At 37.7% G+C, this 72089-nt stretch overlaps 1 protein-coding gene and 1 pseudogene across 1 annotated transcript; both read right to left on the reverse strand.

Annotated features, from left to right (window-relative positions):
- Positions 1-21131: 21131 nt before the first annotated feature.
- On the reverse strand, positions 21132-21653 carry LOC116458393 (small ribosomal subunit protein mS33-like; annotated as a pseudogene).
- LOC116458832 (uncharacterized) lies at positions 21619-37516 on the reverse strand. Its single transcript, XM_058431157.1, is given in 6 exon segments — positions 21619-22153; positions 22156-22444; positions 24644-24797; positions 25586-25756; positions 29779-29908; positions 37360-37516. Coding segments are annotated over 6 exon segments (1356 nt in total). The 3' UTR covers positions 21619-21698.
- Positions 37517-72089: the final 34573 nt, after the last annotated feature.

A 72089-nucleotide genomic window follows, 5' to 3' on the forward strand; every position in this document is an offset into this window, starting at 1 on the left:
GTTCTTCAACTGAGTTGTTTGATGATTCTTCCTAATTTTTAGAACCCTGATATGGTGCAGTGGGCCTGTGTTTTTTGTTCTAATCTCCAGAGGAGACTACTTGATTAATTTGTCAGTATGGTTTTCCCAAAAGGAAAAATGGCTATGCAATATAAGATGTCACTAAGTTAAACAGAAGTATGTCTATGTATACATTCTAGTGAGGTTGTATCTTTCTACAACATCTTTGCCATGGAAACAGCCCCATATCCTTTATTGCATTTGGCATTACGGGTAAGGTCTGCAAAGCACTCTTTGTGGGGCTAGTTTACTTTCTGCATTCTTGTTGCTATGTGATTTCTCCACTACAGTAATATTCTTTCAAGTACCCTATTTTTCCCTCTAGGCCAAAACACTCCAGAAATTAAGAAGATGGCATCTTATACAATAAGGGGCTGAGAAATGCTCCATCAAAATAAGGTGATTTCAATTTTGCAATATTAAGTAAAACAATAAAATGCATAGCATGAAAGACTGTGAAAACATGAACTGGTCGTTGCTTGGGCAAGTGTCAGAGAAGTTTCAGAGATTCAACTTTTCCATCTCTTTCTAGGCTATTCCTTTAGAATGCTATCAGTCTAAGCAAGTATGGCCAAGTTCTGATTATCCATAGTAATCAGGTCACGGATAATTAACACTTGTAGATTATAGAGAAATCGAAAGTTAGGGCTAGAAGGAAACTCAGAGAGCACACATTCCAGTTCGCTTGTTTTACAGGTGAGACAACCAAGAGCAGAGAGGGTGTCCTGTACAAATTTACACATCTCATTAGGGGCAGACCCTAGAATAGAACTGAGTTTCTGACTCACAGTACTCTCTTTCTACTCTCTCCCATGGATTATTTTTAGAGGCTATTTTTTTTTTATTTATTTATACATACGGCCTTGACCTCTTCCTTAAAAACAAATGTTTTTAGGGGCATAGTTGCTGAGTAATCTCTAACTTACTTTATTAAGTCTGATTTATTTTACTTTGCTGCAGTCCACCCTTAGCTTGAAGCCTCATATAAGTGATGAAATGGCCAGTAGACACAGGTAAGATAAAGAAAGCCTAGGGTGATAGTGACTTGCAAATCGAATATTTGAATAATTGAATGATTGAATTGAATAACTGATTACATTTCAGCTCTTTTAAAATTATTGTTATTTAAATTTGTTTAGATTTAGGGGGTACAAATGCAGTTTTGTTACAACGATATGCTGCATAGTGGTGAAGTCTGGGCTTTTAGTGTACCCATCACCTGAAGAGTGTATATTGTACCCAAAAGGTAATTTTTCATCCCTCCCTACCCTCCCTCCCTCCTGCCTTTTGGAGTCTTCGGTGTCTATTTTTCCACTCTCTAGGTCCATGTGTACCTACTGTTTAGCTCCCAGAGGTAGCCCAACACCCCAAGTGTGGCCACCTGTAGGTTATGGGCAGCACTGGTGGTGACCGGAAGCTGGCAGACCAGGAAAAGAAAGGAAAAGAGCTAAAATGGAAATTATGGAGGCTCCAGTCCCTTTAGTACTAAGCACTGTACAATCAAGTCCAAGGCTCTGTGACTAGGATGGAATTGCTCATCCCTGCCTTCATCCCTTTATTTGGGTGAAAATTTCATCAGTGGAAGGGAAGCATGCAGTAACTAGAGAGGGAAAAACGGGATTGCGACTACACTGCTAGTGGTATATCACATAAGATCATTCAGCAGAGAAGAGGTCTGGAAATTGGGAGATACTGTTCACAACTCTGTCAAGAGCTGCGTGGCCTGCAGAGAATTAATAAATACTCCTAGGCCTCCGCTTTTCATGAAATAAAGAGATTGAACAATTAGCTCCCCTAAGCATATTCGAAACAATATGAGTTCTGTAAAGATGTTACTATTTAATTGTATATGTGCACACAAACACATGATCGAGTAACTTTGAGAATCTCTGCGTTATAAAATGTCAAACTGGTTTTGACACTAGGAAAATCTCAGGGCCTTCAATATGCTAATACATGAGAGATATCAGCATACACCTCTCCAAAGTGAAGAGTGTAGCATGCAGCAATTCCTCACAAATTCTTATATATAGACCACCTATGGGTCTAGTGCTCCACAGAGCACACGTTCAGAAACAAAGGCTTAGAAGATGTCTAAAACTCCTTCGAGCTTTTAAGTTCTTGAATAGAATTCCATGGAATATAGGTTGAAAGATCTAAATTTCACTTCAAAAAAATTCCTCATATCACATACAACATTGCTGTTTTTATAGCAGGCACTCAAATACTATAATAAACCTACAATGATAGATACTTTATAGCCAGTAAGCCTAAAATATGCAGTTCTCACCCTAAAAACTTGTTCAAGCAGAGTATATCATCCTGTAATGCCCACTTGCTATAAGAAACTGGGATGGTTTTGTATCTATTTTTCAGAAATTCGTAGTGCTGGCCTAAGAATAAAGAGAGAAAAATGTGGGCTTTATTGTCTTCCTTAGATTATTTCTTAAAATTTATTCATGTTCTTGACATCATACAAATCCCCTGAAAAGATTATAATCTCTTGAGAAAACATAGTTATAAGTATCTAACCCTGATTCTAAAAATATATGTAGCATGTAATAAACTTAAAAAGTCCTGTGTTTTGCTGCAAATTGTCCCTAAACTCATCAGCTGGCCTAGTCCTGAGCATGTAAAATACGTACAATGAAAAGCCCAGATATCTTTAATTTTCAATGAAAAAAAAAAGTGTTTTTCTAACATTCTGCAATCTAATTTGTTATATATCACCAAAGATCTCTTTATCCTGGAAATTTTTTGCATCTTTGCTTATTATAAAATCCCCAGGAATATAGAGAAATCATTTCTCACTAAAAAGTCTACTTTTCAGACAACATATATAAAAGTGGCATAAGAACCCATGCATAGGGAGGGGAGAATACTAAGAGTCAAGTGCATCAGTTCAAATGTAAACAAAAATAACAGCTTTGTCATAATCAAGTTAGTGTCATAACTGGGCTCTTCATCTCTGGATTTTTTTCGTCTCTGACTGACCCTCCACACAGAATCATCTTCTAGCTCTGATTATTCAAATCCATTATTTCAAAACTTTTGAAAGCTCCCTGTATCTACAAAGCTAAATACAAATTCCTTTACCTGCCATTCATCCCTTGATCATCACTATAAGCTTTCTAGACTAATCTCTGTAATTTCCATTTACATGCCGTACAGAAAAACTGGTTTATTTGGTACTGACTGAACACACTCCATGATTTCTCCCTTGGTACCTTTGCACAACCCAGCCCTCCAGTTGGATTGTTCACTCTGTTCTTTCTTCATGACCTGCTCCCATATCTTGCTGGTCAAAATCTTATTCATCAACCAAGACATTTTCCAATTTTAACTCTTTCGTGGACCTTTCTGAATCCTTCAGGTAGAAGTGACCACTAACTAACTGAACCAAGACCCTCTTCTCATGCTGAACACATTTTTGAAACATTTGTGAACTGCCATATTTGTATATAATTCATAAGATAAGACCCTGACATACAAGAAAAACACCAGGTCTGTTTCTCAGGCATTGGATAAATAATATTTTCAGAAATAAATTAATTTTCAGTCTTTTATATTAAGCACATAGACAAACACTTTAAATTATAAATAAAATAAATGGCTAAAAAATTGAACAAAACTGTAAATAAAAAGAAATAAATGGCAGAAAAAAAACCATTAAATATTTCAAAGAAATTTGAATGTATGAAAAGATCAACTTAGGTGAGAAGACAGCAAGTTACATTCATAAGGATTTCAAATGGCATACTTTTAAGGAGTATCTCTAGTATATTCAAAAACAGACATGTCTTTTGAAAATATTATTAAGTAACACCTTTCTCAAAAGGTAGTCAAAGAAAGACATAAAAGAAACATAAAAATATGCCCACACATAGGAGCTAAATGAAAATTTCTGTCCTTGCCTTGAATATAGTAAGTTTTGTTTATCTGCCTCTGACATCCCTGTCACCACTATTTACACTTATACATAGAACCAACCTTCTCACCAAGAAGAAACACTGATGTGAGAGAGCAACCCCATCCTCTGATCTAAAGTCAAGACATGCATACCTGCATATGCACACTAGAGCCGAGGGCCGGCTGCTCTTCCTTTCTTCTTCTGACCAGTTGGATCCTCTACCACGTCTTCTTACTTGAACCTAGTACATCTATTCAATCCTACCTGCGATAATTATCTATGGTGCCTTATCTCTCATCTCCTAGATCTCCATCTTCTGCCCTTGTCTCCCGTCTAAATTCAGAGTAACCCTCCTTCCCAGGACCTTTGCTGAGAAGGGGCTCAACTAACAAATATTTTGATGGGAATGTGCTACCAGGGGGAAAAAAGTTTTCAAACTTTTCCAGAAATACAGAAACATAATCCATTTTCTTTTTCTTGCTTTTTTTTTTTTTTTTTTTTTTTGAGATGGAGTCTCACCCTGTCGCCCAGGCTGGAGTACAGTGGTGCGATCTTGGCTCACTGCAACCTCCGCCTCCTGGGTTCAAGCAATTCTCCTGCCTCAGACACCTGAGTAGCTGGGATTACAGGCGCACGCCACCACGCCTAGCTAATTTTTGTATTTTTTTTAGTAGAGATGGGGTTTCACCCTGTTGGTCAGGCTGGTCTCGACCTCCTGACCTCATGATCTGCCCGCTTCACCCTCCCAAAGTGCTAAGATTACAGACGTGAGCCACCATGCCCAGCCTACATAATCCATTTTCAATGCATTGATCTGTATTTCATTTAAATTAGAATCTACTTCTCTTAAAAGTATTATGTAGGACTTCTAGAAAGATGGTGAAAACTAGGGTGGTCTTTAAGAGACAATGTATCAACATAGATGAGAGAAAGAGAAAGAAAGGAAATCCCACAGACAACATATACAACAAAAGTAGGTGACAGCATATCCCCATGAATCCCCAACTACATGCAGGTGAGGACAAGCCATCAAGAGCGAAAAACTGGAAAGGTATTAGTGTTTGTATGGGACATGGCAGTGCAAAAAAAAATGGGGACATTTGAAACTCATAAAAGAGTAGTTTCAAAAATACCCAACAGGTGTTTACTGGAAAACACGGGAGGTCAATTTTAGAACAGAAGCTGATACTGAAAATGTTTAGCCAATCCAATAATAGTGAATACAACGAGATCCTGGTAAGGTATGAAGTGGATGGTGCAGGATGGCACCTGTGATATTCAAAACTAAACAGCCAGGCCTCCCGTCTAGGTCAGGAATCCACCTTGAAAACAAACTACTAGGAGTGGAATCAAAATTTAACAGAAAAAGGAAAACAAAGGTGAAGTAAAGAGAAGGTCCAGAAAAAAATAGGGGAGGGGAATAGAGTCAGGAAGTTTCAGAAATCAAGCTTCTAAGAACAAATAACAGAATATAGAGCTCTGTGAACTTGAAAAACTATGCTAATGCAAGAATCCTTCCGAAAGTTCAGGGAAATTAGCCAGGCATGGTGGCCCATCCTCTAAAGTCAAGGCATATACACCCTGTAGTCCCAGCTATTCTGGAGGCTGAGGCAGGAGAATTGCTTGAGCCCGGAAGTTCCAGGCTGCAATGAGCCATGATCATGCCACTGTACTCTAGCCTGGGTGACAGAGCAAGACTGACTCTCAAAAACAAAAACGAAAACAGTTTGGGTAAACAAATTTCACAAACAAATGAGTAACATAAAAATAATACAGTCAACTCCCAAGCAAAGTTACTGAAAACCAAAAAGAACAAGCAGCTGATATTCCTACAGACAAAAAAGTCTGGAGGACATATCCACAGAACAGTTTGAAACTGTAACAATCGACATAAAAACAGGCTAAACAATATTAAGAAAAAGGAAACAATACATAAAGGATATTAATTCTGAATTAGAAAAATTCAGAAATGAAGTGACTGCACTTAGAAAAAAATTAATTAGAAGAATAGTTATTTCAGAAATAAAACTAATTTAAAAGGAACATGCCTTCATAAATAGAAAGTGAAAAGGAGGAAACTTAAAAAAAATGAAAAAGGGCCGGGCGCAGTGGCTCAGACCTGTAATCCTTGCACCTTGGGAGGCCGAGGTGGGCGGATCATGAGGTCAGGAGATCGAGACCATCCTGGGTAACACAGTGAACCCCCATGTCTACTAAAAATACAAAAAATTAGCCAGGCGTGTTGGCGGGCGCCTGTAGTGGGAGGCTGAGGCAGGAGAATGGCATGAACCCAGGAGGCAGAGCTTGCAGTGAGCTGAGATTGCACCACTGCACTCCAGCCTGGGCAACAGAGCGAGACTCCATCTCAAGAAAAAAAAAAGAAAAAAAGAAAGAAAAGGAAGAAAGAAAATTGATTCAAGAGAAAGGGACAAATACTGAAGACAGGTGAAAAAAATTTCAACATACAGATTTAGTCCCTGAAGAAAACAAATACAAAGAAACAGAAAAAAACACTATATTTGTAAAAATTTCTGAAATAAAAAAAGAAGTTGCGTATTAAATGTAATACCTCATATCTGAGAATATGAACCTCCAGAGCAACCAAAATCAAAGCATAGCCTAGTAAAATTACTGGACGTTAAAATGTACATATATATATATATTCCATTTGCAGCAAAGCAAAAATAGCCAGTGACTTACTCGGGAAAGAAAATGAGATTCTAATCAGATTTTTCAGGAGCAACACCCCAGGCAAAAATAGAGTAACATATTTAAATACTCAAAGACAGATAATGTAAACCAAAGCTTTTACATCCAGCAAAGTTGATCTCCAAATATAAAGGGCACCAAAAACAAACAAATAACAACAATTTAAAAAAAAAAAAAACCTGCTGTCAACCTGCAAAAAACTCATGGAATGGACTTCTTCTAGAGAGGATGAAATAAACAGATTAATCCTCCCACCATAAATGACAAAACTGAATCAAATATATAAGGCAACTATCTTCAGACATTAATCAACAGACAGCACAAAACTATAATCTTTAGGGGAGGGAAACTCACAAAGTGAGCCCCAGAATTGACCTGGATCTTTGTTTAAGGACATTTCTCAATTCTCTATTGGAGTTCAGTGAGCTGGAGTCCCAGCTAAGCGCCATGGTCCTGATGAGATTACAATGCATGAATCAGAATTCAAAGTAGGTGAATTGGATGGAATCTTTAGAGTAGGACACCAGAGAGTAGAGACAGGCACAAAGAAGGTGCCCAGAATTCTAACCAGTGAAATAGGGAAAGACACAGAAATAAAAGGCTTATAGATAGAAAATGAAGTTGTTAGCATGTCATGGTTTGCAGATAACACTCAAGGATCTTCCAAAGCAATTAGATTCAGTAAGTTAATTTAGCAAAGTTGTATAATACAAGGCCAATATATGCAAATCAATTACATGTTTCTAGACAAGCAACAATATTTGGAAAATGCAATTTAAAACAATATCACTTACAATAGCTTTGAAATAAATTTAACAAGAGTTCTCAGTTCTGTATACTGAATACTACAAAACAATGCAAATAGAAATTAAAGATCTATACTTTTAAAAAGATATATCATGTCCATGAATTAGAAGACCCCAAATTGTTAAAATTTCCTTTTTATAAATGAATAAACTGATTATAAACCTTATACAGAAATGCAAAGAAACTAGTCAAAATAGCCTTGAAAAAGGAAGAACAAAGTTGGATAAGTTAAACTACCTATTTTCAATACTTATTACAAAGTTGTATTAATCAAGTCAATATAGTATTAGAATAATGATAAACATATAGATAAATATAACAAAATAAATTCCAAAAATTACCCATAATTTATTTTTTACAAAGGCTAATGTAATTCAATGGGAGACTGGGTCATCTTTTCAATAAATGTTTCTGTAAAAACTGCCTATCAATCTGGAGAAAAATAAACCTTGATCTCTAATTTACATTGTATACAAAAATTAATTCAAAATGGATCACTAACTTAAACCTAAAAGCTAAAACTATAAAACTTTTGGAAAAAGCATAGGGAAAAATCCTCACCATTTTGGGAGAATGCAAAGATTTCTCAGTATACACACTCAAAAAAAACAATAACCATAAAAGAGAAAAAAAGTGAACAACTATGTTTGACAAAGAATTTTTATCTGGAACATGTAAAGAATCTTTACAACCTAGGAGTGGGAAGATAAGAATTAAATGTAAAAATTCTGTAAAAGTCCCACAAAAAGGAGCTGTATGAACTACAAATACTCTACAAAGATGCTCAACATTATTAATCAGGAAAATGCCAACTAAAACCATAATGAGAGACATGCATTAGATTGATGAAAATTGGAAAGACAGACCATATGAAGTATTAACAAGGATGCGGAGCAGCCAGACTTTTATACAATTCTGGTTGGAGATAAAGTAGTGTAATGACTTTGAAGAATACACTGGAAGTTTCTTATAAAATTAAATATACAGTTACCATATGACCCAGAAATTCTAGTCCTAGGTATTTACCAAAGCAAAATGAAAATTTTTGACAGCCAGAATGTTGTACATTGAAGTTAATAGCAGTGTTACTGCTAAAATCTCAGAAATAGCCAAAATCCAGAAACACAAATGTCTATCAAAAGATGAATGGATCAACAAATTGTAATATATGCCTACAATAGAATGCTACACAGCAATATTTATACATACAACATTCAAAAATGTTATCCTACACCAAAGAAGCCAGAACCAAATGAGTACATACCACATGATTCCATGTATATGAAACTCTGGAAGAGATTAATCTAGTGATGTTGGCTTGCAATGGGGATCAACGTTGGCTTGGAATGGGGATGGGTAACTGACTAGAAAGGTGGACAAGGGACTATATTTTGATGATGGAACTGCCATGTATCTTGACAGTATATCTGACACAAAGATGAATACATTTAACAAATCTCATCCAAAAGCATACTTAAAATGGATGCCTTTTATGATATATACATTATACCTCAAACAAAGTTGATTTAAAAGCATACTAAGAGAAGATGACAAAAAAAGGAGTACATACCATATTATTTATATGAGTTCTAGAGCTGGTAAAACTAATCTATAGTGGCAGAAATCTTATCAATGGTTATTTGGGGAAGAGGAAATGAGGAATTAACTTGAAGGGGCACTTGAGAAGTTTCTAGGGTGACATAAAAGTTTTACTCATGATTTGGATGGTGCTGATACAATATATACATTTGTCAAAACCTACAAAAGTGAATTCTTAATGTCTGTATTTTAAATAAAGTATACTTCAGAAAAAGATGATTTTTAAAAAGCATTAGGACCTATTGCTCCCATGAGTCCATTCTGAAGAATGTGATAGAGAACATGCTTCACATAACCAAAACATCTGAAGTGCACTATCCAATACGGCAGGAATCTCCACCACCCCCATCCCCCACTCTGGCCACAGACTGGTACCAAGAGCCACATGGGCCAGTGGCTACTATATTGAACAGCACAGTTACAGAACGTTTCCATTGCTGCAGAAAGTTCCATTAGACAATGTTGGTCTAAAGAAATGTTGAAATAAAAATTGCTGGTAAGAATTAAATATATATTTATTATATTATTATTATATTTTAAGTTTTAGGGTACATGTGCACAATGTGCAGGTTTGTTACATATGTATCCATGTGCCATGTTGGTGTGCTGCACCCATTAACTCATCATTTAGCATTAGGTATCTCTCCCTAATGCTGTCCCTCCCCCCTCCCCCCACCCCACAACAGTCCCCGGAGTGTGATGTTCCCCTTCCTGTGTCCATGTGTTCTCATTGTTCAATTCCCACCTATGAGTGAGAACATGCAGTGTTTGGTTTTTTGTCCTTGCGATAGTTTACGGAGAATGATGGTTTCCAGTTTCATCCATGTCCCTACAAAGGACATGAACTCATCATTTTTTATGGCTGCATAGTATAGAACTAAGAATGAGATAAAGAAGGGAATATGGTAATTACTATATATTTAGTCATTGTCATTATAGTTCACTGAATATGCACATTATATATGCAACATTTTTAACAATTCTACATGATTTAAAAAAATGCTGAGTAAAATATGCTGACCAAAAAAGTAGTACATGCCATATTACTTACATGATGCTGTTATATGGGAGTGGTAGTACTAGTATTGTTACTAAGACTGTTGTTGTATAATAAAGGATAAGAAAGAATGTAATTGACTGACTGTGGAAAGTCTGATGCGATTATCCCCTATGCTCCTGACAACCAGAAAGGAAGGAAAGAGTTACAATACAGACAAGACCAAATAAAAAGGTCCATAGTCCTGAATAAGAATCAAAAATAACAAAATGAACTCATATTCCCCATTCAGGAGGCTTAGAAACAATGACCAACCAAGTAGCAGTAGGCATTGCTGACTCTCAGATTTGGATCTTCAAATACCATTTCCCAATAAAAGAAACCAGGGCTTCTTAAATGTCTGATTCCAGGACTGGGGCAAGAATTATGCAAGATGAGACTGAAATATGTTGTTAGACCAGCACTAAGAAACTTATCAGGGAAGGGCCGCCATAGTGGCTCACACCTTCCCAGCACTTTGGGAGGCCGAGGCGGGTGGATCACCTGAGGTAAGGGGTTTGAGACCAGCCTGGCCAACATGGCAAAACTCCACCTCTACTAAAAATACAAAAAATTAGCCAGGCCTGGTGGCATGTGCCTGTAATCCCAGCTGCTTGGGAAGCTAAGGCAGGAGAATGGCTTGAACCTGGAAGGGGGAGGTTGCAGTAAGCCAAGATGTGCCACTGCACTCAGGCCTGGGTGGCAGAGCAAGACTCCGTCTCAAAAAAAAAAAAAAAAAAAATTACCAGGGATTACTAAGAGAGTGTCAATTGATGAGTCGCTCCCTGGCCAATCTGAACTTTCAACACTGTGATAATTAAAATGGATTGAAAACCATCTAAATATATTTAAATCCATTAGTTTAAATCTCTGCATGTAGGTACTTGTGTGTGATCTATTGGCTGTGAGCCCTTTCTGATGCAGTGTTTTCATCAGAACATGTGTGTAAGATGATGACTTCCCCTGGGCATCTTGTTAAAAGATAGATTATGATTCAGAAAGTCTCAGGTGGAGTCTGAGAATCTGCATTTGCAACTAGCTCCCAGGTGTCTCTCTAAGCTGCATCCATGAACTATCCTTTTAGCATCAAAGGTCTACCTCTGAACCCGTGACCTACATAGAAGGACAGGAAGGAGAAAGGCAGGTAAAAGATAGGACTGAACGTTCTAATTCTAGTCTTTATATTTTTGAGAGGGAACTCTGATTATGTTTAGATTTAGGTGGCATTTGGCTGAACCTGATGAAATGAGGCAGAGTCATCTTTAAGAAAATCAGAAGGCCGGGTGCAGTGGCTTACACTTGTAATCCCGGTACTTTGGGAGGCTGAGGCAGGCAGATCATGAGGTCAGGAGATTGAGACCATCCTGGCTAACACAGTGAAACCCTGTCTCTACTAAAAATACAAAAAAAATTAGCTGGGCATGGTGGCATGCACCTGTAGTCCCAGCTACTCGGGAGGCTGAGGCAGGAGAATCGCTTGAACCCAGGAGGTGGAGGTTGCAATTAGAAAGTATTTAGAAGACAAAACCACTGATTATGCTTAGATTTAGGTGGCATTTGGCTGAACCTGATGAAATGAGGCAGAGTCATCTTTAAGAAATCAGAGGGCCAGGCGCAGTGGCTCACAGATGCCATAAACAAAATGTCCTGTACGCAGAATGGATGACAGATCTAAAATGCATGGTGTGTAATCAGGGCATAGAGATAGAGGCAGATAAAGCCGACTAGTTTTAGGCTGTCGCTGACCAGCCACAGAAGAGCCACAGAAAGGTTTCTTCTCCCTGGGTCTTAGTCTCTTCATCTGTAAAATGGAGATAAATTTTTTAAAGGGTTTGAAAGAACACATTAAAATTGTACATCATGGTGAGTGGCATTTAACAGGCAACAGTAATGGTAGCTCTCACTCATAGGTTTTCTAACCTCCAGTTTCTAGCCTCTGAAATGTACTCCGGGTACATTACCTAACCAAAACTGCTCTCTCATTAGTGTCCTAGTGTCTGACTAAATGAAATGATGCATCAACTCCCAAACCTAGAATTCCACCTGGGAGCCTCTTACTTTCCAACTACCAGGCTTGACTTACAATGACGTGCCTCTTTTCCTCTCCTCTTAGAGATGCTCCATTGCACAATGACCTTCCCATATTTCTCTCACTAGTGAGCACCGTCCTCATCCAGCCCCACTTCCCCTCTCTAAAGCTTGGTTCAAACACCAGCTTTCCAAGAAGCTTTATGTGATCTCTTCCTCAGTGGAAAGTGATTTCCAAAGCTCAAATACCATGCTCTTTGCAAATACTTTGAAACCCTTCCCAGGGATGGCTAAAAACTTTAGGAGAGCCTGTTTCTTGGTTCCTAAAGAATTTTACCAGATTTTTATAGTTACATTTGTTAGTACGTAACTCTAAGTAATAATATTTATATTTTTCTTAATAACCTCTCAGCCTACTGATATGAGGAATAGAAGCTTAGGAAAATGAGGGTGGTCCTAATATAAATTTCATAAACCTAAAAGAATAGTTGAAATGAATTAATTTTGAGGACAATTTCCAATGCGGCCTTATGCCATCTGAATTTGAACACTCCTTGTTAACTTTCAACTACAGAGTAGGGGGAATACACAGCATATATTATATCCTGAACTGTCTGCATTTAAAAAACTTAAATTAGGTATCTGCTAGTCAACCAGCCAAAGAGCTAACTGAATGAGATAATGAAAGATAAAGAAAATACAGGGTTAATAATTCAAAGAAAAATTTCTGATTTTTAAATCTGTTCCTTTGAAAAATACTGCAGATTTTTTTTCTTTACTATCTTTCTTCTAAACAGTATTTCTTCTATTGCTTCCCTGGCATTTGCAAAAAAAAAAAAAAAATCCATTACAGGAACTTATTTTCTGCACTTGTCAGCTGCTACCTATGCAGTTCCACCATGAATGGCCATTAACTGCCAATCTCAGCATTATTACCATGAGGCCTCCATAAACCCCATCCCATTGGTCAGTCTTACAAAATGGCACAGCTGCAAAACAAAGTCAGTTACGATTCAGCCCCAATTTTCCCTGTCAACAGCCTTGTTCAGCTTCCCAGATATTCCTACTTGTTGCCAAGTCCATTTTGTAAATGAAATCTGCCTTTTGAAAATCACCATATGAATATGTCAACAGGTCATGAAATATTTTCATTACAAATCTTAAAGAAAAACTTAGCTTTAAAGAAATAGTTTGAAAAATGTCTATTTCATTAAGTGCAAGTGTGAAATCTTGATGGAAAACATTTATTTTGGCAACTTTCTATTATGTTGGTGGCCCCAAAGTATCCTGACTAGACTATCTTTGTGGGAGGTGAAACTGGGGGATTCTGGAGCAAATGAAAAATTCTCTACTAGGAGCTTTTGGACCACAAGTATTGGGGAAAGACTGGGAAAATCCGAAGTGCAAATGTCAGGCACAAGAGCTTATTCCTGTATCATTGGAGCCATTTCTCAATTATCCACATCAAGAAAAAAAGAAATAGTGGTATGGACCAAAGACAGAAGATAATACCCAAAATAATTCACGTTTGACTTTGGAACAAATACACGTATGTGTGTACACACATTTCTCTAATTCAACTACATTGCTGAAGTCATTTTCTCTGCCTGATACTTCCTACTCATCCTTTATGACCCAATAAAAATGTCACTTCCTTTGCGAAGCCTTCCTCGCCTTCCCAGAGAGATAATCTGTCTCTCTCCTGTGCTCTCACAGCCTTGGGTACCTTATAGCTTTTGTCATGTTGAGCTACAATTGTCTTTTTATATGTCTGTCTTCCCCAACTGTCTTGAGAGATCTGTGATCTGAAGTCAATGTCTTATTTATTTCATTTTCCCCAGAGCCAAGCCCCAAGTATAGACGATGCCAAGCAAACATTTTTTGAATGATTATTTTTTCAGGTAATTCCAAGCTGCTTGGGGATGTAGCATCCCAGATGTATCTATAGATGAACGAAAATATCAGAAGAAATATCAAATTACATTAGAAACTGACACAGATCATTCCCAAAGAATGTAATCAAGAGAGAAGTTCATGAGATTTCTTAAAATTAAAAGCTTGTCTTGGACCTTTGTGATTTCCTTGCAGCCTCTCTAGCATTCACTGATCACAGCAGTCACTCACTCACTCACAATAACCGTGCTGCTCTGTTTTCTTATTCATCATTTTAGGCACAAGGACTCTCTTGCTACTAGACGGACGGGACCATGCTTTAATAATTATAATGCTCCTTTACTTTTTAATAGCACACTGTGTTCACCAATTACTCATAGCCACATTGTTCTGTGGCTATGAGTTCACTGTGATGGCTATCCTCATTTTCATGTGAGAAAACTAAGAATCTAAAAAAATTAAGTGACATGGACAAGGATACACAGCTAAATGTAAAAACTGGTATCAGGACCCAAATGTCACTGACTCTAATATCTTAGTGTCCTAGACACTGTATGATGATGTTAACAGCTTATTCTCCATAGTACAAGGAAGGTCCTGATTTACAGAGAGAAAACCCCAAGATGAGGGAAATTAAATGCACATTCAGAGATCTCAGAAGGGCACAGCTAGAGGCCAGGGTGAGATTCAAGATTCTATATAGGTTTATTAATTCAAAGACTTGCCTCCTTGATGTTCCTTTTTTATAAAATATGAATGATAATTTGTTATCATGACACTTCAGCAAGACCCTTTCCAAAAAATAACACTAACAAATAAGAGACACCATATATATATATAAGATATAATAAAAAATAAGACACCATATAAACTTTATGTAAGCAACTTTGCTTAAAGTGAAAAATTGTGTCAGTGATACCAAGAACAAAAAACAAACAAAAAACAGTACCATGGGGCTAATGATTGACAACCAATTTATATCCAGTAATTGGCTGATTTGATGTTAGGTACACACACACACACACACTACTTATTTAACTAAAGATTCTTTCAAGTTGGAGAGAAAAGCTTAATGGAGAAGGTACCATTGAGGAGAACCGGGAAAAGCAAGTGAGAGAGAAGCCACATGAAGGGTGTTCCAGGTGTACACAGCCCAGAATAAAAAGGGTCATGTGGTTATGAGGAGCAAGAAAACCACCAGAACACAGCAAGGAAAACCCCAGGGGGAGGAAGGAGAGAAGGCAGAGATAAAAGTTGGAAAGGGTCTTAAATGTCAAGCAGGAATGGGAATAATTTTACAGTTATTTTTATTGTGTTTAAAGATCCATAAAATTTACCATTTTAAACCATTTTTTAGTGTACTGTTATCTGGTATTAAATATATTCATATTGTTGTAACCGTTGCCACCATGCAGCTCCAGAACCTTTTCACATTCCGCAATTGAAACCCTGCACCTATCAAACGCTAACTCCCTGTTTCCCATCTCCTCCAAGCCTCTGGCAACCACCACTCTATTTTCTGTCTCTGAATTTTACTACTCTGGGTACCTCATATAAATGGAAACATCCAGTATTTATCCTTTGGTGACTGAATTATTTAACTTAGCGTAATGTCTTCAAGGTTCATCCATGTTGCAGCATGAGTCAGAATTTCCTTTATAAGGCTGAATAATATTCTATTGAGTGTATATACCCTATTTTGTTTATTCATTGGTCTATCAGTGGACATGAGTTGCTTTCATGTTTTGGCTATTGTGAATAATGCTGCTATGAACATTCATTTATAAATATTTATTTGATTCCCTGCTTTCAATTCTTTTGTGTTTATACCTAGGAGTGGAATCCTGAATCACACGGTAATTCTACATTTAATTTTTTGAGGAAGTGGCATACTTTCATTTGTAAGGGAGCTGCAACCTTTTATATTCCTACCGGCAATTTCTTCACATTCTTGCCAATATTTATTTTCTTTTTCTTTTTCATAATAGACATCCTATTGGTGTGTTAACAAGTAATTTTTAATACCAAGCATTTAAACTAAAAATGAAAGCACTAACAAATGCTAAAACACTGTAACAACTTCTTAACTGTATTTTACCAAACTTAATATAAATTATAACTACCAACCTTAACCTAAATTATAGTAAGAAAAGTCTAACCTGAGCTCTATTCTTTTAACAGATCTACCCTTTTAACAGATTTTTAAGTGCACCACTCAATATCATTAACTATAGGCAGGATGTTATACAGCAGATCTTTAGAGCTCATCACCTTGCGTGACTGAAAACATATTCTATCAATAAGCAATTTCCAATTTCTCCTCCCTCTAGACCCTGACAACCACCATTATACTCTCTGCTTCTATGAGTTTGACTGTTTTACAAGTGGAATCATGCCATATTTGTCATTCTGTGACTGGCTTATTTCATAGCATAATGTTCTCAAGTTTCATCCATATTTTTTCTTTTTTATTATACTTTAAGTTCTGGGATACATGCACAGAACATTCAGGTTTGTTACCCGTGTATACACATGCCATGGTGGTTTGCTGCACTCATCAACCCGTCATCTACATTAGGTATTACCTCCCCACCCCCCCGACGGGCCTCAGTGTGTGATGTTCCCCTCCCTGTGTCCATGTATTCTCATTGTTCAACTCCCACTTGTGAGTGAGAATATGCAGTGTTTGGTTTTCTGTTCTTGTGTTAGTTTGCTGAGAACGATGGTTTCCACCTTCATCCATGTCCCTGCAAAGGACATGAGCTCATCCTTTTTTATGACAGCATAGTATTCCGTGGTATATATGTGCCACTTTTCTTTATCCAGTCTATCATTTATGAAGCCAGCATCATCCTGATACCAAAACCTGGCAGAGTCACAAATTTTTTGTTTTGTTTTTTGAGACAGAGTTTCGCTCCTGTTGGCCAGGCTGGAGCACAATGGCGCAATCTTGGCTCACTGCAACCTCTGCCTCCTGGGCTCATTTTCTTCTTTTTAAAGGAAGAATAATATCGAATTGTGTATATATACCATATTTTGTGTACCCATTCATCTGTCGATAGACATTTAGGTTGCTTCCATATCTTGTTTATTATAACTAATCCTGCAATGAACATGGGGATACTAATGTCTCCTTGAGATCCTGATTTCAAATCTTTCAGATAAATACCCAGAAGTAGGATTGTTAGATAATATGGGAGTTATATGTGTAATTTTTTGAGGAAGCACCTTTCTGTTTTCCACAGTGGCCGCTCCATTTTACATTCCTATTAACATTGTACTAAGGTTCCAATTTCTCCACAAACTTACCAACATTGTTGTCTTTCATTTTTATGATAATAGCCATCCTAAATAGGTATGAGGTCATATCTCATTGTGGATTGTAGTGTTCATTTGCATTTCCCTGATGATTACTGACATTTAGCATCTTTTCATATACATGTTGATCATTTGTATGTATTCTTTGAAGAAATTGCTATTCAAGTCCCTATCTTATTTTTAATTGGGTTATTAGTCTTTTTGCTATTGAGTTGTAGGAGTTTAACTCCTTATCAAACATATAACTTGTAAATGTTTTCTACCATTCCTTAAGTTGCATTTTCTCCATGTTGATAGTTTCCTTTGCTGTGTAAAAGCTCTTCAGTGTGATGTGGTGTGACTTGCCTAATTTTGCTTTTGCTGCCTATGCATTTAGTATCTTATCCATGAAGTCACTGCCAAAACTAATGTTATGAAGACTTTCCCCTATGTCTTCTTCCACAGATTTTTCAGTTTCCAGTCTTATATTTAAGTATTTAATCTATTTAAAGTTGATTTTTGTATATGAAGATAGGGATACAATTTCATATTTTTTGCATATAAATATCCACTTTTTCCAACGCCATTTGTTGAAAAGACTATCCTTTCCCCATTGTGTGTTTTTGGCACTATTATCAAAGATCAGTTAACCCTGTATTTGTGTAATTCTAGGTTCTCTATTCTGTTCCATTGGTCTATATGTCTGTACTTATGCAAGTACAAAGAGTTTTAATTACTATAGCTTTGTAATATATCTTGAGATCATGAAGTGTGGTACCTCCAGGGCTGATTGTTTAATATAAGTTAGAGGGCCCAAAGATATCAGGTGTGGACAAATTGTTGCTTATTGAAATTCCTGAGATAGGCAACCGCTTTCTATTTCGTCCAAAGTACAGATAAGTGACTAATACTATTTGTATGTTCTGCACCTTTTAATTGCAAAAGACCAAGAACCTTAGCAATACAACACTGATACAAATTGCTTAGTTTCTTCTATTTAAAAGAGACATTTTCTACCTTTTTTTTTTACAGAAAAATCATAAAATATTATCAAAAAGTATTTAAATATCCATTATTTCACCTATTCCAAAATAACCACTGTTAAATTATGATATAACTTTCTATATCCTAAACTCAAACATGTCTACTAAAACTTTAAATTTTCTGTTATAAAATGCAAATCCAAAATTACATAGTCACATGGCTCTAGATATATTAATAAGAAAGTATATTTTATGAAGAGATTTGTTTTAAAAAAATTAAAAATTATGAGAACTCAGGCTAATTTGTAGAACTTACCACTTTCATATTATTTCACTTTAAGTGACCTAGGAGAATTCCTCATTAAAAACTAGCTAAATACATGGATATTTCCAAACTATAGTTTATTAATTATTGCACAAACTTAATTGCTTTAAAAATGAACAGTTTGTTTTCCTCTATAAAATACACTCATTGCTAAATATATTTTGCTTAAATTTTCCAGAAGATGGCTCTTTGAGATGAAAGAAAACATGAAAAACTTCTGGCTGAAAACATTTTTAAAAGTATTTAGGGAGGGAGAAAAGAAAAGGTTATGACTGAAATTAACTACAGTGTGTGATGAGAAAAATGAAAGCACAAAAATAAAGTTAATACAACACAGTAGCTATCTAACCCAAGTCAAGCAAAGCAAGAATTAAACATATAATAACAAAATCAAATCAGCCTCATGAGAATGTTGATTGGGAGATGACTTTACAAAAACAGTGTTGATTACAGAGTTATATAATAGGTTATTGTTTGAGTTCTTTTAAAGTTTCAAGCAATCAGCAATCATAAGTCATCAAAATCTTAAGTTCTCAATATGGAAAGCATTTTTTAAGAAGAAATATTCACTGTTTTCAAAGCACTTGAAATAAAAAAATATGAAGCTAATACTATGAAAAATTAAAACATGACTTAGTCATCCCTGATTAAGGGCCATTGCCCAACTTTTTACAGAAATTGTCATAAGCATCATTTTAGTCAATTATAACCATCCTTGTACAAAATCATTTAAAGGCTTTCTAAAGTATACACAAATCAGCTAGCCAAAGCAACCCAGTTACCGATCACTGAAGATAGTATTTAATATGTGGTTGTATCAGAGAGCACGGTACAAGTTCTTATCTTACTGTTTAATAATATCTCTTTTATTTTTACGGCAATAAATCAGTAAGTAAAAGAATGTAATTATCATAGTGGTGGAATTCAGAGAGGCAACATTAGGGAGATTTGATCTAACTTTAAAGCAGATTTAGGATTACATGATGGCTCTTAAAGAAATTGATTTTGGCTATTTATTTTGCTTTTTTTTTTTAAACTCACTAAATTATCTGTACCAAGCACAGGCAATGGAATTCAAATCATTGGTCACTCTGTTTTATTTAAGGTTAGTCTCTTATTCCTGCAACGCAACTGGCAAATTCTTGAAGGCTTCCTCCTCTATTTGGTGGTCCCTGTCTCTGGGAGGTCTGTTCCTCCTTCGGTCTGGACTATCTTGTGCCTGCTTCACTCTGTGACAAAGATGACCTCTGCAGAGTCAAATTCATGTAAATGACCAATAGGCACTTCAAACGTAACATGCCAAACATCTGGATTTCTGATTTCCCTCAAAAAATTATGTCTCTCATATTCTTCCTTCCTTTGGTAAATGTCAATGCCAGCCCGCTAGCTGCTGAGGACAAAAGGCCTGCAGTCTTCCTTGACTCTTACACCTCATACCCAATCTGTGCTCACTGACATAAGGACTGATGGCACCGATTATTGGTGGATGTTAGCATCACAAAAAGAACTAGACATATATACCTCCTGCCGGAAGTACACCACCTATGAAGTAGTTCTGCCCTAAACAAACAAACAAACCTGAATATTCAGAAAATATAGAAGACAGAGGAACATGTTAAATGACATCATGGGGAAGCAATACTCTAGATTTATGACAATGTAGTTCCTTAAAAAAAGCTACAAAAAATACCTACAGGAGTAATCCGTATATTAACAGCAACTTAATAATCACACAATGTAGAAATCTTACTTGGACTCAGATTTAAGAAAACAAACAATAAAAGAAAATAACCATTTGTAAGACAATTGATAATGTGAAATGAATAAATATTTCTAAATATTAATTTTTTAGATGTGATAACAGTATTGTTGGGTTTTTTTAATCGTTTTCTTTTAGAGATACATACCCAAACATTTATGGATATAATAATATGATATCTAGAGTTTGCATCAAAATAATCCTGAAAGAGTTGGTAGGTTAGCATATAGATAAAATAATTATTGAAGCTGGTGGATGAATACATAGGGGTTCCTTACATGATTCTATCAACTTTTGTACATGTTTGACATTTTCTATAAAAGGTTATTTATTTATTTCTTGAGACAGAGTCTCACTCTGTCATCCAGGCTGGAGTGTAGTGGCACGATCTCAGTTCACCACAACCTCCACCCCTGGGTTCAAGCGATTGTCCTGCCTCAGCCCCCTGAGTAGCTGGGATTACAGGCGCCCACCAACACATCGGCTAATTTTTATATTTTTAGTAGAGATGCGGTTTCACCATGTTGACCAGGCTGGTCTTGAACTCCTGACCTCAGGCGATCCACCTGCCTCGGCCTCCCAAAGTGCTGGGATTACAGCCGTGAGCCACCGTGCCCAGCCAAAAGATAGTTTTGTTTGTTTGTTTGTTTGTTTGTTTTTAGGTATTTATTTCATTAGAGAATCAGGTAAACCTCACATTACACGGCCAAGACCAAAATAATTTTGTAGTTAGAATGTGTTCAAGAAACCAGCCACAATGTAACCGGATTAGATTTCAACAAGGAGATGACTGTGTTTCTCCAAACAACCTTCATTTAGGAAGATGACATTCCTCCAATATGTGGAAAGACAATAAATTCACTTTCTTCTCTCTGCCACTGAGGAAGAAATTCTCCCTCTTGAGGGACCAACACTATTTCCTTTTTGCTGCTCTTTTCCCTTCTCCTTTCTTTGGTTTCTCCTTTCCATGAAGCTTCTTTAGTCGTTTTTGCTCATCCATAAAATCCTGATGCTCATCTCTGTGGAGTCCAAGAAATCGGAGTGTCTGCATGAGTTCAGCGTTAAGTGTGGTGATTTGGATACCAGTCATAAGTCTCCTTCTGCTTGGCCAAGGGCAGTTCACTAAACAGTTTCACCACTTTCGTAGACTTGGAATCAGTAGGCCTGGTGACTTCACCAAATAGCCAGGCACTGAGATGAGACATGCGCAAGACATATTCTGTTTTATGTGTGGATTCATGGCCATTTCAGTTACATTCTTCTTGGCCTCACGGAAAATAATAGCCCTCCCTTCAGACCCACTGTAGACTTGAAGGACATCTCCAATACCTGCTGGCCTCTGAGACCAATGACACTGGATGGCCAAATGTGTGGCTTTGATATGATGTTCCATCATAAAACCACACCACGCTGAGTTTCCTAGTTATATCTTTGAAGTCTTTGGCTACTTGGTTTGCCAGTTCCCTTGTTGGAGCCAAAACAAGTACCTTTGGTGAGCGGCTTTTTTTAATTGTTTCTTGATTTCTTTGGAGTCTTTCAATTAAGGGGATGGCAAAAGAGAATGTCTTTCCTGTTCCTGTCCGTGCTTGAGCTATTAAATCTTGTCCTTCATATACAGGACCAAAGGTCTTAACTTGAATAGGAAAGAGATATGTTACCCCTCGACCTTTCAGCTTTACAGTCTCATTAGAAATAGGAAAATGGGAGAAGTCTCCTTCTTTCTGTTCACGCGTTAAGGTCTCCTCTAGTTATCACTTGATTTATGAGTAGAAGTATCTAAGGATGATACTCGCTTTGATTTTTTTTCATATTCATCAATATCTCCATTTGGAAGATCTTTTCTTCTTGATTTATGAGATTTAGAAAATTCATCTGAAAGTCTATTAAATCCTTCTTCACTGTCTCCATTTAGCTTCTCTTTCATTTTAGGTTTTTTGGCCTTGGGAGCATCCAGGTCATCTGTAACACCATTTTCTCTTGTTTCTGATTTCTCATCTGAGTCATAATGGTGCCTTGACTTTCTTCTGTCACTCCAGCACTGTGTAATGTGTTTTCAGCTTATCTTGTTTAAATCTTCACAACAACCCTATAAGGGAAGTACAGGTCCATAATCCCTTATCTGAAACTGTGATATCCATAAAGCTCTTTTGCCTCTCCTTCTTCTGGCTCTGGGACTCCTCCAAGGGTGCTTCCAGCTCCATAATGTCCCCCCAGAGGAGTTTCCCAAGCATTACTGGCCACCACCGCCTCCCTCCGGGCACAGTGGCCACAACCACCTACGAGTAGCTACAGTGTGTGTGTGTGTGTGTGTGTGTGTGTGTGTATACACACACACACATATATGTATATGTGTATATATATATAAAACCTGCTACAAATATACACACACACAGTATGTATATACACACACACACATAGTACACACACACACCAATATATATATATATATATAACACAAGCACAATATATATATATATATATAATATAGTAATATATATATATATATACACAGTTACACAATATATACTATATAATTAGTATGTATCAGGCACTGTCAAAAGTGTTTTGTTTATATTATGCCATTTCATCACGATGTCTATGAAGAAGATACTATTACTTTCTTCAAAGAGGAGGCAACAGAGGCCCAGTAAGGTTAAGTATTGTGCCCAAGATTGCACAGGTGGTAAGTGGCAAAACTGGGATCCAAACTCAGGCAATATGGGCATTAGTTCTTCTATTGCTCCTAGGAGGTTTCCACTTGAATCACAGGAAAAACAGAGTCTATGAGGTCCTGTGTAATCTGGCCCTCTCTCTACACACTGCCTATTAATTTCCATGTTCAGTCCACTCCAGTCCCATCACCTCCTTGCTCTCTATTGAACACACCAGCATGCTCCCAGCTCAGCACGGTGGCACTTGCTGGCCCCTCAGCTTCAAACACTCTACCTCCAGATACCCACATGGTTTGCTCAAATGTCAGATTATCAGTAGAGTCTCACCTAACTTCCCTATTTAAAACTGCAGCCCTCTTCTCCCTTTCTTCCTTCCCCTCTTTGCAAGCTTTATTTTTATCCCTAATGCTTAGCAGTACTTGACAAGATATATATTTTACCTGTGCATATTTCTGCTTTACCTGATTATAATGTTAAGTTGCATGATTGTAAGGATTTTTGTCTGTTTTGCTCACTCTCAATGTCTCCAGCACCTAGAATGTGTTTAGCACTTGGATGGATGAAAGGAAAGCAATGAGAGGGTGGGAGGGAGCGAGAGAGGGAGAGAGGAAGGAAAGGAAGCAGAAAGGGAGGGAGGGAGCTTGAGTTGTACGGTATAACTGATCGATTTTCTTCATAGCATCAGAGGTGACTATGAATTAAACATTAATGAAAAGCTAAGAGAATTCCATCACCACCTCTTTTTTTTTTTTTTTTTTTTTTTTTTTTTGAGATGGAGTTTTGCTCTGTTGCCCAGGCTGGAATGCAATAGTGTCATCTCGGCTCATTGCAACCTCGGCCTCCTGGGTACAAGCAATTCTCCTGTCTCAGCCTCCCAAGTAGCTGGGATTACAGGTGCACACCACCACGCCCAGCTAATTTTTGTATTTTTAGTAGAGACGGGGTTTCACCATGTTGACCAGGCTGGTCTCAAACTCCTGACCTCAGGTAATCCACCTGCCTCGGCCTCCCAAAGTGCTGGGATTACAGGCGTGAGCCACCGCGCCCAGCCTCATCACCACCTCTTAATTTGATTTTACATAAAGAACAGACCATACTCACCGAATCTGTATGGAAAGCAGTTGTCCAAGATTAGAGTCTTGGGTTTTAGCTAAGGCAAAAAATTGATGCTCACGTGGCAAGGAATTTGTTTGGGAGGTAGGGAAACTTGTCTACAATGGGAAATGGAGGAGGGAAGTCACCACCTTCTTAAATACCAGTAAACATTTTTCCTTGGTGAATATTTTAATTGACCTCCGTTAGTTTTCAGGATGCTTTATTTCATCTTTACTCACTCTCATCCAGAGTACAGAGAATTCGAGACCACCGTATTGGCCTAGGTCTACAGAAACAAGAACTGGGGCAAAGAATTTTCTAAGGTAGTATGCCCTAAAAAACAGGACTAAATAATGTTTAGAGCTAGAGCAAGAATGTTGTATTGTGGAGGGTGGTATAAGCTAACTTTAGTATCAGGAATAACATTTACAAGTTACACAGAATATCCAGAAACATTATGTACGTCTTACGGACGAGGTTGTCCACACAACTCTGAATAGCAGGCAGAAAACAGCAAATTGTTCCTCATAAAGAGCCCCAGTTGCACTGTGTTTAGAATTGGAATTCCAGATGACTGCGAGTCTGTCTTTCATATAACTCTTAAGTGCCCTGAGATTTTCAGAGCTTTACACAATCAAAGGTTTAAGCCTGAAATTACCTACAGCATTTTAACCAAGCCAAAGGCTAAATATCAACATTAAAAACAGACATACATTTTTCTTGGATGATGTATGCCACAGTCAATCATGTGGGCATTTTTATCCAAAAAAGCCTAGTCTCATTGGCACTAAAAGATTTTCTATCATGATAACTTCTTCAATGACTTTAGCCAATTTTAGATGAATATCTCTATATATTATTTCAATGTTACAGAAGTCTAACCTTGAGAACTGAACTCATCACACAAGACAAACCTGCTTTTAAAGTGTCTGAACCAATACTTACCATCATCTTTCCAATACTTGTAGGTCCCCCAGCCTATCACTGTTTCAGTGGCCCTAAAAACCTCAAATATTGCCTTCAATAGTAGCCAAACTTAAAGACAGTTTCATGTCTTGCCCCACACCCTCAAAACAAAAAGTCTTTTTGTCTCAAGTCTTACATTCCACATGTTTCTCTATAATGCTATTGCAATAAAGATGCACTTTTAATTTTTCCACTTATTCAATCCTTACCTAATGATATTTTGCAAAGTAATTGACTGTATCAGAATCCAGCTTCCTGGCGGTACTGGTTGTGACCTATTACCTTTATTTATAATTTGTTACATTCGTTTTGACTTCTAATTATGGATTTTCCTATTCTGCTTCTCATAATGTTCTCATGTTATATTGGCTATTTAAGGATTTTTAGGTACTGGAGGCCAGACATTTTTTCTTAGTCCCTTAAACTCTCTACTTCTTCTTTCATACCTCTGCCTCTTCCCTTTCTTAGCTTCTCTTTCTCCTGCAGGCTCCTTCACAACAGTGAGCAGAGGGACACTGGAGGAATCAGCCAAACATTTGCTTGAGCCTACGGCAGGAGACCATCCAGAAACAGGTTGGTGGTAGAGGGATTCATGGACAGCGTTGGGGCCATCTGGTCTGGGGAGGGTTGAAGAGCAGGCAAGTGAAGGAGGCTCACATAGGATGTGTCTTAAGGTGTCCTTAAGAAGCTGAAAATGTCATGACTAATCTGCCAACATGGTGAAACCCTGTCTTTACTAAAAATACACAAACTAGCTGGGCATCCTGGTTGGCACCTGTAATCGCAGCTACTCGGGAGGCTGAGGCAGAAGTATCACTTGAATCCGGGAGGCAGAGGTTGCAGTGAGAGCTGAGATCGCGTCATTGTACTCTAGCCCAAGGGACAAGAGTGAAAAAATGGTCGTTTAATCTATCTAGGTCAGCGGAAATAATCAGATGCAAATGTCCACTGTAGTTTACATTTTCTATTACTTCAAAACTTAATATGGGCACATATTTAGTTTCATACTTCTTATCCTCCATATGTTATTTGACAAAATAAAGCTATTGTTCTGCCTTTATATAAACCTGCTGTCCAAAAAAATGTGAATACAATTTTCAACATTAAAGATAACTATAGTTGAAAATGAGCTTATTTGCATTTGGTTTTGTGTAAAAAAATTACTTCACTGGAAAATATTCCAAATGAGTGATTCATATCATAAGCAAATAAAAGCAGTTTAAAATATATTAAGCCACCAGTTCAGAGCCATTATCAATATAACAAAGACTCTTTATCAATCTTAACCTTGTCCTCACATCATAAGTACATAATAAATGTTTACCTGAGTTTATCCAGGACAAGCACACTCTAGTATTTTCACAGTTACATAGCTTTTCTTCATTGTGCTAAAACAATTGTTTAAAACAATGCAGATAAACTTACATATTCTTGTGTCATAATCTTTAAAGTCTAAACTATTAATTATAATTATAATCAAAATACAAATAGACTAAAATAAAGGATTCAATTTTTGTTCCTTGGTTTGGGAGAGATACAAACAAAATGAGAAAGCAAGTCATTTTCTAATTTTAAAAACTATGTTCCTGATTTTAGTTTCTTTAAAAAGATGAGCTTGGCCAAACAAGCTGGGGCCATGGAAATCTGCAAACATGTGTCATTCAGCTCGAGTAATTTTAAAGTATTGCCCTGATCCACCTGCATACAATTTTCATGAAGACTTGTTAAATGTTTAATAGGACTACTGAGTACTCTTGTATGTAAGGTCAGCTGTAGGATAGTTAACTGTTCTTAAAGATTGGGAATGTTTATAAAGTGAGAGTAATATAAGGCAGAAAAAAACAATGAAAAAGAATTATTGGGGTTACAAGCTTGAAAAAAAGATACTCATTCACAATAAAGTATTACTACACGTGAAACAATTACTCTGAATATTATATTTGGGGATACACAGCATACGCACTAGACTTGATGGTATCTTTTCTACAATCTTCAGAACTAAAACAGCAGTTTTCCACCTTGAGACAGTAAGTGCCACTTACTAATTCTGATAGACTAGACTTATCAAAGTCCACCCCCACTCAAAGCTGCAAACTGCCAACAATATTAACAAGCTGAGCAATGTTTTCTTTTTTTCCAGAAGAATGATCAGTTCAAGATACCAAGTCATCTTTGTACGTAAGGTACAACTAGAAATGATTTTTAGTTTAAATGTTGGCATTGTATCACTAGATAAATCATTGATATTTTAAAAGTTGACTCACAAATGCATAAAATATTAATAAATATGTTAGAATTACAGTTACAAATAATTTTGGGACTAACATTAAAATAATGAGAGGTTTTTTTCTAAAAATATAAGTTTTATGAGTCTAAATGGGCACTTCTGTGTCTAGAAAGAAGGATGACAGAATGACTATTAAGTAGAAATGACTTAGAACCAGAAAATCCACATTCAAGTCTAATTCTACTTAGGCAAATCACTTAGTGCCTCTAGGCCTTAATTGGTGTTTTAAATGTAAAATGGAGAAAATAATGTCTAACACATAGTGGGTTTGTCTCATAAAATAATAGCTTGACTTGATCATAAACATGCTTTGTAAGCTGCTCTTTCAATATAGGGTTTTGGTATTCAGGGCTAAGTGACTTATCCCAGATCGCAGAGCCAGTTTTCTGTAGAGACAACATAATACATAATAATCTGGTTTCCTGGCTGCTGTCCATACCCTTTCTAGCACAAGTACCTTTTTCTCTGGTATTGTGTATCCATTCTAAGAAAAGGAGATAGAATCACAATTCCTAATGCACAATGCTATCTTAAGATTTTGTTCAGAGGCATCTTGTAGGTATCCTCCTAGATCACCGTTTCCACTTTTGTACCATCCTTCTGCCTCAGTCTTACAAAAACCACTGCTCCTCTGAGTCTGACACCATCCAAATACCTTACCTTATATCTCTACCTTATATGTCTTTGGTGTTTCTACCAACTTTGTGATCACTACTCTTTGTTCACTGAGGACTTTTTCTTCTGGTTTAGTCCTCCCATCTATTTCCAGCTTAATCTGCATTTGCACAGAATATGAGCGATCCATCACTTTGGCTTCTCACTCCTTGACCTCCCGTTACCTCTTCCTCCATTCTGCCTCTGCCAGGCTCTCCTATGGTAACACCTGGACCCTTGTCACCATCAGTACACAATCTAGTCTAACCACCATTTCCTCTTTGTTCAGCTCACCTGGTCAAGCACTCCCACAATTGTTTGACAGCATGTGGCCTTCATCCCACGCACTTCCTCACTATCCACCAGTTGTTGCCTGTCTTCAGTTCTTCTTTTTGTCCAGCTGGGATTCTGAAGTCCCTCAATAAAATCACCCCTTTAGGCACACATCCAACCTCATGTGCCTGTAAGACTTGCCAGAAAAAAAATAAATATGGATGTTTTCCACCATGGTACTCTTCAGACATGTACCAATGGTTGCTTTTTATTTTTTATTTTATTTCATTTCATTTATTTATTTATTTATTTATTTTATTTATTTATTTTTGAGACAGAGTCTCGCTTTGTCTCCCAGGCTGGAGTGCAGTGGTGCAATCTCGGCTCACTGCAAGCTCCAGCTCGTGGGTTCACACCATTCTCCTGCCTCAGCCTCCCAAGTAGCTGGGACTACAGGCTTGCACCACCACACCTGGCTAATTTTTTTGTATTTTAGTAGAGACAGGGTTTCACCGTGTTAGCCAGGATGGTCTTGATCTCCTGACCTCGTGATCCACCCACCTCAGCCTCCCAAAGTGCTGGGATTACAGGCGTGAGCCACCGTGCCCAGCCCAATGGTTGCTTTAAAAAAATTAAAGAGGTTAAAAGGATATTAAATGGAAACTTTCGACTTGAGGTATTAAGACATGATAGCAGTGAAATTCCAATGTGAAGTGGTAACCAGAATATAAATCTTCAAAAAAAGTGTAAATTACTTTATGACATTTAAAAACCCTTCTTTATGAGGATGGAAGTAAAAGACTGAGAATACATTTTGAGAAAAGAAGGATTTTTTGGGTGAGAACTGCTAGACACTGAGCCTAGTACCCACCATCAAAGGAAAGGGTATCTGGGGATACCTGCCCTCTTGAGTCAACCCTAGTGAGGGCTGCAGCTATGGGGCCACTCAGCATTCAGTACAGCACACCTCTGGATGGAGGTTCCACAGTTACAGGTTCTGACCCCTGCCTGGGGAATCTTGAGAGAGACAGGCTGATAAACTGCTCTGATATGGGAGGCAAGGAGAGGTTGCTGCCTGGAATCCACTACTCTGTAATTTCTAAGAGCAAAAGTAGCATCATGATTGTTTCTTGATGCCAGAGATGGGCCATACTGAAGAGAGCTCCGTTGCCTTTTTTTGAGGGGCCAGGGGCTTGTAGTTGTACAAAACCAGTTGGGAAAGCAATGGATTCCCTGCAGAGAGAATATGGGTGGACTGGGCTTCTGGAAATCTAGGAGCTGAGAAGGGAGTGGTAGCCAGAGAAACAGAATATGCCTACATTCCAGGAGTTACGATTGGAGGGGCTTAGAAGTCTAGAAAAACCCACAAAAATACTCAAGAGAAAGTGATACAGCTTTAAATATACACCGGGACCAAAGAAATACCTATTTTCCAAGTGTATCTGTTGAGCAGAAACCTTCTGTTCGTCTTTCCTCTCCTCTCTCCCTGAGCACAACCCTGGATGAGCCTGAAAGTTAGTCAGCACAACTCTGACTAAGAACAGACCCACAGGAGCTGTGGGGTAGGGGAAGAAAGGCTTATTTTTGAATGCAGACAAATAGCGATGAAATGTAGAAACTCGACATTCATATTTCTGAGTCTAGATTTTTTTTCAGCTAACTATAATTTCAGGAACTTCTATTTCCTAGGAGACATAGGGACGGCCCAGAAATTTTTATCTGTGGCAGAGAGAAAACTTTCCCCACTACGTGACTATAAAAGGCACAATGGAAGAAAAAAATGTTTTATTTTCATTCTATATCATGAGTCATGCTGGTAAAAGTACTGATTAAACTGGTTTCACTTGAACTCCATGCTCACAAGCCCCAAATGGGCTCTCAACACAGCCCAGCAATGCTACTACTTTTATCTGTGTAGGAGGCTTGTTTGCTCACTATTATCCTATATGACTTTTCTATCTTCTCTCTCAGTTCAACTCTCCTTCATCCCTTCCCACGCTGTCCTTGTTGGGTGACAAACATACCTCTTTCTTCATTGAGACCCCAGAAAGGCCAAGATGGAGATGCCCTGACTTCTTACCCATCAAACTTCCTGAATGGGCTGCATCTTCTCCTCTTACAGCCAAAGACAACTCTTCCATAAAAGGCTAGCCCCTCTCCATCTCTCTCATCTTCCTCCAATTAGCCCCTTCTCCTGCCTCAGCAGTCTCTCTCTTTTACCCATTCTATCAGCATACAAATATGCATTCTTTAAAAGTCCTCCTTGGACCCCACGTTACTCTGCAGCTTTTTCCATTTCTATTCTTTTGTTCACAATTCAGCTTCTCACACAAGTAGCATTTACTTGATGTTTACCTTCCTTCAGCTCCCATTTACTCCTCAGCTACTCCAGTGTGGCCTCTGACCACCACTCCTTTCTTTGAAACTTCTCAGTGAGGTCACCAATAACTTATCTTGTTAAATCCAAGGGGCCTTTCATCAATCATGATATGCATTTTCTCAATATCACAGGTCCCTCTTTAAGCTCAAAACACTTTCCCTTCTTGACTTCCATGATATTACTCTGTCCCAGTTTTCCACCTTAGTTTCTGGCTGTTGTTCATCTCCTTTGCAACCTCCTCCTCTTCTCCATGAACTCTCAATAAGGGAGAGGAGTCCAGGGCCTGCCTCTGGGTCTCTGCATCTTTGTTCTCTGCCCTCTCTGTCCCCCGACATGAAATATGCCTTTGTGTGGCTTTAAATGTCATTTGTATAGTGATAACTACCACATTATATTTCCAGGCCAAATTTCTCCTGGGAAATTCAGACTTTTATATCCTATCACTAATTTTATACCTACATTTGGATATTTCACAGGCATATGAAATTCCACTGGTCCAAAATAGACCAATAAATCTCCACTCTCCTCCTCCTCCTCATCCCAGACTGCTTCTCTTTCACTCTTCACATCTCAGTAAATGTGGCCAACATTTAAAGACACCAGGAACCTAAGAGTCATTCTGTATCCTTCCTTTTTCTTCATCTTCCGTAGCCATCTAACAGCGTGTAACTCCAAGTATATATTCAATCTGTCCACTTCTCGCCATCTCTACTACCTTGTATGGCTCACCTAAACTAATGCAAAAGCCTCCTTAATACCCCCATTTTTCCTGCTATTTTCTGCCAAGCCACGCTCCACACGTTATCAAAACACAAGTCATTATTGATATGTATCAATAATGTACATATCCCAGCCCCTCTCCACATACAAGTCCCTCGATGTACTCAACAAAATCCTGTCTCCCAGCCATTAACAGCGGCTCCCTGCTCACATGACATTGCCACACTGGCCAACATTAGCTGCCTGTACATTCCCCTAAGAGGTCTTCAAATATTCTGTCTTCTCTGAATGGAACACGCTCAAAGCACTCATAACCACGTTCAGGTGTTTTTTTATCTTTCTCAAGACAGCTTCCTAATGTCCAGCTCCTTAGAGAGGCCCCTTTTCTCATCACCCCATGGAGACACTGTTTTTGTCACTGTGCCCTCATCATTTCTGCCACAGCACTTATAGCCACTTATGATCATGCATGTGTTTGCTCACTGATCTTTTTCTACAAGTTTTAAGTGTCTTAAATGGAAGAACTATAACAGTGGTATTTACCTGTGTCCACCTCACAAGGAGGACAACACCTAGACTACAAAAGGAACTCAGTAATATGTGCAGAAGAATGTATTAATCTGGTAGCACTGCACCATGGTCATGACCTAAATTTCACAAAATATTTCCAACATTTCCCATGTTGAGCAATAGTTTTATTACGGCTTAGCTATCCATACAAAGAAAAGAAACAAAATAAAAGGTGAAACCACAGGAATAGATCTTGGTTTCAAAGGATTTGAGGAAGTCACAATTATTCATTGGCACATTGTTTAGAGAAACCAAACAGGAATCTAATAAAAGAGAAAAACTAATATCCTCATTCTTGGATCAGGGATTCAACTTGAGGTGATGTTTAAATTGTGTAACAGTTTCAGATGCTATTACTTAGGTGAGTGTTTGTGTTGACACGACACTACTTCCTTTGGAATTCAAATAAATTGAATGCTGGCTTGGGACTTGGTATTTAATTAACAGCTTGATCAATAAATATTCAGTCAGCACCTTTTACAGGCACAGGCCTGCCCACAGCAGGAACTTCCCTGTATTAGCTCAACACTCAGCTTGGAAATGCCCCAAAGCCTGGGTCAGCACTAATTCAGCCTTGGCCTCCTTCTGGGGTTACACAGCCCTCCCAGGGTGGGCTTGGGGCCAAGGATGTTACTTTCTTTCCCTAATCCATTTTCTGATGTTGGCTATGATCTTTGCCTTTTCTTCCTTTAGAAATGAAACTGTTTTTCTTCTTGGATAAATCACTGCAGTCAGCTAGGGTATATGCCAAAACTAAATGATTTTGGTGTGCTATAAAGTAATGAAATTGACTTTTATAAAACTTTTACATTGAAGCTCACTTCAAACTACACACATTAACCCCATTTTATTACATAGTCCTCAAACTACACAGCTTCAGAAGGGTGGGATAGGGTGGAGTGAGTCCCAACGTCCTTGTGGCTCCCACACATGTTAAACTACCATGGCTTTTTTTTTGCTCAGATAAAACTCTTTGGACATTGACTGTGACCTCACTTTTACTTCACTTTTTAAAAATGCATACAAGCGTACCATACATACTTCTTTATGTTATAGAAGTTTTAATAAATTTAATAACCATTATTGTAATATTCTTATTAGACTAAGTAAGAAATGATGCAAATTTCAATTACCATTATAGTAAAGAAATTCATATCAGGGCTCAAAGGAAAGTGGTTTTCCCTCCCCCTGACAGAAGTTTTATAAAGGAAGGATAAAAAGAAGGGTAAGAGGGACGTGAGGAGGGTAGGAAAGAGAGAGAAAAGGAGAAGGATAGAGTGAGGGAGGGAGAGAGGGAAGCAGGAAGGAAGGAAAAAATGAAATAAATAAGGAATATAGGTAAAAAAGAAACAAGAAATGTACATTTATTTCCAGTAAATTTGTTCTGCCTGGCTGATGACAGCATTCCCTTTCCAGTGAGGGAAAATGCAATGTGGTGAGGCTGGGCACCGTGGCTCACGCTTGTAATCCCAGCACTTTGGGAGGCTGAGGCAGGTGGATCACCTGAGGTTAGGAGTTTGAGACAAGCCTGGCCAACATGGTATAACCGCATCTCTACTAAAAATACAAATATTAGTTGGGCATGGTGGCGAGTGCCTGTAATCCCAGCTACTTGGGAGGCTGAGGCAGGAGAATCACTTGAACCCAGGAGGCAGAGATTGCAGTAAGCAGAGATGGTGCCACTGCATTCCAGCCTGAGTGACAAGAGTGAAACTCTGTCTCAACAACAACAACAACAAAAAAAAAGGAAAGAAAGAGAAGAGAAGAGAAAAGAAAAGAAAAGAAAAAAGAAAAGAGAAAAGAAAAGAAAAGAAAATACAGTGTGGTGAAATGAATAAATCTGCCAAATAAAAAAGGGCCAAAGTGGAATGAGTCGTTTCCTCCAGGGTCACCTAAGAACAGACAACGTACTCTTCGTTTCTCTGCTCCACACCTATTTGCAGGAATCTCCATTCTATACACTCCATCTTTTGGCAGCGTACAGACACCTGGATGGTGCTTCCTGCATTGCATTCATAGTTGTTTTGAAAGAAAATGACCACAGAAGCTCAGCAAGTCATTTACAAGCCAAAGAGAAGCCTGGCTTGCCTGTCATTAAAGCAGATGTAGCCTGGGCCAGTTGGTGGGCATCTCAGACCTGCACCAGAACACAGGGGCATGATTTTAAATCTCATGCTCAAAAATGCTCAAAGTGCAAGGAGTTCTTAGATGCTCCCAAAAATGAGAAAGGAACCCCAAAATTAGACCATTCACTGAATAAACAAGCCTACTTCCTCCTGCACTGCCTCCCTTTTCAATGTGGAAAAAAAAAATCAGCTTTACAACAAGGCACGAAACCGGCTGATAACCTCCTGTGTGAAGCAACCTTTAGCAAATTAGCCTAAAATAGGGCTTGAGAATTCTGACATAGAAGTCCCACTCCCCAAGTAGATCCTGAAGTTATAACTAAGACTACCTCATTTAGCAAATGACATTGCCAAGGCCTCTGAAGTTGGGTGACATCCTCAAGGTCAGTCATTTAGAAGTTGGAACCTGTTATTTTGCCAGAGCTCACTTAAATACACCATGTTGTCTTCTATCTTAATACAGTTCCAAGGTTATCAAAAATGCATGCACAGCTTTTAAATGTCAATAACATGATATAGTTATACATGAAAGTGTTCATATCTTCACCCAAGAAAGACTAAGAAACACTGTGTCCTGATTCTCCAGAGCTGTGTTGCTTCTGCACGTGCACAATGGACCCCATCCAAAGGCCTTCACCAATCCCCCAAGTGCAAACACCACTGTGGCATGTAATTTCCTCTGTAAATGTGTAAAGTACACATGAAAAATATATGTGACCCCCTTAGATATCTTCTTAACAATTCTATAAATATCACCTACAAGGATTTATAAAGCAGCTCTTTGCAGGAGTCCATGCGATCAAGTAGAAAGCGCAAAACCAGTTGAGATGTGGATCTTCATTAGGCATTCACACAGGCTGAATCATTCAGCTCCGCACAGCCTTCTCACAGGGCCCACAATTCAAGTGATGAATTGCAGTATGTCATGCACTTTGGGGGTTACTCTGAAGAGCTGACAAAGAATATATTTAATCCAGGAATTACAAGTAATCCTGGAATTAGCATGAAAAGAAAACACGTGGCAGGCCTGGTGAGCCTGTTCTGGCCTCTCAGAATGTCATGAACTGAAGTGCTCTTCATTAATGAAGATAACTCTGTGATGACAACACTATTAATCTACCCTAAGAGAAACTATCTAAATATCAGCTTCGTTGTCTCACTTCCTAAATAGGGAACAAACATCAAACTGGAGAGTACATAAAAATTCTTAATCCTTCCCCTAAGCTGCAAATGGACAACAAATACAATCTTTACTAGAAAGGAAAAATATCGTCTCATCTTTGGAAAAGACAAAGGATATTATCTAAGCCTAAGACTAATTCTACACATCAGTTCCTGATAGCACGAACTGGCAAACTCCACTATTCTTCATCGCCCTCTGTGGGCAATGAAAATTGTCAGCCTAATAGTACCAACCCTTCAAACAGATGTGGGCCCTACAAAAATGCCTGGATAAAAACATACAAGTGGTCCAAGATTTTCTTCTTTTCTGTCTGAACAATGTTGTCTCTGAGAGATATGCTGATAATCAACCTCTAGCGATAACTGTGTTTAAGGAACATTATTTGCGAGATAGAAAGTAACATTCTCTACTTTAAAAACAAAAACAAAAATACAAAACACATGAGTGTGTGTATGTGTATACACAGTTCACATAGCATACTAGCAAGCTGTGTTGGTTTGAAGACTAGGTCAATATTTGCAGGTCTTAGCTTCTCAAATATAAGTTCGGAAGCCTCTACAAGATGCAGGCAAATGCTCCAATACTGCAGGGTGAGTAGCACTCTCCAGGCATGGATAGCTCTTTCAAGACTCACATTGGAGAGCCATCTTTGTTTTATTCCTGTTGCTTCACCCTCAGCAATGAGGCCATCATATAAGATCATGCTTTGCATAACAGTGGTAAGAAGCCTAAAAATCATCAGTTGCCATCAAAAGTAATGAAAAATATTCACAGAGGCCTTCAATCAGCCCATTTTTGCTTTTGCAACTATCATTTCATGAAAAACAAGAAAAATGACAAATACAGTCCAAAAATAAGATCCCCACGGCACATGACTTTTGGACCACCCGGAAAATGCAAGCTTGGACATATGAATGGCAATGTTCTTGTTCTAACAGTTGCCAGGGACAGCTAAGAGCCTTAGGAAGTTTCTGGCACTGTCAACGGCTTGGAACCATTAAGCTTGTTCTACATTAAAACAGAACTCAGAGTCTTTTTTCTCTAATGGAGATGAAACTGAGGATCATGTTCTAGCAGGGGACACATAGAAAGTGCGGCTGATGAGTATCATCATTCAGCACCCTTCACAAGATCTCTCCAGCACTGACTTCCAAGCTCCCCAGATTGAGTCATCCTGGAACACACAATGCATCAAATAATTCACCGGCTGTACTCTGAGGTATGGGCACATGCTTCAGCACTTATCTCCTACTTTTGAGGAAACGCCCTGATACAGAGAAATCTCTATAGAGGACACATTCCCTTCCTGGGCTTCACTTGGGCTCTGCTAGGTACATGGATAAAAGCAGAGGGCCATTTGCAAATGTCACTTCACTTGTACCTGCCACTAGATTTATCATTCCTACCCTCTGAGTGTATTAGCATTCCTTGCATTGTTATATTCTAGTAATTTACAAAGTATTTTTCACATTTGAGAATTTGGAACAATAACATAACCACTTACTAATCTTTTAACTGAATTCTGAACTCTGGTTCCTTTAACTATTTCTTCACCGTGGAGATCCTTTTATGCAAGGCAGGAACCCCTGTTGTTCCAACTATCTTGACAGAAAAAGGAACAAATAGACACACATACTTATTTTTGGTGTTCCAGACAAAGTCTAAAGCGCTCCCATATATATGCTCTGAAGTGACCAAATCTTTAATTTTTTTGAACCAAAAACATCTGACAACAACAACAAAAATTATAGTTCTAGAGCCTGCTCACCAGTTTTCATGGGACTATTGTCAACTTGGGTACATGCCGTTTCCCACAATGGCTCTGTCACAGAAAGCTCATCTCAAAACTTAAACCCTGACGACAATTTCCTCCCTCTTCTGTTTCTTTCTCCATATATTCTTGATCTTTGACCTCATTCAGATCCTTAGTCCCCTGACCCCTCCCTGTTTTTTCTTGCTTTGCTTTCCTTCCAGTCCTGTCTAGCCCTGAGTCTACAATTCAAGCATGAACCTGATCCTAAACCAACCCCCAATCTTTCTTCTCTGCCCCTGGACCTGGGCTGCCGAATGCTGCTGGACAACATTCACATATTTGATGCCACCAGCTGTGCAGAGTATCAGATCATCGGGGTGGGGATGAGTGTGCAGTCCTTCTATGCTGTTCAGCAGCCCATCCTGCATCATCTCCACACCATCCCATCCTCCTCTCTTCTGTCTATCTAGCCCCGCTCTTTACTGTACATTAGACCACAGTGAATTCCATGGCTTCTGGTTTGGCTATAAGACTCCTTCTCCTAAGGGGCTTTGCTTTCTTATCCTTTCCCAAGATTTTATCTTCAGATTCTCCCTCACAGCTGGGCCATTTAGTTCAAGCTTACAAGGATACCGAAATCTTTCCCTTCTTAAAATAAAAAGCAAAACTTATTGTGCAAAACACTTCCTCAAATTTGCATCCTCCACTTTCTACCATTCATTCATTTACTCATACATTCCTATTCCCTACCTCTCTCTCATTTCTTCAATTTCACATTCTGTCCCCAGGCAAAATTCTTGAAAAACTGTATAAGAGTCTATCATCCCTATTTCTTCTCATTCTGTTAATTTGCCAGCCAGCCACAGTTGCCTGCCATCGCTCTCTGAAGCAGCTCCTACTCTTAGCTGTGTCGACCAAGTCAGATGGGTTTCCCAGCACTGGCTCCTCTGTGGAAGGACTGGCTATCCACTCCTTCTGGACATGCTTTCCTCCCTCAGCTTCACTAGACCATGCTCTCCTATCCAGTCCTTTTTATGGTTATTCTGGTTCTTTGAATGTTTGCGTTTCTTAGAATTCAGTCCTCTTACCTAGTCTGTTTTCAGTCCACGCTGACTCACTGGATTATCTCATATAGACCTGTAGCCTCACATCTAAGCGTAAGACTGATGACTCACTGGTCTACTCTAGATCTCATGCAGACATTTCCACTCAATATGTCTAAACCCGAATTCCTAATCTCCCCAAGACAAGTTCTGAAACCAAAGATTCAACTATAGGCTCCAATGTTTTCACCTCCCACATCCAATCTCTCATCAAATCCCATAATATATGTTCTAAATAGCATTCCCTTTGTCTTCATCAACTTTTAATTGATTCTTTTCTCTGCACCACCAATGCCATTACCATAGTTTAGAGACCGCCTGATCTTTCTCATGGACTACTATAGCAGTTTCAACACTATGGCTTCATTCTATCATAAACTCACTTCCACTCAATCCACCCTCCATGTATTGACAGGGTCTAAAAGTAAATCCAATCAGATCACAGTATTGTCAAAATAAATAAACACTTCAGCAGCTAAAGAATAATGCCCAGATTAGGAGTGAAATCCTATGTTAATACGTTTTAAACTATAAATTTTGACCCATAAGTGGGCTTTGAAATCAAGTTAATAGGTTGTAACCAGCATTAAAACAATATGAAATAGAATAGAATAGGCAATATCATAGTGTGCCGCAAAGCATAATGGTAAACTTATGAACCTTTTGTTTCAGTGTTTGCATTTTCCATATATGTGTGTGTATGTATGTATGCAGGTATGTATATATGTATATAATAGGTTGCAGTGTAATATGTCCTTTATTGTGAGTAAAATGTGAGCCACATATATAATTTAAATGTTTCCAGTAACTGCATTAGAAAAAAGTAAACTAAAATAGGTGGAATTGTTGTATAACATATTTTCTTCAACTCGATATATTGAAATTATCATTTCAACATGTCATAAGTTAAAAATGAAACTTTTTTTTATACTAAGTCTTTGAGATATGGTGTGCATGTTACACTTAAAGCACATCCTAATTCAGACACTGTATTTCAGCTGCCAGATAGCTTATATGTCAGCAGTGAGTCATGTAATGATAGAGCTGTTTTAGACACACACTTAGCTAATGTAACCATCCGTTCTTCCTTGTATCTTCCCGTCTTTGCACATGCTGTTCTGTTGTTTTGTTTTTAAATGCACCTGGTAAACTCCTGTTTATCTTTATACATTTACCTCAAGGGCCACCTCCACTGGAAACTCTCCTGACTTACAAGGCCAAGCTAGGTAACCTCTTCTAGGTCCCAGAGTAAAGTGCTATATAGCACTATACCACTCTGTAATTGTGCTTTCACATGCTGCCTTAGGCTGTCAGAATGTGAGCTTCTTGAATGCAAAGGATGTATCTTACTTGCTTTTATAACCTTAGAACTTAGCGCTGCTATTGCCACATACAGTGCTTTCAGTGAAAACTTGTTAAATATATTAAAATTTCTAGATTCACAACAGTAAAAACTTCTAGAAGCATCCAGGGGGACACATAGTCAGTCATGGCTCCAGCTGAGAACCTCTGTTTGGCTTGTGTTTCTCTTTAGTAACCCTGGGTTGAAGCCTTTCCTTGTGGGGTTTACCATTTTGAGGTGCATTTGTTCATTGGTATCCACGGGAGATTGGTTCTAGGACCCCAGAGAATAGCAAAATCCATACATGCTTAAGTTCCTTATATAAAATGGTCTAGTATTTGCATATGGCCTACACAGACCTTCTTGTAAACATTAAATGATCTGTAGATTACTTATAATACCTAACTCAAGGTAAATGCTATGTAAATAGTTGATACACTGTATTGTTTTAATTTGTATTATTTTTATTGTTGTATTGTTATTTTTAGTTGTTTTTCTTTTTGACTTTATTTGTGATCCATGGTTGGTTGACTCCAGAGATGTATAACCTATAGATATGGAGGGCCAACTGCACTTACACTCTCACTGATGGGAAGAGCTGCTATCTTAGTAAACGGTCCATTTCTAAGAGTGGGGTGGGCCAGCCCTTTACTGATTCACAGGAAGTACATTTTTGGCCAATACACCCCATCACTACGCCTCCAGGCAGGACCAGACAAAACCACTTCAGATGGCTATTATTATTACTAACAACTTCCAGAAACCTAACTTCCACAGTCTCCCTTTCAAATTGTTATGTTTTTAAAAAAATTATCCTGTTGAAAGCTTTTCTTACCTACTCTAAATCCTCTGTGCTGTCAGCCCACCCCCTCCTGTTTGGATCTCAGGAGAGCTACAGAAGAGCTTACCACGAGGCTCTAGAAAAGAACCCTCTTATGCTTCCATAACAGCACTAAATCACCCTTAAGTCTTCTCTTCTCCAGGGTAAACAATCCAAATTTCTTTAGCCTTCCTCCATAGATCTTATTTTACAAGCTTTTAATCACCGCCTCCAGACAAGACTCTCCAAGTTCCTAGGCCCGGCTGCTGTTGTAAAGCTTAGTGCTGCCGACAGCTCTCTGTGCTGAGTATTTCACCGCCCCTCCATCCTGACTGTGAATAATATCTCTTCATATTAGGTAATGGCCTCAAGAAAACTGGAATATGAATTAACATGACCGTAATTCTCAAAATCAGGAAAGTTTTGTAATCTAAATTGCCCACTACTTAAACCCACTAAACAAAGTAAGAGCACAATGATTATGGTTTCACTGTGGTATGTGGCATTTTATGCTTTCATATTTCTCATCTCATAATATGGCAAAAGGCCCTCTAGAATGAGGAAGAGGAGGTGGAGGAAGAGGAGTATCTGCTAATGTTTTTGAATTTTCACTGCATGCCAGGTATTGTTCCATGCATTATACATATTAACTCTTTAAGTAAGTAAAACAAATAAAGCAGGCATCATCATTCTATTGTGACCTTAACAACGAGAGAATTAGCACAAAAAGATTAACTTGATGAAATTTACATGGCTAGTAAACAGTAGAGCTGGGATTGGAATCTAAAGAGTCAGGCTAACCCTTAACCACTTGCATTTTTAATCTAACAGCTTGTTCACTGAACCCACTGCTATTTTTATTAGGATCTCATAGTCATAAAATTCTGTTTAAATTTCACCTAGAATTGCTGTTTAAATTAAGGGAATAAACACCAACAAAATATTTCAACAAAATGCCTAAATGAGAATAACAATTGTTAATTACCTAAAAATATAAAAACAACATTTTAGTAAAGAGCTAGTCATCTAATAATCACATGCATTCTGTATATATAGGTACACATTATATAAATATGTATTTTCAAAAGGGATGGATGCATAAAATAATAAAGATTATTTTAGATGTTTTTAAGTCACCTTAAAGTTAATTAGATATAAATAACCCTACCTCCTAAGTCTTATATAAACATTTGTAACTATCTTTCTCTATGTAACTGAACACTAGTTACCCCGGTGATGCTAGCGTCCCAGAAATATGAGCAATTTATTATAATACTCCTATTATTGGTGTCAAACTCTTTATTATACAGCAGCATTTCCCAAGACTTGGTATGCTTTATCACTGACAGTACTTAGGATTTTAAGAATACTCAAATTGTTTTGGGGATTTATGCAAGATTATTTGAAAGAACATAGTGACACTATATTAAATAACATCACCTTGTCATAAGCTTATTTCTTTCAATCATTCTGATTAAATAAAGGAGAACTGGTCATTGTGGTGGTGCTATTCTTTTTTTTTTTTTTTTTGAGATGGAGTCTCGCTCTGTCCCAAGCTGAAGCTGGAGTGCAGGGGGGCGATCTTAGCTCACTGCAACCTCCAGCTCCCAGGTTCAAGTGATTCTCCTGCCTCAGCCTCCTGAATAGCTGGGATTTACAGGCACTTGCCACCATGCCCAGCTAATTTTTGTATTTTTAATAGAGACGGGGTTTTGCCATGTTGGCCAGGCTGGTCTCAAACTCCTGACTTCAGGTGATCCACCCACCTCGGCCTCCCAAAGTGCTAGGATTACAGGCGTGAGCCACCACGCCTGGCCCTTTCTAACACATGAGAATCTCCCATTTAACAAAGAACAAACTAACCTTAAGCACACAGATGTGGGCAGACAACAACACATAGCTAGAATTTAAAGACATCATTTTATTACCTCTGTGTTTATTTTTCCAATTACTTTTCATCTATGACCTGTGGCACTACTTTTCACTTATGGTAGTGATATAAAGTTCACTTTCAAGTTAACTGAATTACAAACTAAGCAGATTTAATGACATAGCTCAAAATTATAATGGTACATAAAAATGGAAATAATTATAAAGAGGGCATGCAAATTATTGAACTTTGAAAAGAGAGTAATGAAATACCATGAGTTAATCCACACTTATTAAAGATGAAAACCTAAATCCTTAAAGACATGCAGTCTCCTTACTCTGTGACTAGAAATTGCCAGCAAACACTATAGCTTATTCTATCTCTGTGTACAGGAAATCCTTGCACGTACATCCCAACAGAGATGTGAATCTGTCCCTCTGGGTAAGAAATGAATCAGTGTGGTATATAGAGCCAGGTTTCATGTTTTGGAGTTAAACATGAAAAAAGTTTTCTACAAATTTACTTTCCCAGCTGCAGAGAAGCCCTTGGAAGTTTGAAGTTGTTTTCCCCAAGGTACTGAATTGCTTCGAACATATTTAATAAAAATCCGTATCTTTTCAACCATTTCCTTGTTCCCAGATTTATTCAGAGCCCAAAAAAAAAAAAAAAAAAAAATCTTTAGCAAATACTGCTTTCTTAATCAATCTTTGAATACTCGTGTGATACAGTTATCATAATAGATGATCAAACTTTATATATAATATTTTGTTCCAATGTCTTGACTCAAAGACATCTCCAGAAAATATTAGCATATGTAATATCTATAATGTTTTCTAAATATATATATATATATTTTAATTATATAACCCTCCCCAAAAGGATATAATTTACAAATTAAAGGGAGCAAACAAGCCAATGAGATTTTATAGAAATCCAGTTATTAATCATAAATTTAAGCTACATGTAATAATTCTTTCATCAACCCGTCTACCTCTTTATGAATGTTCATGTATTAGGTTTTATGTTATAGGGCATATAAAAAGGAGAGAGAACTTCTGCTGTCAAACACCTTATACCCAAAGCAATCTGTTAGATTCTTAAAAGTGAATACAGAAACTGTGGTTCAAGAAGGAAGTAACAGGACTTTTACCTTATGTTCCTACAGATAGCCTTTTGGAATTAACTCTAATGAAATAGAACTCCTAAATTGCAAATAGCAAAAGAAAGAGCCAGAAAGTTCATCAAAACCTGATTTCTCAAATTCCAAGTGGCTCTACCAGGCTACCATGAATTTACAGTTGGAGATGCTGAGAATCATCTGAGACGGAGGAGATTAACATTTTGCAGATTTCCCTCTGCATGTCCCTACAGACTACATTGATCATTCCCCGGTGCAACCCACCCCCAACACACACCCTTCTCCTTGAATAAAGGATCCCATCCAGCTGCATACTCCCAGGGGGAAGCTTGGGACAGCAACGTGTGCTTCCCAGATCTACAATTTGCTTGCTTAGAAAGTGGGTTTCCATATGGAGCAACAGTAGGAGCATCTGTGTTTCCCTATTTATTTTTTTAACTTTGAAAAAGAGAGGGGATTCATAAAAATATACATGGTGCCACGAATGAGGGGAGAGAAGGGAGGCAGTGGGGGATAAAATGTGAGTCCTGTGGTTGTTGATTCTAAACTGGGACGGAAATTGGAAGCTGGCTCTGGTACAGAACACCCACTCATAAAGGAGGTGCAGAGCCAAACGTCTCTGCAATAGCAAGAGGCAGAGGCCACAAGAAAGGAGGGTGTTTTGGGACAGCCAAATCACTCAGCGCAAAGACTTTCATGCATGGACAGATACTCACAAGATGATTCTAGTGTACTCTCCCCAATTCTTGGCTTAAATGAACAAAACTCAAGTAGGCTACTTGCGGGAACTAACCAGGAGCTCTTCCTCGTGGTATACAGTAAGCATCACTGTCCCATCCTGAGTGATGGGCTGCCTGCCATTCTGACCAGTTCTAGTCAGTATGGCCCTTCCCTGCATTCTCTTCACTAACAGAAAAGAACACTGAATCATGCCTGTTTTGAACAATGAATGTCTCTGTGTCCTCTTCCCAAACTGAAAATGAATACTTGACAAACATATTTAGATAAAAGAGGAAAGAGATTTAAGTTACTCATTTCAGAATACAGTATTTTCCTCTTGGTTACTAAAGGCTGCCCTTAGTTAACTGTTACAAAATAGAAGGATATACACATGAACCTTTTACAATTTGTTTAATAGTGGGCTTTTGCTCTCCTGCCCAGGCTGGAGTTCAGTGGCATGAGCATAGCTCACTGCAACCTTGAACTCCTGGGCTCAAGTGATCTCCCTAACTCAGCGTTCCAAGTCGCTGAAACTACAGGCACACACCACCATGCCCAACTAACTTTTTTAAAAACGTCTTTTTTAGAGAGACGGTCCCTTACTATGTCTTGAACTCCTGGCCTCAGGCTGGTCTTGAACTCCTGGCCTCAAGCAATCCTCCCATTTCAGCCTCCCAATTCACCAGGATTACAGACATGAGCTACCACACCTGGCAACAAACTTTTTTGTAATACGAAAACTTATGGAATAGGAATACTGTGTATTACTTGAGTTTACTTAATAAAGTTAATTTTTCTTAGCATAATGTGCCATGCAAAATAGTTTCTTTTCAACAACCAAGAAACAAAATAATACTAAATTTAAGAAAATTAGAAAAAACCAAGGAGGAGGTCATGTTAGCAAGTATCTGTTTAATGGAAGGTTTCATCAAAGTATCCAACCATAAATCAGAGGGAAAAATTTTTAAATCATTTTTTAAAAGTTGGATTTTCTAAAGCATTAGAATTGTTTCTCACTGCCATCATTATACTCTACAGATTGAAGGGATAAAATATAATTATTCAATCATGCACTTTAAAATTTTTAGAATCTTGTGTAATTCCTTAATTCCAAATATTTATATTATGACTGTTCTCCTTACTCAGATTATCCAAAACGATTTCTTACTCCTCTTATTACTAATTTTCTTCTTTATTTCATTTACAATTAAATTTGATGTCTCAAAACATATTTGGTAGCCTATATATGGAAAATCTTTAGTAAGTATTTGCCAAATAAAAGGATAATTGATTATTGTATAATTTCACTCATATGCATTTTTATTCTACTTAAAATATTATATTTATTATGGTATTTATTTAGTTACATTAGCAACAGCATTCAAATACATTCTATGATATTCTGCAAACTATTTTAATGTTTAGTAACTCAATACTTTTAACTCAATATCAAACTTAGATTTACCTTTACCTGAAAAGATCTGCAGAAAATGAGCACATTCTCTAGCATTCCTATACAAGTCAATCATGACATTTTTCAATCAGAAGGAAATGTTGTAAACCTGAAATGTTCCAGAAATTGAATCACTAAGGTTGAAATATTCAGAAAATAAAAATAAAACACTTTAGAGAACTTACGTGGGTCATAAAATACCCATTCTTCCTGTTTTTTAAGTCCACCATTGAGCAAGAATGCACCCCTAAACCCATGAATCAGAAGGCTGAGTGTAGCTTGTAGCTGGCCCTCAATTCACTGCACTGCAACTTGTACTTCCTTCACCCTGTCTCCAAGTAAATGACAAAACAAACACTGTGGGGTCTTCTGTTGATCTTCAGATCCTTTGCACAAACGCTCAATCATTTTGCTATTGAAAATTGAAGATGCCATTTGGTGATTCAAAGTATTTCTATCACGGGAGATTTTGAAACTGCCAATGCACTTTATCTATTGCATGGACTCAACTAAACTGGTCCCAGACTGATCTCTGTGAAATATAAAAAAGAATAATTTATAAGAGACAGAGAAGTGGAACTTGTTTTCAAATGATATGACAATAACTTCAGACAAATTCATTTCAATGAGTACTGCATGCAATATTTATACTGCACATAGCACAATCCCGGGTTCTCTGGGGGCATCTAACTTGCTCTTTGTTCAGGAAACAAGACTTTTTCACATACATCAGTTAGAGCCTAGGTCCAGTCCACATGTAAGGAAATAGCACACTAATATTTTATAGCTGCAGAGTTCTTTGTGGTTTATGAGGGCAATCTCATCTATATTATCCCTGTTTGATCTTCACATCAATTTTGTGACATAAAGAGTTCATAGTACCACTTCACATGGGAGTAAACTGAGGCTACTATGGTTTGTGGTAGAAGCAAATAAATATTACATGAGTACAGAGAAAAAATGAGACATCAATAGGAAGCACAGGAAAACTATCTGAAAGAAAAGCTACTCGACCTTAACCATCAGAGCATTTCATAAACACTTTTGCTCAGCAGTTGTTAATGCCACTATCAGAGCTGCTAAGTGACCTGTCTAATGTTACACAAATAGTTAAATGTAACTGTTTAGATTTGATCAAGGCATTCTGATAATAAGTCATGGCTCTTTTTTCTATCCCTCCCACCCCTACCTTGAGAGGGATAGGATTTAGATTTTCTAAACCAAAAAATAAAGTTCATTCTTAAGATACAACAACAGTAAAATTCTCATTGCAAAAAACTCTGAGTCGCAGAAAACTGCCATGAGTAACAGGTAGCATTATGTTCTCATCCGGTGTGAGTTACTTTTCTAGTTATATGACATAGTACCTGTTTAATTTCTGTGATAAAGAAATAAGGAGAAGTTTTTAAATGTTTGCCATTACTGAGATTTTCTAGTAAAGCAAGGACAATCCAAAAAGTTAATAATTAATGTGTATATATACTGAATATGCAAAAAGATTAGCAATGACATTGATTCTTAACATAAAATTGTGAAGAAGCATATTCTAAGCATATAAACAGAGAACCTGAGAATTTCTAAAAGTTCGGGATAGGGGGCAGTGGTGAGACAAATTATTAATAGTAAGTTAACCTGACTAAAATCAGTAGGGTCATTGTCAGAAGTGAAAATAAAAGTGTTTTTTGTTTTACGGTTTTTGTTTTGTTGTTAAGTAGGCAGAGCATAATAAGAAATAAACGATAGACATTTCTTGTTTCTTTGCCAAATTCCTATAGGCAGCTTACTCAACTGGCTTTATGTTTAGTCTTGCCCAACGTGTCAGAAGCTGAAGCTGGAAGTAAGAATAATCATAAAGACTCTGACCCTCAGTGGACAGAAGCCAGCTTATTATTTACTTTTGAAATGAAGTTAATAAAATATTGCAGGTACCTTAGCCCATAGGGTTGTTTTACAGCTTATCTGAGGTGCATACAATATAACTGAACAAACCTGCAACAAACATTCCCATGACCCCACAAATGGAAAGTCACTGTAAAAACAAATATTTGATCCAGGCAAAAGAAAGGATTAGACACATACACTAAAGTGAAAGCCAGTACAAAGTAGGGTATATGATATGCTACCATTTGCACTTAAAAAATACATCCTTATGTACATACACATATACATATATGTGGAATGTGTGTGTGTGTAAGCAAGCATAAGAATAAACCAACTCTGGAAGGATACATAAGTCACAACAGTGGTTAACTCCAAGGAGCTCAATTGGATAGCTAGGGAAAAAGATATTTATACTATATTACTATCTACTATTTTGTACTTCTTAAATTTTACACTATGTAACTGTACTATCTAATCAATTAAAAATAAAATTGAAGTTTTTTTTTAAAGAAAAGTTTGTTAAGGACTTTTGAGTCAACAGAAACAAAAATGCACATAAAGAGAACTTAAAATGGTATCTAAATAAGATTTATAATACAGCCTAAAAAAGCCAAATTCATTCTTATTTAGTTCTAAATTGCCATGTTTCAAAATTTAATGAGGTGAGGTAGAAATCCACTTTTATAGCTTAAAAAGAATAAAAACATGGGATACACAAACATTCCCGGGTAAGATTGTACAAGGTCAAGAGCAATCATTCAAGAGTAGACTTTGTACTGGCTTTTATTCATAGTCCTTGAACCTAGTGGTATGTGTGTACAAGCGATAATGTGGGTATACAACCATTCACTTCTTTACCATTGTCTGTGAGAAAAAATCCATTTTCCCCTAAAGCCTATCAAAGTCATATGATAAATTTTACTGTAATATAGATCATATACACCAAAGTGTTACCAGGCTTGAATATGCCAGCTTCCTAATCACCATTTTCCCCAGGACATTAGGAAGCAAAAATTTTATACACATTCTAATATTTCACAAAATACATGATATGAAATTATCAAAAATGACTCAACCAAAAAAAGATACTCGATTTATCTTAATTCTACAAACACCAAGCACTATCAAGACTGCAGTTGCAATACAAGCACCGAAGAATGCAAAGGTGACATGAAACCTACCTTTGCAAGGAGTTAACAGTCCAACAGTGAAAATAACTTACTCAGAGGAGAGACAATGTGATGAGGGCCACATTTCATACCAGGAGTTCGTGTCTATGATACTCTCCAAATCACTGCAGCACAGAATTTGATGGAAAACTGAGGACATTTGGAAAGAAAGAAGCAAAGAAGGGCAAGACACTGGATAGGACCAAAGTAACAGAGGTTAATCTTAAGCAAACACTAAGCACGATGTGATTGCTTAGGCTTAAATAAGCATGTGCTTTTCTGATTGGTAAACATTCCAAAGCTAAAAGACAGGAATATCCATGAAATTTCCAAGCACTGCAAGCTTTCAACTTAGAAGCTCATGTGGGACTGGGAGAGTAGTTTGTTAGAAACTTAAACTGGCAGTCACAACTGTGGTTTCTTTTACTGGAATTGTTCTTGTGAAAGATTTATGAGAGGCAAACATCCCTCCTTGGCTTATTCATAAAAGAAAATGGTGTAGAGACACAATAGATGTACAGACAAAATGTTTTAATATAGTCTCTCTGTGCATTCACAACATAAAGACAAAGACTTCTCAGTTAGGGAAAGAATCAGTGAGACCTATTTCATGGGTCAAAAGTATGGGATTTTACAGTTTTTCTTATGTGAGAAATGTATTCGTATTTTATCAGTGAAATTCCATTCATCCCCAGATCCTCATTTATAGCTATAATCATTGAAAAAAAAAGCATGCTCACAATATTTATGACACTGGTGCATGATATTCTGAAATGTAACAAATGGTATACATGTCAATGAGATGTAATATTTATCTTCAATGATTAATCTTATGATTGGCACAAAGACTAAAGCGAACATGGCAGTTATATGTTAAACAAAGATTTCCAGGAAGGCAGTGTGCCCATCTGGTCTCTTCTCTTGGTAGAAATCTTACATTTAGGTACCCAGCAGATAGATTTCTCTAGCATCTGGCAGAACACTCTTTAGGGATGAGGAGATTTATCTCTTGATCTTATAAAATAAGCTGACTTGACTGAGATTCCTAACGGTGTAAAAACCAAAAGAATGTTCTAGATTACTCAAAATACTCTTGCATTCTTTCATTTATTCTTCCATTCATTTAATCTTTCAACCATTCATTCTTCCATCTATCCATTCCTTTACCTATCCAGCTAGCAAATATTTATTTAGATACTTCTATGTGCTAGGTGCTGAAGATACAATGGTGAACAAGGAAGCAGATTTACCCTTCCCTGCTGACTTATAGCCTAGCCAGGCAATGATAACCTCCCAGATGGCTACACATTCACAGTTGAGGTAAGTGCTCTTAGGAAGAAATACTGTAAGTAACAAAGATGGATAATAGGGAGACCTAAAGAAGACTAGGGGTTCAAAGAAGATGGTCAGCTTCAAACAGTGACATTAAAACTCAATCCTAAAGAATGAGTAAGAATTAGCCAGACAAGTGCTAGGAAGCTCGTTATTGGCAGAGGGAACAGCATGTGCAAAGAGTCTGAGGCAGAAAAGAGCTTGGTGAGTTCAGCAGGTATGGCTGGAGCCCAGAGAACATGGGTTGTGGTAACAAGCTGTGACTTTGGACTGGTCTGGGTGATGCAGGACCCATAGGCCATGGTCAGCCCACAGTCAGATTTTCATTTTCAAAAACTCGTTCTAACCAAGTACTAAATTTGCCAATATGATTTCTCCCTTGTTTGTAACAATAGTCACAAATATCCCTCAGCTAGGGTAAGGAAATTTGCAAGTCCACCTGTTGCCAACTTTCCATGGGTCCTCACAGTCATTTTACAAATAAACTTCTAACACTCATATTGGGAGAACAGAACTAATTTTTCACATTACAAACTTTTTTATTTCTGATGATGTTTATAAAATCATTTTTTAGCATCCCATAGCCAATTTCCCAAAAATGAATTAGATAGGGAAATAATTGTCTATTTCTAGAGGATTTTTCATTATGAAAGGAAAAATCATCTGACTCAATATTGCACATCAGTTCCACACGCAGGAAAACCGTGAGTGCACAGTAATTCTTTTTGTGGGAAATGCAAAGTCTGTGGTCTCTGCAGCTCTCAGAAAAGACCACATGCTAGAAAAACCGCTACCTGCCTGCCAGTGGGAAGGTCTCTACTGTAGCTAGTGTGCAACACTGACCTTCACCAGGACAATGTAAAGCCTAGCTGGATGTTTCCAGATGCCCCTTAAAGCTATTTTGCAGTGAGGGATTCCTGGTTAATTAAAAGGAGAATCAAACATATTGAACAGTAGTGCAGTAGTGGTTTGTCTGGTTTGCATTTGCCATCCTGACAAGGTCTAATATTTTAAGGCTCCAGTCTTGAAACAAACATGTTAAAGGAGATGAATGAAAAGTGAGGAAGAGGCACTGAAGAGAGGTCTGCGAAGGGCACTGGAGGGAGAGAAGTTGGGCAGAAACCCAGAGGGGGTTCCTCATTGAGGTCTAGAGAACGCGCTGGGGAAATGCAGCAGGACATCACCCCACTGAGGTTCTACCTGAAGGGTCTGAGAGATCAGGCGCGTTTGTGCACTGAAGATTCCTCTTCTTGGCCAGTTACCATGCTCTGAATGCTTGCCATGTTGAGATTTGCAGTTTTCAACTATCTAAGTCTCTTTTTATTGCCTCTTCTTTTGCTCCCTACCTCCCACAGAAATATACCTTGCCAACAAATAACCCGCTCCCTATGTGTTGTTTATACCGAGATGAGCAAGGGAGTGCCAACAGGTCACCCTCTAAAGGTGGAATTGCTCATCTGCTTTCCAGAGAAGAGCTGCGGGTAACATTAACCTCTCAGCTGCTGCTGTGGGGAGCCCCGGTTGAGCCATAACCGGATGGTTCAGGATTTGAAACAAGCTCTTGTCTAAGCCGTTACATACTAAATGAATCCAACCCCGCCTCCAGCATCAGAAAGGAAGAGATTCAGATTTCTTCACTAAAAATTCTCCTTCCACATTAACATTTCATACCTTTAGGGGAAAAATTGTTTTGTCTTTCTCTTTCTTCTAAAATAAGAGAATGCTTTTTTGGATATTGATATTTGAGGAGAAGGGCAGAAGAAAGATAAAAAAGCTTTTGCTAAAGAAAAAAAAATCACCCTTCCTAAAAATCTAACAGTTCCTAAGGCCCCTTTCCCCTTATAGAATAAAGGGAGCAAAAGAGATTCATGATCTGTACAGCAGATCCCAGGAAACTGTTTTTGCTCATGGTTATCTGGTCAACAGCTCAGGCAGTATAATTTTCAAAAAATGGATGTTGCCATAGTAGCAATTCAAATTAATGAGTGTATTTTTAAACTCTTTAAAAACTAAACCTGAAAGCATAGTTAATAGCTGATTGGCCTCACAGGGGCTTCAAGCCCATATTTTGAATATTAAACCTTGACAGCATGGCAAACGAATAACTTGGTCTTGTAAAATATAGGAAATGTAAAGCCAAAACCAGAGCTTTATCCTAATTTACCTCATTCTTCTTCTCTATCATAAATATCCTGAACTGCTGGAGGCATGTGCAGATCCAGTGATTTTATGCACAGCATACTCTAAGACACAGCGCCCCTGCGATTAGGTGACATATAGATGAAGCATGTGCTTACGACTCCTCGTGGTTGTTACTTTGAAAGACTGTGGAATTTTAGAAGGGAACCATAGAAAAGCAAACATCACTTTGGTCTTTGTACATATATTAAGCATTTAATGTATTGACATTCAAGTCGATCTTAGGGGCTTATTTATAGTTTATAGAAGGGTTTTTAGAATAGCCTTTATAGTTTCCATGAGAAAACTTTAATGCACAAAAGGACAAGGAGATTGACCCTACTTTTACACACTTCCTTTGATGGGGGTGTGGCAGCATTTACCACATGGAGGAAAGGTAATACAAGTAAGATGATTATAAACAAATGCTTTGAAAACAGAGTCAATGAAACCAGCCTGTTTGTGAGGCCCAAGGTCTTATATTTTACAACTCAGTCTGTAAGGATATCTATGTATCTGCTTTTACTAAACTGACTATGAATAGGTGCTAAAAAAGAGCACTGTTACTACAGACTTTAGTGTTTTGGTTAAGATACCAAGTGCTGTAATTTCATTATGCTTTTTAGGAAAATCACTCAGTAGAGACCACATGTGTGCCCCAATCCATTCAGGGAATGCATAGTGCTGTGGCAGAGCTGCAGGCAGGGTGAGATGGCTGCCTGTGCCACCTATGCCACAAATCCATTCTCTCTAGAGCACCAGCTAGGGAAGGGAGCATGCCCTAATGTTAAAATAACTGGCCTTCTAAGAAGTTCCAAATAAATCGCTGGACCAGTTCAGTACTGCTTCTACAAAAAGATTGTGGGGGGTGGGGGGCAGAAAATAACTTCACATATTACCAAGCACCTCCCCCAAGGGAAATAATGTCTATTTTTAAATTTATCCACATCCTGTCAAGCATCTGGAAATATATGGAACTCTCTAGATAATAAAAAGACAGCCTTGATAAAAGCGTTTAAAAAAATATTACTGAAGTACATGCAACACCAACTCTTTCATTTATTAGCTGAAGGACCATGAGTCACTTAATCTTTCTGAGCTTCAAGGTCCCTTTAACTGTAAACTGGTTATAACACTGTCACTAGCCTCCTGATGGAGGATGGAATAATTCAATGAGAAAACATGTCGACCTGGCCTAATAGGACCTAGAATGTAAGAAAGACTTAAATAAATGTTAGTACCACTCCAACACACATACACACCTATATACAGAATAAGGAAAAGCAGAAACGGGGCCAAACTTTGAGTAACTCCAACTTGTTACTGTCTGATTCAAATTTTGGGCTATTAGAAGAAATACGACAATTTATTTTGTTAGGCATAGGACTTAATAAAGTTTTCTAATTAGTTCTTTGCAATAAACTCTTAGAAATGAAAAAAATGAAAAGCTATAATTCAAAATTTGAATAGACGTTTTCTCAGAGGTAGGGTTGCATGTAAATTTATTCTTTGGGCTTTTACATGGTTTTTCAATTTTCTACAATGTATGTCTGTGTTTATACACGTACAAATTTATGCACATACATACAGACATACATAACTATACTCACACATATATTTCCTGTATAATCAGAAAACTACGCTTTATAAAAGATATGGGCAAATAGTTTTAATTATAATAGTTTCTATTATATAAGCATCTATGTCCTTTTATAACCAGAACTGCACAGGCTACTGAAATATTCTGAAAAAAAAAAAAAAAAGGAGAAGTACGTCATCACTCTGTACTTTTAACACCATCAAAACATTGATAATAGACGTCATACATAGTGAAAGGTGCACACCAACAATAAAAGAAAAAACAACAGAACAACACCTTTACTTCAAAAGACATTGCCTGATATCCGTCAGGGTTTTGATGATACACACCAAGAGTTACCAGGGTCTTGCTTGTGTTTTATCCTTGAAGCCTCCTCAGACCCTGGTACATCAAGAGTGCTCAGTAAACTCGGAGCCTGGTACGTTGTGAGTGGTCAGTAAATATTTATTCAAAGAATTAATACATGAATGTAACATGGGAGTGACAGATGATCATAATGGCTTTTCGAGATTTCTGCTTTGTTTTGTTTATTAACAGAAAGACTTGGGCGAGCAACATTCAAATGAATATATTCAGAATGAGACAAGAACGGTTGGCAATTAAGAAGGTGGAATATGTTGTGTGATTATTACAATATACAATTTTTCATGAAATCAGAAAATGGAGTTTGTTTTTAAAAATTAAGAGATTGTCACATATGAAACATATTGAACCAATTTTCATATAATTTCTGGAAATACATTAATCTCTTTACTGTGAAAAAGTATGAACTTTTTTTTAATTCCCAAGGGTATTTTTTTTTTGAGAGAGAGAATGAAAATGCAACATAATGAGTAATGACAGATATGTCTCCTCTCTCTCCTGTCCTCTTTGCCTCATTATAAGATCTAGATCATAATCCAGAGCAGGCACTGTAGTCATTAGAGCAATGCTAACCCCAAGTGTCACTGCCCACCTGAAGACCCTTCTCCATGAAGTCCAACCTGCATTCTCAGGCAAGAAGTTCTCAAGCTCAAAGATCTCATTTTCCCACAGCAGTGCAAGCACAGAACTCCACACTTGGTGTGTTCTTTTAGCTTTATGGATTTTGATTTTGACCCAGTATTACCAAGGCAAGAATCAAAGAAATAATACATTGCCCTCAAGTTTACTCCAAAGATTGAGGAAAACAAAAAGGATGAAACTTGAAGACAACTCATTTCTAAATTGGAGCCCCATGTTCAAACCTACTAGAGAAAAAAAAGTAGGTGACCGTATCAAAGCTGTAAAGGTAATTTTACTTTGGTTTATGCTGATTCTAATCATTTTCAAAAGGTACAGAGAATTTCCTGCTCTGATTTCCAAAAAAGTCACCCTCCCCCCACTCCAGTACAAAACACAGCTGGGTTAACTAAGATACAACATTAAAAAGGCTCCTAAAATAATAAAATAAAAAAGAATGATGATGATGCTGTGGCTAATACGGTTTCTACTTTGCACCATTGCTTTATGAAATCATCTTTCATCCTCAGGACAACACTGTTAGGGGGTATTGTTGGCCTCACGTTTCAACTGAGGCTACTGAGGCACAAAGTAGACAGCCTGATGGGAGGCACAGAGCTGCCAAGCAAAGTCTAGGCCAGGGCTCTCTGGCCCCAAATCTCTTAATAGCAGCAAATTCGTCCACTCTCAGGGGCTTCACACATACTGGTTTCTCTGCCTAGAACCTTCTCCCCCATTTCTCCATTGGCCCAACTCTTACTCATCCTTTAAAGCTCAGCTTGAATGTCACTGCCCCAGAAAACCGTTCTCTGACCTCTCAACCTAAAGTAAGTACCCTGTTATTCACTAGCTTAGTAGCTCATTCTTTCCCTTCAGGGCATTTACCTAAGTGTGAAAGTATGTATTCATTTGTGTGATGTGTTTAGTGCCTGCTTTCTGGTCTAGACTGTAAGCTCCAGACAGGCAAGGGCCACTTCTGCAAAGGTAATTATTGGATACATATTTGTTGACCGACTCATTGACTGATAGAAGTATGACAATGATTTTCACAAGGTGAAGGTGAATACTGTGGACCCTTCTGCAGTTGCACTCTGCCTGTTCTAAAAATAGGAGCTCTACTTTCATCTGTTTATATCTTGAACTTCCGCAAAGACGTTTTAACAAAGTGTCAAGAAAAGAGAAATTTGTTAATGACTACTCCATGATGCTTCCCTATATCCACAGACCCAGGTAACGATAAAGTGAAAGAAACACTTCTTACCAAAGAAACAGAGCACAAACCAAAGTAAAATCACCTTTACAGCTTTGACATGGTCACCTACTTTTTTTGATCTACTCAGCATCTGTTTAACCAGACAAGGTATCACAAACCAACAAAGAGAGAAATGACATCGCTGTGTCAGAATGCAGATGCGAACCAAAATTCTGACAAAGTCACTCTTCTTTACAAAAGCTTTGTAACAGGAGCTTCTTCTTATCTGTTTTATTTGTGCCATGAGTAAGAATGATAATAACTGGATAGGCATGTACCATTTACATGGTAAATAAAAAATGAATAGCCTAACTGTATTTGAAGAATACCCACTTAATCCTGGAGTTCCTTGTATTAAAAAAAAAAAAAGTTTTAAAAATTTGTCGTATCTTTCCTTTTCTCTTCTTCTCTGAGGAGAACCCAACTTTAGAGGCTGATACCATATAGCCCAACAGGACACATGCCTCTGAAATGTCCAACAAATGTTTCAAGTATTTCTACCTTCCCCTTCATGGAAGACTCCTTCCCACACAGTCTACCAGCTTCTGGTATAGAGTAACACAGTAAGTGATGATCAGTCTATAATGTTATATAGTCTGGATATATATAAATTTATTTTTTTTTTTTGCAATGGAGTCTTGCTCTGTCGCCCAGGCTGGAGTGCAGTGGCGCCATCTCGGCTCACTGCAACCTCCGCCTCCCGGTTTCACGCCACTCTCCCGCCTCAGCCTCCCAAGTAGCTGGGACTACAGGTGCGTGCTGCCATGCCCGGCTAATTTTTTGTATTTTTAGTAGAGATAGGGTTTCACCATGTTAGCCACGATGGTCTCCAACTCCTGACCTCGTGATCCACCTGCCTTGGCCTCCCAAAGTGCTGGGATTACAGGTGTGAGCCACCGTGCCCGGCCATATAGTCTGGATATTTTAAGGACTAAGTAAAGTGATTGCGCTGATTAGAATGGATTCTAATTGCACTGGTGTAAAGTAGCAGGGTGTATACAGGACACAGCACAATTCAATTGACATGCAGTGGTAACACCACCAACACCAGGATTGAAAAGGATTTCCTTTTTTTATCAAAACAAGCTTTTTGACATGGAAACATGGCACCCTAATCATTCTGCCATGGGAAGGCGGCCTCATCTCTTATGTTTCCGCCTAAATATGAAGTGAGTCAGATCCCCACCTGTGACTTTAGATTTCCCTCTGGGTCTCAATAGGAGTGACACATCACAAAAAAGTGCACACTTCCACAAAATAAGTCTGAAAATCAACACTTAAATAGATTTACAAAAGACTAGAATTCTCACAGCATTTCTTCACAACACTCTGACTTAGAAAAAGGGCATTTCAAGCTCCAATATTATTCACACAGAGCATACTTTGATGAAATAAGGAGATACTTTCAATATGGAAGCAGCTGGACCAATTTAGAGATTTGGCATCTGAATTGATGCTAGACTCATTTAGATAATTTTTTTTTACTTTTCTTACAGGGAATGTTTATTAAAAAGTCACTTTTGGAAGGTAGCATATTACTGACTTCCAACCCAAGTATTCAATAATTTGATACAGATATATAAAAAACTCAAGTAAAGAAGTTTATTAGTCTCTATATTTACTTTTAGAAAGGAATACCCATTTATCAGAAAATTTAAAAATACACATAAAGAATTTGTTATATCAAAATCTGCTAGTTAATTCTTAAGACACCAAATTTTTATTTTAATCATGAATAGTTTAAGCAGGATATTTTATGTCTTCTATATAATGAGATTTTAACTCCATAAAATTTAATTTTTATTCAATACTATACTAGGTTGTAAGAAAATCCAAATATTAACATTTTCCACTGGATGACTAAAGTCATTAAATTTTCTTTCAAGGAATATGTAAACGTAGATATGGTATCTGTTGTGCTTCCTTTGGCTGCAAGTGACAGAAGTTCCCAACTCAAATAAATGTGTTACAAAATGAAGGTGCTTTTATCCCATAGAATAAGAAGTCCGGGCCGGGCGTGGCGGCTCACACCTGTAATCCCAGCACTTTGGGAGGCTGAGGCAGGCGGATCACGAGGTCAGGAGATTGAGACCATCCTGGCTAACCCGGTGAAACCCTATCTTTACTAAAAATACAAAAAATTAGCCAGGCGCAGTGGCGGGCACCTGTAGTCCCAGCTACTCTGGAGGCTGAGGCGGGAGAATGGCTTAAACCCGGGAGGCCGAGATCGCACCACTGCACTCCAGCCTAGGCAAGTGAGCAAGACTCCATCTCAAAAAAAAAAAAAAGAATAAGAAGTCGAAGACAGGAAGCCTCAGAGATAGTTCCATCAGGACTCTACCACTAGGCTCTACTGGTCCTATAAAGTGGCTTTATCATCAGTCAAGATCCTCACACGGTTATAAGATGGCAGTGTAACTCCAGTCATTTTATCTAGACATACCAATGTCCAAAGAAAGAAGAGAGGCTCTTTATCCTTTATAAATGTTTAAAAGCCAGGAAACCTTTCCCAGAAAACCCCAAGCAAACTTTGCTTTCCATCCCATTGGCCAGAATTCTGACAAATTTTCATGCCGAAAATGACCACTGGTAGAGGATGAAAGTGATCACTAGCCACTACTGTTAATTTTAACTATGTAATGAGTTACACTGTGTTTCCCAAAAAGATATGTCAGAGTCCTAACCCATGGTAACTGGGAATGTGACCTTATTTGGAAATAGGGTCTTTGTAGATGTAATGAAGTTGGGGATCTTAAGAGAGATCATCCTGAATCTTCCATAAACCTAATGACTGGTGTCCTTATAAGAGAAAGGGGAGGGAGAGCAGAGACACAGAGAAAGCAGCAGTGTGAAGATGAGTGACGTATTTACAAGCCCAGAAACACCAGGAATGACGGCAACTACCGGAAGTACGGGAGCGGACACATGGACTGGATCCTCCTCTCAAAGCCTCCAGAAGAAAACAACCCTGCTGATACCCTGATCTTGGATTTCTGGCCCCCTGAACTGTCAGAAAGTACATTTCTGTTGTTTTAAACCACCCAGTTCGTGGTGCTTTGCCATGGCAGCCCTGAGAAATAGACATATGGGATGGATTGTCTGGGGCTGGACAGTCTTCCTGAAGCACATGACTATGTGGAAGATGGAAGATATTATAAACAAAGCTGGTAAGAGCGAAGGGAAGTAACTCAGGATGTCTGGTATAGACTCCTTTCTGGCTGTCAAGCCCCAACCATTCATAAAATCTACTTTTTAAGTAAACTTTCTTTTAGAATAGTTTTAGATTTGAGAAACATTACCAAGATAGTACAGAGAATCCCCATATATCTCACACCCAATTTCCCTGATTAGTAACATCTCCCATGTTACATTTACATGTTATACAATATGTGAATGTTGCATCTTACATATATGGTATGTTTGTTACAATTAATGAGCCAATATCTATATAGCACTATTAAAGCCCATACTCTACTCAGATTTTCTTATTTTTATCTAATATATTTTTTTCTGTTCCAGGACACAATAGTGGCAATGTGCATAAGACCAACTGGAATTTCACCTGTTTTTTGTTAAATTTCTATGTAAGATGAAGCCATATAATTACAAAGATCATCAGAAAATTTGTGTATTCACACATTTTCATATAAAGGAAACATAAGCAGAATAGGTCCACCAAAAGACTACAAACTACACATAAACAAAATGTGAGTTGATGAAAAAATAAACTGTTTTTCAAGAACAGCCCAAAGATAAGCCCGTAATAATCTAGTACATACCATGACACAATAGTCAACATCAGAGCTGCAACATTTCTAAATCAAAAATCTAACAACTCTTCCAAGATAATGATGCCAGAAGCATAATGTCAAATGTTTACTCCCTGTCCCTAAATGGGGCAATTCTGACAGTTAAGTGTTCAACACTCTGTTCTTCTCACCACAGCTTCTCCCTTGCTGATCTCATCTCCTCTTAGGACTTCAAGTTTGACCTCTGGGTGGAGGACTCAGATCTTTATCTTCAGTCCCTATCCTCTGCAATCCTCCCTACTGCCTGTTGGATGATTCCATCTGGAGGTCAACAAACTAAAACTGAACTCATCTTTTTCCCCAGATCAAGTAACTGGCGAAATACTTCTCTCAGTATTAACAATAATCAAGCATTAGACTTCAAAATCATTTTTTTATTCTTCTTTGCCTGCACTCAATGTCTGTTGATATACCAGCATGCCAATTTAAAGTGTCTCTGATCAGAAGGATTCAGTTTACAGGTTCTCAAACGATGAGCAGAACCAGCGTCATCACCCCACCCCACCCCCAAGACCTCAGCATCAGCCAACAAATGCCCCCTCTTTAGAGGTCTAAGTTTTAGCACCACAAGACCCCTTCACTTATCTAAATTTTTGGGATGGCTGCTTCTTGCGGTCGCTACCTCCTGATACCTTAGAGGAATGTTTCTCAGCCTTGCCATTATTGACATTTCAAGCTGCATACTTTTTTGTTATGGAGGCTTGTCCTGTGTAAAGATGTTTAGCAGTATACCTGTCCTTTACCCATTAAATGCCAACAGCGTCTCCCAAAGTTGTGACAACCAAGAACACCTTCAGACATTGCCAAATGTTCCCTGGGGTGGCAAAATTACCCTGGGTTGAGAGCCACTACCTTAGACTTCACTCTTTATTAACTAATTAATAATCATTTTCATTATCTAGTTACTAATTTTATACCTAGTTAACATTTCTTTATATTTGCTGTGTGCAAATAACTAGCATAGTTTCTGTCTTCTTTCTAGACTCATACAGTGCTCTGTAGTAACATCTCCTGAATTAGTCCTTTTATTTTTATTTTCACCCTTGTCAATTTAAGGCCCCATTATCCTATGTAGTCATCTTCTAAGCCATTTCTCTGCCTTCCATTCCTCCACATTACAGTGCATCTGAACTCCCACACACATCCCTGATCTAATTTTCATTAAATTTTCTTCAATTCCGTTGCTGATATATTGCAGAAGAAAATTCAGTCTCTTTATCTTGGACTTCAGAGACCTCCAGGAATCAGAGAACTTACCTGCAATTCCAAAGATGCTATTTACTAGCTATGTGTCTGAGGATATTGGTGATCTTTTCTGAGCCTTGATTTTCTTCTCTGTAACATGACTACTTGCCTTGTTAAGGTTGCTGTAAGATTACATAGGATAAAATGTAATGAAGCAGGTAGAGTTCAATAAATGGTAGATTGTATAAGTATTATTATAGTTTCCATCATTATTAATATAAATAGTTAAGAGTACAGGTGTTCAAAAATAAATTTTATTTCCTGTGGCAGAGACTGCTCCCTTTCTTTTCTAACATGCTAACAATTTTTAGCTGGACACATGGTCACCAAACGAAAGACTACTCCCTTGCAGCTAGATGTAACCAGGTGACTATATTTTAGCCAGTTAAATGTGAATAGAAGTGGTTGATAATGCAACTTTTGGGTCATGTCCTTAACAGGAAAGGGCTTTTATGCCTCTTTATTTTTCTTCCTGCTGACTGAAATGTATGTGGGATGAGCAGTCCTGGAACAGCCATCTTGAACAAATAGATGAAAGCCATGCATTGAAGGTGCAGACCAACAAGCTAGAAAAGTCCTGCGGTAAAGAAATCACGCCTAGTAGCAGGACCGAAACAACTTGCTGCCTTATTTAAGTCACTCTTGTTTTTAGTCTCTGCATTACAGCACCCAAGCCAATATCTTAACTAGTACTTTTTACTCATAATTTCCTTTATTATATATGCCTCCCACAATTTAGCCTCAACTTGCCATTCCCTTAAAATCCCACTGTGGTTTTGCTTTCACAGATTTGAAAACTAAGAAAGAACAAAATATATCATCCAGGAACAAGACAAGTCTCTCCACAATGGCTATGAACAGATTCCTTCCTTCCTCCCGGAGAAACCAGTAACTTATATTTTAATTACAAATGGCTTCTTCAATATCTTGGTGTTTACCCTTTCTCTCTCCCTCTGTCTATCTCTCTCTCTTTAGAACAGGGAATTTTTTTTGCTCCAAAATTGTCAATTGAGATGAAAATGTTAATATATTGGAACTTTGCTGTGTCACTGTCACACAGAAAATAAAGGCACCGAGTGAGTATCGGGACTTAAGAGTAGAAAAAGGCCACACAACTTTTTCTTAAAGAAAACAACTCAAGACTTTTTTTTTTAAGCCAGATAGCCTGATCCACGGAAATGATGACTAGACAATGTGAGGGTAAAATAGAGTTAAATTCACTGCCGAAAGCTATGGCCTATCACTATATGTGAGAATTTCTATGGAAGGGCATTGCTTTTGTATTTGGGCAATGAAATTCCCTCTGGGACCTACCCATTCATCTAATTTAATAAGCATTCATTGATCATGAATGGGCATCTTTGTAGGCAGACTTAAAACATAATGCCAAGTTTTAGTCAAAACCATCTCTACAGATTTTTTTCTTTCTTGCTAAATTTGCCTAGAGTCAGCAAAAGAAGGCAAAATCACTTTCTTTGTGCTAAGACTTCAGAACCACACTTACTGGCGCTCCCACTCACTCATGCCAACTCCAACTGCTGATTTAAGAATTACTTGAATAGTAGTTGAATAACCAACCACATCAGTATACGTCTATCCAGAGAAGAAGTCTTGTGATTCTCAAACTACATATACTCAGTTGTGATATAATCCTACTTTCTGGCAAGTAATATTTCTGACATGAAAACTATTAAATTCAAAGCAAATAAAGACTCACATATGTTAGTGTCCTTCTAATAGAACCTCCTTTCTTTCCTGACGAGGAACTAGAGCCCCAGAGAGGTCATGGAAGTCACCTAAGATACATAAGCTAACAGAAGGCGGAGTTTGCAGTGGAACTCAGGATCCTAAGTCTCACTACAGGGCTTTGGCCTCTATTCTCAACTGGTTTACATTTAAGATCAATAATGAAACATATTTAGGAATAAAAATGCATCAGAGTCCTTCCGATTAATAATTTGATAATTGAAAAAGAATAAAACTTTCTAATATTGCATAGTACAGGAGAGCCAGAGAGCCATACTTTGCAGAGAAAAGACCTATACACCAGTAGCCAACTGATCTGTATTCTAGGCATGACTCTCCTAATAACTTTCTGTGTTGTCTTAGATATATCTAGATAAGGTAAAATGAGAAGGCTAAATAATATTCGCAAGTGCCCCCAAAAGTCTCTGGTTGTATAATTTTAGAACTGAGATCATTGAATATCCTGGCTTCACCTGGCAGTTTAAACTCAAATGTATCTGTATCAACTGTTTTCCTTATCTTTGAATCTTTCACACTACTTGGTGGTAAGATGCGAAAGGAAGTGGTGGAGAAATAAAAAGCCAATCCAATCACCTGAGTAGATTATTAATATTGCCCTCCGCCTACAAGTCCCTACACCAAACCGCAGGCCAAGAGTTATGAAGACTGGTCCCAAACTTACAACTCATATACTCCCCCTTAGGAAAAACAGTCAAACCATCCCACCACGTAGTCCATTCATAGTTTCACAAAGGCACCACCACCTTCTCTGCCTCTGTGTCTTTGCTGGCGTTTCAACAACCTCTTTATTTCTATCAAGTGAAGCCCTAATTTTCCCTTCAGGGCTCAACATGAGCCCTACCTATGTCTCACTGCATCTGCCTAGTCCTCTGCAATCTCTTTTCTGACCATCTGTTTGGTCCTTAGCCACTTGGCACTTGGTCTTAGTGAATGCCCTCTGGCCAAGCTAGATCAAAGTCTATTCCCTACAGGAAATATGACTTAAACCTATTTTTATACCTAATGCAATAGCCTACACATAGCAGGTGCTTAAAAAATATTTGTTGTTGATCACAATGATAACAATGGTTCCCAAGGGTGACACAAGGAGGAAATGATAGAAAGTAACATACTAGGTAGGAAGGCACGCACCCATGAAGAGGGGTGTAGCATGGTTGTAGAAATTCACCAGAAATTTTACAAGGGACTAAAAACTGAAGGGGAATGAAGAAAGAGGATAGTCATCAGGTTACTAAATAAAGTAGTGCCAATAAAGCTCACCATATCTAAAGTACATTCCTTCCCCATACATTGTACCTACGTATAATTCAGGAGAATTCACAAAAATCTAGAATTATTATTTTTTATTAGCAAAAGTATTATCCACAAGCTGAAAATATTTGATCACATAGCATTAATAAATTATAAATGTGCTTTCACTACAATTTTTCATGTGTTTATAAAAGCCAAATGTAGTCTTCTGCCCTTTGCTGCTGGCCACATCTTCCCTCTAGAAGTCAGGGAACACCCCTCTCCATAAGCACAGGCTCTGGGGTGGTGGTGAGGACTAGGACATCTATTAAGTTGGTGAAGAAATAATTGCAGTTTTCCCATTATTTTCAATGAACTGCAATAACTTGGGCACCAAGCTAATAGCATCTTTTCCTTACTCTAGCCCAAGTAGTAAAACAGCTTGAACTGGCTAGTTGCTTTGGAAGCTGCCTCTGGTTCTAAATATGCCAAAAATGTACACATATCCTCCCCCCCCAAAAAAAATTTAAGGAAATCCACTACTTTCTTGGGCATTTTTTTCCCAACTAACCAAAGTGCAGCAGCTTCCTGTTGCTTGGGTGTATTCTGGCCTAGTAGTTCCTAATCCTGGCTGATCAAAAAATCACCTTCGGAAGCTCCAAGAAACACACACAGATCTCCCTGCCACACATTCAGATGTTGCAGTCCTCAGTGGGGCATATAAATAAACACCACTGTAAATATCCCAGGTAATTCTGACATGTGGCAAGTTTGAAAAAGACTGGTCTGTACTACACAATTTCAGCCTCTTAGTTTTGTAGCGTGTAAATGTTCCTATTTTATGACTTTCTTTTCCTTACTTTTTGTCTTACAAACGAGTCTTCATTTAATTGCCCAGCTATGAATGTTGGCTTCAATTACTTCTTACCACAAAGCATTTACATAAGTTCCCCTGTGAATTTTTTCCTGGATGGCAAATTTCTAAGTTTAAAGAGGTCTTGACAATTACAAACTTGGAAGGATGTCATCTCACAACCTCATCATTCTGTACTACCTATCAGTCATGACTTAAATGGAGCTACAAGACTTCTGAGTATACCTTCTTGGCACTTCTTAGACTACGGAGTAGAAGTTATAACTCAGGCTTTCATGAGTTTAATTTCCACAAAATATAACCTTCCATTTCGATTGGCTTCCAGAAAGAAACACACACCAAATAAGGGCTGTAACAGTGAATCATTTGGGTTATAAGAGCTTTCTCTGATAACTTCAATTTGATCCTGACTAAACAGAGGCAGAATAGAGTAATAATGAAGAAGTGAGCTTTGTTATGGAGCACATCTAGTTTCAGATCCTATGTCTTAGTGAGGATTTTGACAAGTTATTTGATTTCTCAACCCCTCATGTCTTCATTTAGAAAACAACTAGATCTTTTTTAACCCATCTCAGAGAGCTGTCATGAGGATTTAATGAGACAGTCCATGAAAGTTGCTGGCATATAATGAACACTCAGTAAATTTCTTTTTTAGTTTCCTCTTAGGCATAAGTTCATTGATCTTGCTAAATTCAATCAGAATTAGTATTATAATATTTTTAATATTTGCTAAATTAAGCAATTTTCCCTAAATCAAGCTTTGTAAACTTGTGCATATGAATCTTAACTATTTCCATGCTTTATAATTTGTATATCACTTAAGATTTCATGGCTGGTTCCTCCCATGTTTTAGGAGAAATCAATTCCACTTTCTTACTGTTCCTAAGCTTTTTTCTTTTTCTTTTTTTTTCAGCAGTTAGAATTCACTAAAAGCCTCAAGGGTAGAAATTTTGGCATTTCATGCACAGAATAATTTGATCAAAGGCATCACCCAACTGATTGGAACAATACATAACCAAAATTTAAAGTAACCAATTTTAAAACATTTTAATATGATTTCAGGACACTCAGGTTGATACGCAAAGAGGTGCTCCAAAGTTTCCAACATTTCTAAAATCAGATGTATGAATAGCAAAGAGAGAAAGTATGTACTACTCTGTGGAAGGGTTTTCTTGTTTCATTTTGTTTACTTCAACCTCAGCTGATTTTGGATATCAGTTATTTTAAATCTGTATGTACAAAATATTTATAAATTTTGAAAACTATAATTTTCATATCAATTGGTACAATATCACAATTGGTAGATTATCAGTTTGGTTGGGAATAATTATTAAATATATGCATACCACAAATTAATTCCAAGTAACCTTTTGCTCCATAGAGTTCTTAATTTAGTAAGATCATTTTTATGATGATTCTGTTCTCCACCAGCATGTGTAACCATATTATAGCAAAAACAAATAATTTAATCATTATGTCTGAATTTTAAACTGAATCCACACTAGCATTTATAATAGTGTCAAATGTTTTATCCTCAACATTTCCAAACTTTTACCTTTATTCCATAAATTGAATGAAAATAATCAAAGCATTACCGGAATTTGCTTAACTGACTTTTCCATTTGAAGCATCTAATCACACTTCCATAAAACTTAGCACCATTAAATATTTATAAAACTCTTCTAATACAACTAACACATTAATAGCTCTTGCTTCGCTTCTTGCACACAAAAAAACTAAAATAAATGTGCTAAATTAATTCAGGAAAACAGCCATTTATTCCAAACGACAGGGCAGGATTTACAGAGTGATGATGAGGTTACTTTCTGCAGCTACATGTGTTAAATCACCCTCTTCACATCCAGTCTTCTGAACAGAACTGCTGGTTTCTCAACCAGCTTCTGATACTCCTTCAGCAGATTTGTGTATTTGGTTTTTATGTGGTTAACTGAGATCACTATAGCCCCCCTAGTGGATGGTAAATATCAATAAGCATTTTATACATAATTCCTTATTATCAATCACTTGAGAAATTGAAATTTTCATTAAAATATACTTTTTAAAACTAACTGGTGCCAAATGAGTTTATTTAAAATTTTTTCAGATTGTTAACAACGGAACAAATAATGACAAACTGATTCTCAGATTTATGGCCATCTGTTGATCACTCCTTTGACAAATGAATAGAAATTATAACTCCAGGCTTTAATGAGTTTAACCTTCCCAAAGTTTTTTTTTTTTTTTTCATTTCACTTAACTTCCAGAAAGAAAGATAAATCAAATAAGGGCTGTAATTGTAAACCATTCTGGTTGTAAGCTTTCTGCAGTAACTGAAATAATTCTGTCTGCATAGATAAAACAAATACTTAAGTACAGATTCACACCACGCAGGAAATGACAAAATCACTATAGCAGTAATATTCAGATTAAGGTCTACATGCACTATGGCAGGACTGCTCAAGCTCTACTATGCACACACATTTCATCTACACATAATGTATAATTTCCCGTGATTCCTACTGCCCCAGCATGCTGGTGGCCTGAAGGTTTTATGCACCTTGCATCCATGAGCCACAGCCCAACTAGTTGAAAAGCCAAGCAGTCAGCAGGAACAGAAGCATCAAGAGCTTTCTCCACCACCACTTAAGATCAGAAACAATTAGCTCTCCTTATCTGCTCATGTCCAAAAGGGCTTTATTTTATCAGAGACCATGCTATCATTGAAGGAGACATGTTACCTACCTTGCTTCCAGAAAGGGTTGGGAAAACAGAGCCAGGTTATCAATAGTTATCTTCCTGGCTTATTCACAATTTAAGGGAAGGGTGTTGCTTACTATACATGCATCTCACATACTAGTGAATGAGAACATGGTAGAACTTAACCTGGCTTATTTTTAATCTGACACTAATGATAATGGTTTTAAAAATAAAATAATACTGAATAAATGCTAAAACAGACAAAATGCCAAGACATAGGCATAAATCAGGACCATCCTGGAGAAACAATAATATGGTCATTCTATCCTTTGCATGTATGTTTTGTCATAGCAATATATAGTAGCATATGTCTAAAGAGGAAAATTGCCAATTTCTATCTGCCAAGAAGACAGACAAATCGGATTCAGAAATCTGATCAGCTAAATATACAAATGTCCTCAGAATTAACCTTCCTCCCAAACACAAATCTTACCTTGACTAAATAATAATTTTTAAAAATGAGTATCCTGAAATCTTAGTTGTAATACCACCATTTGATCTATGGTAGTAAGAGAAATAGGCTGAAAGAAGGCATGCTTGGTTTTTTGCCTCTGTATCTACGTGTGCATGTCTCCGCAGCATTAACTTGACTTTTCCCAGTCTAAATTTTCTAAATTTTCACCAGTAATAGGCTTGGAAACTAACTCGGTTAGTTTACTCAATGCATTGTGAGAAGAAAAGTTCCTTGTGAGAAATGTTTGTTCTGTAGAAAGAAACCCTATCCCATAACAAGAAAAATTCATAAAATAAAAATACACCAATAATACACCCATGCTAATTCTTGAGCCCACCAAAATTATTGAAAGACACTCTTGACTTATTATAATTATTTGAGAGGGGAATTATTTTTTGTTCAAACAGTCACCTGTAGGAAGGCATTATCTGTCACTGAGAAGTAAAAAAAAAATACAGTAATATGTCTTTAATCTGTCAATGTGATATTCCAAAAGATGACATTTTCCCAGATAAAACTATTTATTTGCTCAAATCTTAATCTCTTAATGGCATTATATTATAAAACAAATATACCAGACCTAATTCAGTCTTCTTTTAATGGCACAAGGTAATCATTCTATTGCAACACAGTTTGTTCCTAAAATAATGGCCTGAACTATTTAGTGTCGTATTTTTTCTATAAAGTTCTTTCTCAGCTGGTGTTAGTTTTTCTTTGATGTTATTATACCTGAGGTCCTGAGCTAATATTTTCGTTTCACATATATCTGGGTTAGGCTCTGGGTTACTGCTTTCTTTATTAATCCTATGAAGAGAAGCACATGAGTTTTATAGAAGATAACCCATTCATTCTTTTTTTTTTTTTTTTTTTTTTTTTTTCGAGACGGAGTCTCGCTCTCTCACCCAGGCTGGAGTGTGGTGGCGCGATCTTGGCTCACTGCAAGCTCCGCCTCCCGGGTTCACGTCATTCTCCTGCCTCAGCCTCTCGGAGTAGCTGGGACTACAGGCGCCCGCCACCACGCCCGGCTAATTTTTTGTATTTTTAGTAGAGACGGGGTTTCCCCATGGTCTCGATCTCCTGACCTCGTGATCCGCCCGCCTCGGCCTCCCAAAGTGCTGGGATTACAAGCGTGAGCCACTGCGCCCGGCCCATTCTTTAACTTACTTATGTGTTCATAGCTTTGTCACTGGTAATTACTGTGGCAGAAATCTGACCTTCAGCTATGTGGGAAGTTATGGTACTGGTAAAGTTTACACGATAGACTCTCCATAACAATTGCCTTCCTATGGAGAAGTGGAACTAGCACATCTTCTTTACTTTCTTGTTAGATGCTTTATGCTCATTATCTAAACTTCATGTGAAAAGTTAGTATAAGTTGTTAGAAGACAGACAGCTGAGAAATAATGGAGCTGGGATTCAAATCTAAACCTGGAATAATCCAAGCCAGCACTCCCTCCCTTAGGTAATGCTATTTCATCCAGCTGATTTCTCTATTTTCCCTTTTAATGTATCACCCTTTGAAATCCTTTAGGCAAAATACCAGACACAAAAGATACAGGTTGAGATAAAATATTGAATTGCCATCAGCTTGAAAACTATAATGACTGCCAATGTGTTTAATGCTTTTAAAATCTGGACTTTTATTTAAAGTGAAAAAAAGTTTTTCCAAGTTGATCTTTCAAGGAGGTTAGGGCCTTCTTGATTTCTTAATTAATTGACTTGCTGGCAGGAATAGTTTTGGTTTTGATTTTGGTTTTGGCTTTAGAGTATAGGGAGAATGGACCATTCTAAGATCCCCAGAGGCCCAGAGAAGGGCAACAGCCAAAAATGCCACTTGGAAATACTCCCAAGCTGCTGCCTCATTAATAGCCACCCTGGAATGAACAACCAAGGCTCGCATGGGCAAGTCTCGTGAGCAGATGGTCTACCTGATGGCAGAGCTGTGGTTGACACTTCAGTGAAAGACACACATAATTGGTGGTCATAATGGCAGGAGTCCAGGTCAGTGACATCCATGGATACTGCGTCTTATTGGTCCCAGCTTTGAATCACACTTTCCCAAGTGCTCTTTGATTTCTCATATCATCACGATCACTGAAATAAAAAATTGCATCACCCTAAAATACTTTAGATTCTTGGTATATATGCCAGAGCAGACCAGACAAATCCAAAAGCAGAGTCAGGGTTTTGAAGCCTGCTGGGGATGTTTTTCCTGGAGAACATGCCTATTTTAATTGCGCACCATTTGTTTTGTTTCTGTAATAAATCTTCAGATGCTATTTCTGCACATTGTATTTGGAGAGGATGTATTTCTCTTATATGGAACAATTTTACTTCACTCAAGGAAGAAGTTATAAGGGCGAGTTCTTGTTACATACATAAAAAACAAGCCTTTTAAACTTTATGCATCAGGATTTGGGTTCCAATAGGCTGGAATTCTTCAGAGCAGCTATCTGAAATCTTACACAAATAACATCTTTAGAACTCTAAAAGGAAGCATTTAAATACTATCTCCTATTTATATACATTTCATAGTTTTGAAATACTTTGACAATCATTAACACTTATTTAATATGCTATAGAAAGAAGTGTATTTTAGAAAAAGGAGGAAAAATATAAGCAAGTCTCTAAGAAGTCAAGCAATAGATCAACTTTTGTGACTATCATGAGCGAGGGCTCCATCTCTACCTCCAGACGGATGTTTGTGTTCTAAAGTACTAAGTAGTCCCGCAAATTTGTGTCGGGGACCACAGACACTCAGAGGAGAGTAAAGTTTTTGTGGTCTTTTATCTACGAAAAGTGACAGACCTTAGAAACTAACCAAATATAAGACATGCAAGGATCAAATTAAAGGGACTACAAGTGCCACTTTGTATTCTTATTTTTCCCTTAGTAACAGTTTTTCCCAACTGTAGCTTGAAGTTTTTTTCCCTGAAGCTTGAATTTTCATGAGTGCAAACTGATTTAATGCATCCTTCATCATTTAAAATGCAAATACTTCCAAGAGATGTTGTAGTCATAAAGATATCAGCATGAATTAGCATTATGAGAGATTAGACAACACATCACTTAGGAAGGCCCAAAAGGGAGGGGACAAAAGAGAAGAGAGTTTTGAGTTTGTTAGTGGCAGAAAGCACAGATTGGTTAAATGCACATCCAATAATACCATGTAATAGTGAGGGTAGGGTGTTTCTCTAGGCAACCAGAAAATAGCAGGACACTACTGTGTCCATAAGGAAACTCTAAAAGAAGAGAGGATGAAAGGGAGAATATTAAGAGGAAGTTTAAAGCAAATTTCTACCTATCTCAATAATGTGGTCTGAACTTTGGCCTATATACTGAAAGCAGGAGAATCTTAACACATAATTAGGGGAAGCCCGTATCACTGTAGGTCTTTACCAAACAAAGATATTTGACACCTCCTAAGCCTATTTTCTTTGCTTCCCAGTATGTGTCACTGATCTGATTACTCTGGAGATTAACGCTAAAATGTGCTATGCTGTTTTCAGCAAGATCTGAGTATTACTTAAACAACAAGGTATTAGCTAATGCCAAACCAAACATACCATGGCCAGAATTATGCCTGCTCCACAGCCGCAAATGCTAAAAATAAAGATGTGATATTACACCTAGAGTTACTTTGACCAAGTGCATATTTCTTTACAAAGTATTTATCCAGTCTAATGGAAAACAAAGTCAACTGGAAGATGTTCAAACTCTGAAAAGCATTTTATTACATGGGGTAATGCAGAGTATACGGAGAATCCATGGGCCTTTGGGAAAAGTGAAAATTCCATAGAAGGAGTTAGAAAGGCCTCTCAACCTCTTCCCTGCCTCTCTTTTTGCAGGACCATCCTGCCTTGCTCTTTCTATAGTCCAGCCACTTGACTTCTTACAATTCCTTCAACCAGTAGTGCTTTAAAGTATGCCTGGAAGAGGTATCCTCCTTCTGTCATTCTTTACTTGGCCAACTCCTAACCATCCTCAAGTCTCAGCTTGGTCATTTGTTCAGGGAAGTCTTCAGTGACC

This window comes from Hylobates moloch, unplaced genomic scaffold (assembly GCF_009828535.3).
Source record: "Hylobates moloch isolate HMO894 unplaced genomic scaffold, HMol_V3 SCAFFOLD_19, whole genome shotgun sequence".
In the NCBI taxonomy this organism is placed as follows: domain Eukaryota; kingdom Metazoa; phylum Chordata; class Mammalia; order Primates; family Hylobatidae; genus Hylobates; species Hylobates moloch.